Here is a 72089-nt window from a genome sequence, read left to right as displayed (position 1 = left end):
CATGATTCTTCAATCATGTGAATTAAACAATTCACTATTATCACATGAACGAAAAATATAATCCTTTAATGCTTGCTTAAGATCATTCTAAGATCACTTAAGAAGGCTACGCATAATATGTTAGGATTCTTAGATCTTCATCTAAGATTTTGTGTTTCAAACACTTCATTCTCTAAATTCCCATTTTAGAAAAGCGAATTTTATTTGCCATTTTTCTTTAAAATGAAATGCGGCAATTCCTAACACGACTTATCTTGATCAACATCTTCATGTAAATCTTATGCATTTGTGTACTCTGAAGCTCTATTTACCTTTAAAGAGACCCTCACTTTAAAGTAAATCTACTCATGAGCAACAATTTTCGGATTGTAATGCTTCGGCTCATATGTAACAAGGTCAAGATACTATCACTTTCACAAAGTAATATTTTTAAACAATAAGACATGTGCAATAAACTCCCACTGAACTATGCTCTCATTCTATCTTCATAGACTATAGTTCAACTACTCCCACTCTATAATTCCATTACTTTCACAAAGTAACATTTCAACTATAAGAGATGTTTTTGACGATTCAATCTACTCCCACTCTTTCTCTCAGAAATACATCTATATTCATGAGAGATAGCTTTGTGAGTCACAAACATATATATTTAACGGAGTATTAGGAGTTTTCCAAGACTATGTATTAGCTTTCAAAAGGCCATCCTAACATGGCAGCTTGATAATATGCGAGTCTTATCCATGTCATCTGTTTAATAGACTCTCTATTCTAGGTATCTCATGGTTGACCATCCGTTTAGAATAATGTGTCCATATGGTATCGTGATATCCCTACTTGATGAGTTCAAAAACTCATTACAACTTTAATTGATTTTACATAAGTAAGTTGTTACTTTTAGTAATGATGACATAAGGAGAATCAAATTCATAACTTATGGACATATAATGATCCCATCATCATAATCGTCTATTTGATCAATTTAAGTTGTCTATCTAAGGTTTCTCTACGCAAGTAATTAATGATGATGTTTTTAGAACAAGTAATCATAATAAAACAAGTGACTTGGGTTGTAAACCAAGTCACCAATATCCAAAATACAACCCGTGTTTAAAGGATACAAGCCAATTTCCAAGTCATACAAGGAATCAAAATAGTTCTAAAAACTTAAAATACATCATAAAATTAAAGACAAAGAAAATAAAAGCCAAGCTTCCATTGATCCATCACCACGGTCGGCTACTGTAGCTTTCCACATGATTCTCTAGGCTTGCTTATCCTTGGTAGAAGGCCCTATTTACAATAAAAAGGGTAATCATCACAACTTGTATCAACATACCAAAGTTGAGATTGAAACATAAAAGATAGGGATAGTTATATACCTACTGGAATAACCTTTCCAGCTTTGATGTCGCCAAGGTATTTGGAACAGTTTCTCTTCCAATGCCCAACACCATAACAATAGTGGCACTTGTCCCCGGTGGGGGCACTGTACTTGGGCTTGGAGGAGCTTGCTTCATAAGTCTTAGCTTTGTTCCTATTGGGAGTTCGCTTCTTTTCCTTTTTCCCGCCTTTCTTGAAGGTTCCCTTGCTCTTATGATTGACATTGAGGACATCTTTTGTGGTGCTAACACTTAGCCCCATGTCCCTTTCGGCTTGCACAAGCATTTTGTGCAACTCATCAAGGGAAACTTTCTTATCTTGCATATTAAAATTCACCCGGAATTGAACATATGCTTTGATTTTGTTGAGGGAGTGAAGAATTCGATCAATTACGAGTGTTGGGGCTGGTGTCCTTAACAGTTAGTGCAAGGACTTATAAATCTCTAAAAGGATCAAAGGGCATACTTTTGGTATTATTATCAGTTGATCCACGTTTATCAATAACGGTTGGCTTGCTAGATAAGTTTGACGTTATTGTGATACAGATGGCGGTGATCAACTGGTCCCTAAAAGTCACACCTATAGGATACGTTTGAGAGATGTGACGGTATGAAAATACAGTCATGTAGATGCCAAATTTGACTAACCAGTTAGTCTGAGTTATTTGACTAATAATTAGTCAAAATGTGATGTTGAGATATTTTATTTAATACAGATTAAATAAAAATGGCTAAGACGAATTAAGCGGTTAATTCGTAAAATTGAATATAAGCATTTTATATTTAATTAAATGTATATTGAATATAATTATACAATATTGTCTTTGTCGGACATGTATTAATAATTTAACTAATCCGTGTTATTAGTTGATGATTTAATATCCGATAACCGATGACAGTCTATAATAAACACCGCGTTGTATACATTTTAGCCTCGGACCACGAGTTAAAAATAAGGAGAAAATGGAAGCCCATTTCCCCCTAGTCCACTCGGTTTTGGCCGAATTAGAGGAGACAAAAGGAGAGCTCTCTCCTTCACTTGTAACCTAATTCATTTGCTAAAAATTTTTAGGGTTTTGAGATAAGTGCCTCTCAGAATTCGGATCTCTCATCCAACAAAACCTCACAATACAATCCTCTCAATATTGCAAGGCAATTAGAGGATTCCTTCTAGCACAAGGGCATTTCTCGGACTATCTTGGGTGCATCATTTAGGAGGAGATCTACTTTGATCTCTCATTGCCAATTTGCACTAGGACCGAAGGTTATTTCTAATGCTTGATTTTTATTCATTGTATTTCGTTTATGACTATTAATCACGTATAAAATTTGCGTTATAATCCTATAATTAAAGGGTATTATACGGATATTACCCCACAAGTGGTATCAGAGCGAGGCCACGTAAATTTTTCTATGTGATTTTCATCAAACGGATTTTGAATCGGTAATTTTTTTGATTAAAATCCTCTCGGCACAATTTTTTTTTCTCGGCAATATATTTTTTTTGCTGCGTTTTTTGTTGTTGTTTTGTGGCTTGGGATCCGTGTCTTGTATACACGGTGATGGTTGTCTTTTGTTTTGTTTTCATTTTGATCTTTGCATATTGTTTTGTAATCGATATTCATCGCAATATGTTAAAGATCTATCAAAATGATTGCATAAAATTTCGTGTGGCAAAATTTTTTTTGTCTCGGCAAGTTTTTTTTGAAAAACCGTGTGGCCTTTCATGTATCACGGCCTGTTTTTCTTGTTTTTGCATTAATTTGCGTGCCACACAATTATGTTAGATCGTTTGATCTCTTGTTTTCAATCGTTCTTCACATGTTGTAATTTTCACCGATAATTATTGCAATATGTTGAAGATGTAACAATTGTAGTTTGATTTCTATACGGATTAGATTAAAAAAAAAAAAAAAAAATTCTTCTTCCTGGTACTGTTCACGTACAGCAGTGCAGAAGAGAAAAAAAAAAAAAAAAAAAAATTGTTTGTTTTTTTTTTCTTTCGGCCAATTTATTGCATAAAACGGTTTTTATGCTCTCGCTTGATAGTGAAACGGTTCACCCACGTAAAATTAAGTTACTTTAAAACGATTTATAGTAACGGATTATCTCGGATTAAAATTACCTTGACTGAAGCGGTTTTGTCATATAATTTTAATTTCCTTTGGTGGTTTGGATAAATTTAACATAATTACGGAATTATGTCACGAATAAATTTAATTTTTAGTTGATGCATTTTATTTATCGTTTTTGAATGATTTGAATGCTTTTAATTACGTATTTATTTATTTTTGCAAACGGTTGTAACATAGTGTGGCCTTAGTAGAATGTGTTACCGTAATGATGGAACACGGTCTTGGTTGTATTTTGAGATCTCGTATCTCCATTTTTATTTCTTTTAATTACAGTTTTTATTTGGAATGTACATAGGTTTATATTTGTAAATTTTAAATTGTAATTTTGAGAAGACAAAAGATGGAGACCGGATGCTCACTCCCGCTACATGGATCAAGATGGAACATCAAGACAAGCTTCTCGGGTCCAACGGTGGATTCCAAAGTTGTTTTATGTTCTTTTTTTATTAGGATAGGCCACACTAGGAATTTTTATTTACGTATTGCATTCTTTTCTTTATTTTTCGTAACGATAATATGCATCATATTCCGCCTAAAAACCAAACCACCTATTTATTGCATGAAAACTGACACATATAGAGGTCACGAGTTAGTTTTCTTTGACATTCTCATGTCACACGATCTATGCTAAGCCATCACCTAAATTAATTCATTCACGCAGACGCTAGTTATTCGTTCACTTAAAATGAATTATAATTAAGTTGATGGGATCTTCCTCGTATAAACCAAAATTGAGAACGGTCTTTATAGGTCAAACTCCAATGAGTCCCTTCTTCGTCGGTAGGCATAATATGACCCCTTCTACGTCGGGTAAGTTGGAACTGATTGACCTATTTTATCTCAACACTATGGTCACTCGTACGATCGTGTGACTATGGTGGACTATAGATAGGATTTACAGAAATCTATCGACCAAGAGTTCTTACGGAAGAATTAGCTAAACAGTTGACTTATCAATTTACAGAAATTGAGTCTTGGGATCACTTGTATCATTCTTGAGGGAGATCAATTATGCAAGTGCTCGAGTCTACACGTTAAAATGATTTTCACCACGCTCACCAAGGAATTCTCGAAAGCACCGAGAATCGTGACCTATGAGCATACCACTCGCTTCTTTGATGCGAGACTCCAGAAGGGCCAACCTGTTAGCCCACACATTCTCAGCATGATTGAGAATGTCGAGAAGCTGGAGACCTTTGATTGTAACATCAGCGAGAACATTGTGATCGACCGCATGCTTCACTCACTCCACGATGGTTTTTCGCAATTTAGAGCGAATTACTATATGAATGATTTGAAGAAAACTCCCCATGAACTACACTCCCTTCTCGTACAGACCGAGAAGGACATGAAGTTCAGTGGGAGCATGAAACAGGATGTTCTCGTTGTGACAATTAAGGGGAAAGGTAAGGGCAAAGCTCAGGCAAACCTAGCAGTAGGTAAACCGAAGTTCAAGAAGTCGGGTTCAGGTAAGAGTGGGCCTGGTGAGTCGAGCACCTCATCAGGCGCGACAAAGAGCAAGAATGAAAACATGGAGTGCCATCATTGCCACAAGACTGGGCATTGGAGGCGTACATGTCCTGTTTATCATGAGGACTTAAAGGCAGGTCGTGTTAAACCTGTTGGTATGTCTTCTCTCTCTTCTACTTTTATTCATATGATTGAGATTAACCACGCAAGTTACGGAACTTGGGTACTTGATACTGGTTGTGGTTCTCATCTGTGTAATCATGTGCAGGGGCTCCGAAACATCGAACCCCTCGTAAAGGGTGAGGTGGACCTGCGTGTTGGGAATGGAGCAAGAGTGGCTGCCATCTCAAAGGGGACATATGTGATCCAGCTTCCTAGCGGATTTGAGTTGTCATTATATGACTGCTATTATGTACCTAGTCTTTCGAAAAACATTATTTCGGTTTACGCACTTGATAAACTTGGTTTTTCATTTGTAATAGAGAATAATACTTGCATTTTCTCATTACACGATATGATTTACTGACAAGGCGATCTCCATGAACGGAATTTATGTTTTAGATCAGACCACCGAAATATTACACGTAATGAATAAAAAGTTAAAGGTTGGTGACAAAGATCAAACGTATCTATGGCACTGCCGTATGGGACACATTAATGAGAAACGCGTAAAACAGCTCATCAAGCATGAAGCTATCTCGGCCTTTGATTTTCAATCATTTGGCACGTGTGAATCATGTCTCATCGGTAAGATGACTCGGATTTCCTTCAAAGGTGTTGGAATGCGCGCTGCTGACCTATTAGGACTCATACACACGGATGTATGTGGTCCTATGTCAATCACCGCACGAGAAGGCTATAGGTATTTCATCACTTTCACGGACGATTTAAGTAGATATGGCTATGTCTACTTAATGAAGCACAAAAGTGAATCCTTTGAGAAATTCAAGGAATACCAGAATAGGGTACAGAACCTATTGGGTAGAAAGATTAAAACACTACGTTCAGATCGTGGTGGCGAGTATCTTTCTCACGAGTTTGATCAACACCTTAAAGACTGTGGGATTGCCCTACAGTTAACTCCACCTGGAACACCTCAATTGCATGGTGTGTCCGAACGGAGAAATCGAACTTTACTTGATATGGTTCGATCCATGATGAGTCACACCGTGTTGCCTGACTCATTATGGGGTTATGCTCTTCTGTCAGCTGCTCTAATACTTAACCGAAGTCCGTCTAAAGCTGTTGACAAGACTCCATATGAACTATGGAAGGGAACGGTCCCTAACTTGTCCTTTATACGGGTTTGGGGCTGCGAGGCTTATGTCAAGTGGAGACACGAGGATAAGCTCGGCCCGCGATCGGTCAAGACGTACTTTATAGGTTATCCTAAAGGAACGCTTGGTCATTACTTTTATTCGCCAACCGAACAACGTGTTTTTGTTGCGGCTAGTGCGACATTCTTAGAGAAGGAATTTCTCGAGAATGCAAAGAGTGATAGAACCTTCGAACTGTCGGAGATTCCAGAACCAAGTACCGAGCAACTATTGGAGGAACCTATTCCTTCAATCCCGGCTGCGGTTAACATTCCTGAGGAACCTAGGAGGTCGGGAAGAGTCTCTATTCCTCCAGACAGATACATTGGTATGGTCGAGGAACATGACATAGATGACATTCTACTCTTAACGAGTAGTGAACCCGCAACCTATAAAGGTGCCATGACTAGTTCCGACTCAAAACTATGGCTTGAGGCCATGCAATCCGAGATGGACTCCATGTATGAGAACAACGTGTGGGATCTTGTTGACTTACCTGCTAAGGTTCGTCCCCTTCAATGCAAATGGCTTTACAAGATAAAGCATTCTGTGGAAGGTCAACAAGATATCTACAAAGCACGACTAGTTGCTAAAGGTTTCACCCAAGTGCCAGGTTTGCACTACGATGAAATTTTTGCACCCGTAGTCATCTTTGCGTTCCATTCGGATTATCTTAGCGATTGCCGCTTTTCATGACTATGAAATTTGGCAAATGGATGTGAAAACCGCCTTCTTAAACGGTTTTTTGGAGGAAGAGTTGTACATGGTACAACCCGAAGGTTTCATCGATCCACTACATCCTAAGAAAGTGTGCAAGCTTAAGCGTTCCATTTATGGACTTAAGCAAGCATCAAGGAGTTGGAATCATCGCTTCGACCAAGTGATAAAAGAAAATGGATTCACTCGATCAGTCGAGGAACCATGTTTATATATCAAGTCGAGTGGGAGCAAGATTGTCTTCCTAATATTGTATGTTGACGACATACTCCTGATTGGGAATGACATACCTCTCTTAACTTCGGTGAAAGTATGGTTGAAAAACCATTTCCAGATGAAAGATCTGGGAGAGGCACAAAGAATTCTAGGCATCCGTATCTATCGAGATAGATCACGACGGATGTTATCTCTCGATCGAGTCTTACATAGACAAAGTCCTAGAGAGATTCAGAATGACTAACTCCAAGAAGGGGTTTCTTCCTATGGCTCCAGGGGTGCATTTGAGCAAGTCTCGGGCACCGAGAGACACGGAAGAGAAAGAGCGCATGGCACGGATTCCCTATGCTTCGGCTATAGGATCAATCATGTATGCCATGATATGCACACGTCCGGACGTGGCATATGCATTGAATATGACAAGTCGATTCCAACAAAGATCCGGGTGAATCACATTGGCTGGCTGTCAAGAACATTCTTAAGTACCTACGGAGGACTAAAGATTGGGCATTGACTTATGGAGGCGAACAAAAGCTATGCGCAACCTATTCTGCAGATGCTAGCTTCCAAACGGATCGTGATGACTCGAAATCTCAGTCTGGATTCGTTTTTACTCTTAATGGCGCTGCAGTCAGCTGGAAGAGTTCCAAACAAACTGTTACAGCAGATTCTACGACTGAGTCCGAGTACTATACCGCGTCTGAAGCTACAAAGGAAGCGATATGGATGCGTCAATTCTTACATGGACTATCCGTAGTGCCTAGTTCGAATGACCCGATCACCATCTATTGCGACAATAGTGGTGCCATCTTCCAAGCTAAGGAGCCAAAGTCTAGCAACAAGTCTAGACATGTACAACGAAAAGCTCATCTAATCCGAGATTACGTGGAGCAAAAGGAAGTAGTGATAGAAAAGATTGCTACAGATGATAACATAGCAGATCCTCTCACTAAACCATTACGACAAGATAAGCATGAAGGGCACGTTAATTCCATGGGAATTAAACGTGTTCCTAAGTTGTAGTACTCTTTTATGGATCAGATTCATTCCCTTTTGTACTCTATACACCATCATCGTTTTGATATTTATATATTTTGTTTTTCATGTGGAATTGTGCGACAATTTTTGAACACCACAAAGTGAACTGAACGAACATTATATTTTTCAGTCCTTAATTGCCCACATGAGCTGATAACTCTGGCAATTATTTTGTGACGTTGGTTGATGGTGGGTTCAACGACCCATAAGTCAACCGGTTGACTGACCAATCACAGAGGCGATTTATACGGATATTTCGTAGGACACAATTGTGACATCGACGTGGAGTCCTAAATGTTTTATAACATTCGGTGCACGGTCGTGGATAGGACCTCCATGGTGATCCTAAGAGTCGATTCTTTTGACTATCGACTGTCTCTTGAGACTAAGGCAGATTTTGGGTGACTTTGGTTTCTTTCTCACGGTCATCCGTAACAGGGGGCCAAGTAGATTTTTTCCGGTCATTTCATGCGTGCTTAGATCGGAAGGAGTCGAGTTGAAGGAAATATTCAGCCTTTATCGTGCTCGATATTTCTCGGGGCCACTCGAGGAGTCAGAATCGAAATGCATGGCCATGCTCGGATACGGATTCGTTTTATCGGTTAAGTTACTCTCTAGTCGGGGAAACCACTCTTGATCCGGATCGATTGTAAAATACGACCTTTGTGGATCCAGGATCGCAAATTGTTTTACATTGAGTGGGAGAAATTTTAAATGAATATGAGAATCGGTTATCGCACATACACTTGTACGGACAAGTGGGAGTTTGTTGGAGCTTGTGTCCTCCAGTTAGTGCGGATAACGTCATTGCACATACACTTGTACGGACAAGTGGGAGCTTGTTGGGGCTGGTGTCCTTAACAGTTAGTGCAAAGACTTATAAATCTCTAAAAGGATCAAAGGGCATACTTTTGGTATTATTATCAGTTGATCCACGTTTATCAATAACGGTTGGCTTGCTAGATAAGTTTGACGTTATTGTCATACAGATGGCGGTGATCAACTGGTCCCTAAAAGTCACACCTATAGGATACGTTTGAGAGATGTGACGGTATGAAAATACAGTCATGTAGATGCCAAATTTGACTAACCAGTTAGTATGAGTTATTTGACTAATAATTAGTCAAAATGTGATGTTGAGATATTTTATTTAATACGGATTAAATAAAAATGGCTAAGACGAATTAAGCGGTTAATTCGTAAAATTGAATATAAGCATTTTATATTTAATTAAATGTATATTGAATATAATTATACAATATTGTCTTTGTCGGACATGTATTAATAATTCAACTAATCCGTGTTATTAGTTGATGATTTAATATCCGATAACCGATGACAGTCTATAATAAACACCGCGTTGTATACATTTTAGCCTCGGACCACGAGTTAAAAATAAGGAGAAAATGGAAGCCCATTTCCCCCTAGTCCACTCGGTTTTGGCCGAATTAGAGGAGACAAAAGGAGAGCTCTCTCCTTCACTTGTAACCTAATTCATTTGCTAAAAATTTTTAGGGTTTTGAGATAAGTGCCTCTCAGAATTCGGATCTCTCATCCAACAAAACCTCACAATACAATCCTCTCAATATTGCAAGGCAATTAGAGGATTCCTTCTAGCACAAGGGCATTTCTCGGACTATCTTGGGTGCATCATTTAGGAGGAGATCTACTTTGATCTCTCATTGCCAATTTGCACTAGGACCGAAGGTTATTTCTAATGCTTGATTTTTATTCATTGTATTTCGTTTATGACTATTAATCACGTATAAAATTTGCGTTATAATCCTATAATTAAAGGGTATTATACGGATATTACCCCACAACGAGTTCATTGGGAATTTCCACCTTATGCATTTTCAAGGTCTCAACATGCTCCATCAACTTGAGCACATGAGGGCTAACCTTTTGGCCTTCTTTGATGTTAAGATCAAAGAATGCGGAAGCCGCCTCATATTGAATGACCCTAGGAGCTCGTGAAAACATGTTCACAAGCTTCATGTAGATCTCATGAGCGGTGCTAATCTTTATAGCACTTCGTTGGAGTTCGGCCTCCATAGCAAAGATCAACACATTTTTTATCGCGGCCGACTCCTTTTGGTAAACCTCATAGGTTTTCCTAGCGGCGGGGGTGGACCTAGCATTAGGTTCGGAGGGAGATGCCTCGGTAAGGTAACGAAGCTTGTCGTCACCTTCACTACTACAGATACAGGCTATAACAACGGTAAAAAACCGTTGTTATATAAAAAAGCGGACGTTGTTAAAGCGTCCGTTGTAGAAGGTTTTAACAACGGTTGGTTTACTTAAGGAAACCGTTGTTAAAACTATTAACCACGGTTTTAAGTATAAAAACCCGTTGTGGAAAGTGTGACTCAATTTTGGGGGGAAAGTTATAACAACGGGTTTTAATATACAAAACCGTTGTTATAACTAAAGACAACGGGTTGTTTTAAAATAACCGTTGTTTGTTCTTAAAAAATAAAAAAAAAATTAAATTAAATATTACTAGATGCATGCATAATTACGGCTTGTTAGAATTCCGATGCATGCATTATTACTGACATCACTGTACATATGAACGGATAATATGGAATGAGAAGGGTTAGTAATAGGATTTGAAGCAGCATTATTGAGAGATATGATGATGATTATGGCACAACTTCCTAACATATATATTAATTAAAAAGCAATTAACTCAACCCACACATTGCTTAGTATAAATACATTGCATATCTCAACTAACATTTCCATTATCTCATATATTCATCTTCAAACTCTAACTGCTAAAACAAACTCTACTTAATCTTTCAAATCAAACTCAAAAAACTCCAACAAAATGAATGATTTCATCCTTAAGACTCTTACCATGATCGAGAACAACAACAACTTCATCCGCCGGTTCCTCCATATTGAGGAAAGTTTCAGGAGCTACCTTGCGGATGCTCGATCCGCACTGAAGCACGCCAAAGAAGATGGCTTGACGGAGCAAGCGATTTGCGGCTATATGACGATATAGCAACTGCTGAACGGAACCTCCAAATAGCCAAGGAGGAGAGGACGGATACGATAGAGCAGAATAAGATCCTCTATGAAAATATAAGAATTGCATTTTTACATATGTAATTTTTTTTTTAATTTATGTATTTATAAATATATATATATATATTAATTATGTTTATCTTACTTCTTCATCTTGCTTCTTCATTGTTTTACTAACTAATTATGCGAACAATACTTAAACAAATAACATAATGGTCGATAAAAACACATACATGCAAAAGAAATAAATAGAAAAAGAAAATAATGACGATGAAACTAACAGTGACGGCGAGATTTACCTGATAAATACAGAACGTAATAGACGATGAAATCACAGTGACGGCGAGAAGATAAAGCGACGATGGGAAAGAGAGAAATAGAGAAAGAGAGAAAGAGAGTGTGTATGTGTTTTGTGTTTGTTTGTCTGCTGTGTTTGTGTTTGTGTATTAAGGGTTGTGTTTTGTGGGCTGCAGCAGACTTACATTTTGTGTGGTTTATAGTATGGAAGGTATTGACAACGGTTATTAAACAACAACCGTTGTGAAATAAGTTTTAACAACGGTTGTAAAAAACACCCGTTGTTAAATAAGGTTTAACAACGGGTTTCAAAAATAACCGTTGTGATTACTTTTCACTAAATTTGCGCCAATTTTGCGCCAAATTATTAACAACGGTTGTGAATGTGTGACCCGTTGTTAAAACTAATAACAACGGTTTTTATAACAATACCCGTTGTAATTTATTTTAGTAAAATTCGCGCCATACATTATACAACGTCTATTGTGATTATCGTGAATCATCGTTGTTAAAGGGGCGTTGTAGTTGCCTGGATTTGTAGTAGTGCTTGCGCGGGCAAGCGAAGTTGCGCGTCCCAATCGGCGAAATTAGACCCATTCTTTTCTAACTTACATAGATCCATGAAGGATCGGAGCCATGACACATTGGTAAGCGTGGTGGAACTAGTGGATGCGGACGTGATTGGAGTTGCCATTGCGGTTAATAAAACAAATTTGACTACAAAATAGGAAATGAAGGAATTAATTATCATCTATCGTTTTAATAATACTCGTAAACTTAACTACAAGTATTGCATTTATATAGTTACCTCCACCCAACTATATAAATGATTCCGAGATCCAAATTCATATTAATACGGACACGGTGAGCCGATTCATCCTTTATTAATATAACTCGGTGGATTAACTCTTTAATCGATTCTACTTTTAGAACTCTCAGTCGATAAAAATTACTCTAATTCTCATCTTTAGCCCGGAACACATGCGACTACGGTCACAAATACTTCCGTTGAGCTCAATCCAAATTTCGATGTAATAACATTTTACTACCCCACTTCGCCAATGTAACAAGGTTTGTATTACGGTGAAGCCGGATTAAGTCCCTTATGAAATTGGTACTTCATGGGTTTCTACTATTTGGTAAGGCTATATCTCAATTATTATATGTGAGAGGTCATGTCAATTTATTATCTATCACGTTTTAAGTTAACTAAAGCGGTGAACTACGATAATTATAATTGACACGGTCGATGACTCGATATGATATGCATATGTTGTTATGGCGATTTGGCAATATAATGCATGCAACATATTAAAGGAAATGCAAAGCAATAAATAAAATTCCTAGTATGACCTTCCTAAAATATAAAATCAAATAATCTATTAGATATTCGGAAACCAACTCCTTTGGTCCCTTGAATCTTCAAGTGGCTCGCCTCCCAAGACACCATCTTCGTCGGATCACCTTTCCGAATGGCACCGTCTTTGAAGATGCTCCATAATTACAAATAATAATAGAAATACAAAGTTATTCCTATTATACATTTGTAAAATGGAAAAACTAATGAAATAAAAATAAAAGTGATACGAGATCACATTAAATTACAACCGAATCAATATTCCCTTTCATTACGGGTAATATCGATTAAAACTAAGGTCATACTAAGATAAAATTACATAATTCAAAATTATATAAATAAAAGACATTCAACAATTGAAATATGCAGCACTATAATATGTACCTTTTATGCCAAATGATGTGCCAAATCGTCTTATTTAACTTATGTCGTACATAGAACCCGGTTTTATGGAAATGCATGATAATAACCTTTTAAAATCACTAATTAACACTTAAATCACATCTAAGCTCAAGTTAATTATCCTAACACTTTTTAGGACACAAAAATTAGTCATCACTTAATTTTTTGACAATAATTGAACTTGATTTAATTTTATGCTCATTTTTGACCTTAAAATCATAATATTTATGAAATAAATCCAAATTAATTTATAAAAATTTCAAAATTTGAATTTTAAATTTTTGAACATTATGGAATAATTCCATGACACTCATAATGTCAAAAATCATGGTTAAAATTTTCGAATTAATTTTTAGAAAATATAGTTGCATTTTATCGGTTTTATCTCATAAAATATTTAAAGTATCCAAAATTACTCCAATAATTTTTACAACCTTAGATATGATAATTGGGATATTAATTCAACTTAAAATTATTTTCTCAAGCCATGCAATACGATTTAGCTAATTGTGCTAAAATAGTCACTATTTATGCCATTTTTACTCTAAAAAATCCATAAATCATGCTAAAAGAGATATTTAAATCTCGAAATTTACATACTATCTTTAAATTATGCATGTGACATCATATTAAAAAATCATGGCTTAATACGAAATTTAACTATTTTTAACCATTTTACCTCTTTTAATCCATTTTTATCTCATAAAAATCATACATCATGCAATATTAATCAAATTAATACGCGTTTGTTATACACAACTTGTAAAATATGCATGTGAGGTCATATAAAATTTCCAAGTTCATAAAGTAATTTTAACTATTTTTAGCATTTTAATTCCCATTTTTGTCATAAAAATGTAATAAAATGACCAAAAATCATTAAAATGAGCAATAAATTTCCATAAATCATAAAAATGACATAAAAACATTATAGGACCAGAATATATAATATGAATGGTGATTTCGTGGCTTATACTTATAAATCACAAATTTTTAGTTTTATATATTAACCTTTTAACTCGGAAAAACAATAACCGATTATGCATGCAACATCTTTATGCTCTGATACCACTTGTTAGGTTCATATACCTATTATTAGACTCCTCTAATAGTGAACTAATTAACTTGTTAATTATTTGCTCTTTAGATCTAGTGCATGCATAACAAAATGAAAGATTTATAAGAAAAACAATGTCCCTTACATTGTTATATGGTTCGAAAATATGGGCACAAGTAAGGTCATCTTCCTTCACTTGTTCTTGAGCTTAATATGATGGATGATCCTCCTAAGACTCCAAGTATATAAGACACTCCAATAAGTTGCACCCAAGATTAATCCCAAAAATTCCTACTAATATTAACTAGATATGTAGTAGAAATGTAACCTTAATAATACTAATATTTCTACTATTACTACCTCTAGTAATAGATTGAGTGTATTAGTATTTGTGAGAGTTATTAGCAATTGCTTGTGAAGGAAAACTAGAGAGAAAAACAAGCAAAAAACAACTTGAAAAATGAGCAACTAATGCTCTATTTAGAGAGCCAAAAACCGGTGGCCTCTCTCCTATGTAGGGAATATTTTTGTTTTTGTTTTTACTCTTTTGTTTAGTTTAGGTTGAGTGTAGGGAACATATGTGTAAGATGTAGTATGAATAAAGCTTGTGTGATGTGTCACAATCACACTTTAATCAACACAAGCAAAAGACAAAATAGCATCTTTTGTTCTCTTCATTTGGCCGAAAATTTGGACCCATTTTGGTCCATTTTTGCCTTTTGTCATTTGTCCCACAAATGCTTATAAGTCATATGTTTACCTATCTTATATATTTAATTATTAATGTAATCATTTAACACTTAAATATTACAATTAATAATATAATATACACTCCACTTTTTGAGTAGTATACTACCATTATATCAACATATAATGGGTCCCATAATTACTAGTTAGTTAAAATTACAACTTCTTGTAGCTTTAAATAACTAATTACCTCTACCTCTAAATTTATATAATACCTCAACTAATTTAGTAATTTAACACTTAATTACTAAATTAAATTTTATTTAATCACATTACAATAAGACGTAAAATTGCACTCCCATAATTAAGGAATTAACTAATCTGTATCGCATACAATTAATTAAATATCTATTTGGGCCTCATCCTATAGGTGTGACCTAAAGGGATCAACTGACCATCACCGTCACATGACAGTAATATCAAACTCTAATTAGCCAATCATTACCGATAAATGACGATCAGTCGACTATATAAAGAATTATCCCTCACGTATTCTTAGTATGAGATTTAATTATGATATTAAATCATGTGATCGCACCATTGTAGAGGACACATTTCCAACACAAAATATGGATGGACTCAATTAAGTAAAAGGAAATATGTGCAATCAAGACTCGAGACCGGTGGGAACCTTGAACCCGTGTGGGAACAAGGAGGGTGGCGGCATCCAGCAAGGGGAGAAGAATTCCAATTTAGTTTTTAGCATTTTCAAACTAGTTTAAATAAGAGTTGAAAAATTGGTCTAGTTTGTGAGTTCTATGCTTCAATCATCCTAGAACTCACAAAATAGCATTAAATGCATTCTTGGAGGCCAAGGCATTTTGTCCTATAAAAGGACCAAGCCTCCCTCATTTGTAATCATCCAAGTTTAAGAAAAACCCCTTTAGAGAGAGAAACTTGTTGTTTCAATCTTTTCAAAGATCGATGATTTCGAGTCCTGCCTTGAACTAAGGACGTGCTCCGAAGTTTAAGTTGGATTACTTTACGCGTTTTCGAGTAATTCCCCCATTGTTATCGTTATAGGTCTAGCGATAGCAAATATCCCATTGGTTCGATCTCTTCATAAGAAATCGAAACAAATATCCTTTCCATTCTTGCACCAAAGAAAAACAAAAACCAACGAAAAAGACTTCCGCTTCGCCCAAAACGCCTCAAGTGGCACGATCAGGTCGGGTTGCACGTAGTGCATTCGGATCTTCCGTCTCACTTGAATCCACAATTAAATCTTCTGCTCCGTATATGCATAAAAAAATACAACTATATACGACTAAATTTAGAGTAAATATACACAGTTTGGACTAAAGTTACACAATTCATTTATTTTGAGTCATTGAGTTTGAGCAATTTCAATCATTGTCCACTAGAGGGTAACTTTACTAAATTGATAGTGTGTATCTTTTATCATTTTATAAGTGTAATTTTAGTCCACAAAGGTGTAATTTTAGTACACAAATGTGTAACTTTAGTACATTGATAGTGTGCATATTTTATCATTTTATGAGTGTAATTTTAGTCCAGAAAAGAGTAATTTTATCCCACAAAAGTGTAACGTTAGTCCACGGAACTGTAATTGTAGTCCACAAATGTGTAATTTTTGTCCATACAAGTGTAATTTTAGTCCACGGAAGTTTAATTTTAGTCCATAAAAGTGTAATTTTAGTGTAATTTTAGTCCATAAAAGTATAATCTTAGTCCACAAAAGAGTAATTGTAGTCCACAAAAATGTAATTTTAGTCCACAAAAGAGTAATTGTAGTCCAGAAAAGTGTAATTTTAGTCCACGGAAGTGTAACTTTAGTCTACAAAAGTGTAATTTTAGTCCATAAAAGTGTAATTTCAGTCCATAAAAGTGTAACTTTAGTTTATTGAGGTTGTAATTTTAGTCCATGACGATGTAACTATAATCATTTTAAGTCATTTTTATATGAAAATTTGAAAAATAACAAATATAAAAAAAAAGCCCAAACATCAAAATTGAAAAAATAAAAAAAAAAAAAAAACGCAAATGAAAAAAAACGGGTCAATGAAAATAATATTTGGTCTATTTTAGTATATCTAAAATCAAAATAAAAGAAACTCACAAATTTGAAACAAGATTGTATAGCAAAACGATATTTGCGAAAAAAAAAAACAACAAAACAACAAAAAAATAAAAACATTTAAACAATAAATTTTTAGTTTTTTTTTAAAATAAAAGTCATCGACGGTGGTGGTGGCGGCAGCGGCGGTGGTGGGGATGGCGACGGTGGTGGTGTACGGTGGGTGGTGGTAGGTGGGTGATTTTTTTTTTGTGTTTGGGTTTTGGGTTTTTTTTCTTGGGTTTTTTATTTTTTGGGGTTTTGAGAAAGAAGAGTAGTGAAATGTGTGAGATGAGAGAGAGAAGTGAGTGAGTGGAAAATATATATAGTGAATTAGTGTTTAATTATGTTGTTAGTGATTAATTAAAATGTGTAGGAGAGAGAGTGAAAATTAGTGTTAATGGTGCTTTTTGGTTTCAATCTCCACCCTCCATATTGGATGATCCAAGGGCTATAGTGAAGACTTAGGTACTCAAAACATATAAGGGACTTATAAGAACTTTACTATATATATATATATATATATATATATATATATATAGATAGAGAGAGAGAGAGAGAGAGAGAGATTGGATTTGGTGATTTTGGTTCTTATGGTGAGTTTTGAGTTGGTTGAATCTCAGCCATTAGATTAAATTAGAGATGAGTGACCAAGATTAATCTTAGTTGTCATATAAAAGCATTGTTATTTAGTTTATTTTCTCTTTTTTTTCTCTCTCTCTCTCTCTTCTTTCCGTCATTTACTATCTAACTGTTTCCCTCTCTAATTAATACTTCATATTACTGCAAAACCGTTTATATAATCATTTTCAACTGTAAGCGTTCCTCTCTCTTCTATTATTCTTGTGTTATTCTTCTTCAACTGTTCGTCTCCTTCGTGTTTTCTCCAGTTTTCTCTTCGCCGTTCATCATCTTTCTTCCGATTGAAGGTAATTTCATGACATTTTCCTCTTTTATTCTGTTATTTTGTTTTATTTCATGCTTTTGTATGCTTTTATACTCGTTTTTCCAGTTTAATTATCGCTAGGTTTACTTAATCGAGTACTTTAATGTCGTTATTGCGTTTATGCAGTTTCATCATTGTAATATTATGCTGCATTTTTGAATTTCTGATTTTTCCTGAAGTGATTTGCATGTTCTTAGTCGTTTCTGCAGTTTTCTATTGTTTTGAAGTGATTTGCATGTTCTAGTTGACGAGTTGTGTTGAGTACTTTACTATTGATCTCTACACACTTTACTTTTTGTGTTATTCCGCTGTTATTCTATCGCTTAGTTTGTTGTCAAGTTATTTGTCATGTTTTAATTGTTTAATGTGTTTTTCTAGGGTTTTTGTGTTTGTTCGTGTTGTCTTCACTTTTCAGTACTTCTGTTATTCCGCTGTTATACTGGTCCTATGGTGTCATTGCAGCGTTACTCTTCCTGTCATTGTAGTGTTTTTCCTGTTTTTATTTACTGTTATTCTTTTTGTGTTATTCTGCTGTTATTCTTGTGGTTTTGTTCGTTTGGCTTTGTTTGTTTGTAGGTTTCAGCATCACTAATGGACTTAGTTTGTGAGGGATGGGCAATAAATATAGTGAATGAAGATAAATTGTTATTTGCTAGAGAGTTCGCTCTTTGAAAAAAAAAAAATTGGGTTGGTTATTGGAAGATAAGAGTGATAAGTGCTTTGAAGTTAATGTACGAGTTTGTCGTCGTAATCAATCAATGTCGGCAGTTTTAAATAGCCAGGACATAATGGAAAGAGTATTCGATCATGTAGAGACTACTTTGGACAAGAGCAATATGTGTCTTGTTTGTAAGAAATGGTCACAAATGTTCCTATTTCATAAAAGTGCGCCCGGTGTTCACGCCGAATATATGAAAGGTCTAACAACAAGTCACAGTCAAGGTTTTAAGATTTTGTCAAGGGGCTCAAAAATAGTTTCCAAATGATGCAAGTGCTACATGCTTGCAAGTGAGCCAGCAAAGGCGGTGTTGCATGCTTGCCGTTATATACACGATCATAAATCGATCCTTGATGCACCTGTATATGATAGGATCAGGCTAATTCACGAGTACTTTGAAACAATCAGGGACTATCCTGCTGCTTATGATCTTGCTTATGAATTGTATTATAAGTCAGTCGATGTTGTTGACCTTGACTGACTTTTTACGTTATGTCATGTATTTTCGGAAGTACATTTTGGTTCTTTCGCGGAAAGAATGTATTTTGGGTATTATGTAATTTGAAACTGTCTCTGGTTGTAATTTAGTACGTTATTTTATTTTATGAAGGCTTATGTAGGCCGTATGTAATTTTGAAACTGTCTTTGACTCTTTATTCAAAGAAGCTTTCTTTTGATTCTCTTTGTGTTTTTGTTTACAATTCCGTGTTGTTCTTTTTGTGTTTTTACTGCTGTATTATAACGGTTCTGTTATTAGTTTGACTAATTGTTAGCATTCTGTTATTCTGCTATTACGGTACTCTCATTCTGCCGTCATTATTAAAAAGTCCAGCTGAATACCTATTTATCATTGAAAGTGATCCTTATTTTTATTTTCTGGATAGTACAGCTGAAAATGAAGTTAAAAATCAAATTCTCCGGGTCCAAACATCGTCATCATCAAATTCTCCGGGTTCGTCTCTATCCAAATCCCCTGTCACATCTCCATCAAAGAGCACTGCTTCTCAGAGAAGGAGTACTCGTAGTCAAGAAATATGTACAATCGAACCACCCACTAAAAAAAACAAACGAAAGGCTGAGACCCAAGTTGCGAAGTTGTCGTCTAGTCCACCAAGGACTAGTAGTAACTTGGCTGGGAAAGTTAAGCATGAGAAGGGAATTGTGATAACTACTGTTATTCTACTTTTATTTTGTTGTTATTTTGCTATTAATATGTTACTTTTCGTGTTATTTTTTGCTGCTCTCCTATTATTTTGCTATTATTCTGCTGCTTTGCTTTTGTTATCTTAAATGTTTTAATGCATTGCATATTTTTTTCCCCTTTGTGTGCACAGTGCCGATCCATTTGTTAGTCTCTTGTCGGCCGCTTTTCTTCTCGTAGTTATTGAAGCCCTCACCGAGGAGCGGAAGAGGTCATAGGGAAATGGGATTCGGGGGTTTACTTGAGTTGAAGCTTTCTTCCCTCCCCCATACCATGTTCCGGGAGATTATATATGCTTTTAGAAGTGGGAAGTTTTTTGAAATATCTGAAACGGAGAAGTACGAGTTGACTGTAGAAGATGTGCACGATGTGTTTGGTTTACCAAATTCTGGACCAAAATCGGATTTGGTTATTACTGGGTTTCCGGGTTCTGCAGACACTGATGGAGAAGCTTTGAAGCGTGCTTGGCGTGAGAAGTATGGTATCGCCAATAACAAAAGTGGGATACCACTTAATAAAGTTCAGGAGACCCTGCTAGAGTCTTTGGTTGCGGATGGTGAGTTTAAGAAGACTTTTGTTCTGTTTGCTATATCGTGTTTCGTTGCTCCTGTGTCGGGTTTTGTGGTTGATCTTAGACTTCTAAGCGATGTGGAAGATGTTTCTAGGATCAAGGAAGTTAATTGGTGTCAATTTGTCTTCTCAGACTTGGTGACTTTTGTGCGTGAAACCTTTAACGGGAGGAAAAATATTCGTTGTTGTCTAGTGCTGTTGGCTATCACCTATTTTCACCGTTATTTCTTTAGCGGTGATCAGGTGAATAATGAGCTACCGCTCATTAAACATTGGGATTTTAAGTCTTTCAGTGAGAGGTTGCAAGCGTGAGGCAGCTGCTGGTGCTCTGGGCACTGGGGAGCGTTCAGACGTTGCTTTCCCATTGTGTCGTCCAAACATCGTTGGCTCTGGTCAACGTAGTCAACGTTGATGTCTTCTGCTGGATGTACCTGATGATATTCTTACGGATGAGCAAGTACAGTCCGCAGCGGTCGACGTAAGCACTTGTTTGATTGTTTTCAAACGAATCATTCTAAAATGTTATTCTGTTATTGTCTTTAAGTATTAGTTGTCCTACTACTATTATTTTACGATTATTCCACTGTTATTCCTCAGTTTTCCTGCTGTCATTCCACTGTTATTCTATTTTTCATTCCAATTGTTACTCCACTATTCTTCTACTGTTATTCTACTATTACTCCACTGTTATTTATTTTGCTGTTAGTGTACTGTTATTCCTTTGTTATTTTATTACTCCACTGTTATGCTACTGTTATTCTACTATTAATCCACTGTTATCTATTCTGCTGTTAGTGTACTATTATTCCTCTGTTATTCTATTATTATTGTACTTTTATTATGTTTTGGAATTCAGTTTTAAGTAAAATTTTGGGATTTTATCTTGACAGGATGTTCATCAACTTATACTGCTTAATGAGAGGGACTCCCAGATTTTATGCCGCCGATACTTGTAACGGGCGGAACTAATAAAGTCGAAGATGATGAAGAAGAACCAGCAGACTATGCGTCAAGCACCTGCTGCTAAGTTGCCCAGCCAAGTAACCCGACGAGCTGGTAAAGAAAGCAGGACTGAAGAGTCAGAAAAAGTGCATTCTGAAGGGTCAGAGAATTTGGTTGCCACCCCATCTTTCTTCACGGATCAAGTTATCCGTGAGTTGGACAAACGGGTTAAGCATGTATTGGCTATGAAAGCGGCAAATAAATCGCGATCAACTGTTCCTGAAGAACCAGCTTCCAAAAAGGCTAGACATGAAGATGTCATCATTGAACCTCCTTCATTTAATCTGTTTTCTCAATTTTATGAGGAGTGTGTCGGGCTTTCGGATGTGCAGCCGACTATAGCTGAAAAGAAGGGTGTTGAACATAGTACCGTCATTCAACAAAGTGCAAAGGTGGGGACTCCACAATTGTCACCGCTCGGTTTAGATTCTATTACGACGGATATCTGTGCTGACATTCAGTTTCGGTATGGAGAGCCAGATGATGGTGGTGAGAAAGTAGTCGATGTTGGGGACATTACCATTGATGTGGAGGATGTTAACAATGATGTGGAGGACGTTAACATTCAAGTTGAAGACTATCTTGTTGATAATCCGCAAGAGGACGTGCCTATTACTGTTGATTGTACATCGGTAGAGGTTCAAGCAACTCAAATTCCAAAGACTGATGCTTGTTTGCCTGAGACAGATGTGACGGATACCGGTGCTGACATTCCATTGCCTAATGACACTCAACATTCCACTCAAATTGGCAGTGAAGCATTTGTTACTGCAGAAGAGGAAGTAGCGGATGTGGTGATGTCTTGTCATGCAGACTTGTTGCTTGGGGCTGCGTCTGAGATAGATAAATCTGAGAAACAGGATTCCGAGGTTGTGTTGGAGGTTGGTACTGTTGTTGGTGAGGCTGTCCTAGAGGACAATGGCGTTGCTTGGTTGAATGCTCCTAATATCGGTACAAGTTATTTGCTGCACTCTGCTGCACATGAGGAGTTAATGTTGTCCGTTGCGCCTGAGAATTTCGGATGCACCTATGATTGTGGTACTGTGGATCCTCAGCTAGTTGTCCTGTCAAAATCAATGATAACAATGGGATATGTTTTCAACCCAATGCTATCCAAGAGGAAAGAGGTTGCAGACTGTTGTTTCTTGAATGATCATAACATTTCGCAAGGGTAAGAGCTCGTTTTTATTGTAAAAAATTTCCGCTTTCTGTTTAATATATTATATTGCTTTTTGTTCTTCACAAAAAAAATATTTATGTGACTCTTTATTTTCCTGTTTATTCGGTTTTGAAGGGAGAATCTTGTCACTTGGGGTGTTCATAGTTACCTGAATCGAGAGGATATGGAATCCATGGTTCCAGACTCAATGATTATGCTTGGTGTTGTGGACTGGTGGTCCCTCTTTCTTAATGATACTTATATAAGAGGAAGTCCAAGTCTACTTTTCTTTGGGATGGGTGAAACGGTTAGTTATTCTATCTTATCGTGTCTTTTACTTTATTTTTCATTTTGCATCACGTTTAAACTCTTTTCTCCACTTTTTGTTTAGAGTCCATTGGGGCGAATTTGTATGCCGTCGAAATATGAGAAGGCTTCCAGGAGTGATTTATGTGCGGAAGTCATATTGTCATTTACTGTGTTTGTAAATAACAACAAGAGAGATTGTGATCTTAATTCTGATATGGTATGTTTCTGTACTTGTGTGTATTCTACTATTATTCTTTTGTTACTCAACTATTACTCTGCTGTGTTTCTGCTTTTTTTTAAAAACCACATAATTAGTAACAATTTTTTTGGCCAAATATTTTCCCAGATTTTCATCCCAATTCTTTTGTATGAGCACTTCAGCTGTTTGTGCATCAACTTCAATGCGAAGAGGGTTGAATATCTTGATAATGTATTTCAAGAGGCGATGTTTGTTGATGATCAACAGCCGTGTGTACGTTTGGTGTATTGTCAAACTGCTATAATTCATTTATTGTGCCTAATTTTCTCTTGGTGTTTAGCCTAGTTTGTTTAAGTATTGTTACTAATTATGTTTTCTTTTTCCTTACTTATTTGAAGGTGAGCTTGATGTCTGATTTCCTGGTCAAAAAAGGAGTTGCCCGAGGCGGGGAGGTTAAAGATTATAAAATTGTCACCGTCCCTTTTACCTGGCAAACCACTGCGATTGAAAATTTGGACTGTGGTGTATATACGATGTTGCACATGCTCTTTTATCGTGGAACTGTTTTTGATTGTGACTTGGGTAATTCTGATTCAAGAGCCCTTTACCGCGCTGAGATCGCTGCCTTGTTAGTGCTGTCTGATATGAACGAGTCCAGGGAGGATGTGTTGAAAACATTGGAGGAGTTGAACAAGACGAGAAAGGAAACCCTGAGTGTGCTTGAAGAGAAACGCGTTGGAGTGTCCCCGACAATAATGCGATCGCAATTGTCGATCATGATGATCACATGTTTAAATCTCATTTTTAAGAATACGTAAGGGATGATTCATTTTATAGTCAACTGATCAACATTAATCAATTACGATTGGCTTGCTAATGTTTGACGTTACTGTCGTGGGACGGTGGTGGTCAGTTGATCCCTTAAGGTCACACCTAAAGGATGATGCCCTAATCTGTAAAGTTGATTAATTGTATGACGATACAAGTTAATCAATTCCTTAAAATTGAACAATTCAATTTGTGAGAGAGAATAATTATCTTATTGTAATGGGATTAAATAAGATTTATTTTAGTAATAAAATGCTTTGTTACTAAAATTGTTTTTTGTTTGAGAAACAATAGAGATAAGAATGAATGGTTAATTATAATTACAAGATGTTGTGAATTATAATTATATGACCCATTTTATTTATGTGATCAAGTATCACTAGTCAAATTGTTGTATGTAATTTAATTAATTCATGAAATAATATTTATGTGATAAATATGCATTGAATTAATTAATAACATGTATCATACTACATGTGACATATTGTGTGACAAATGACAAACTGACAAAATAAAATGGTAGTCCATTTTATGTATATGGACCGAAAATTGAGGGTGTGTTAGTGGGTTATGGTTGTTTTATTTTATTTGATAAAATGACATAATGATGCCTACCTACAACTAGTCTTACATCTACTCTTACACATCTTACACATCTATTTCTTGTGAAGACAAAAAGGAGAAAGTAAGATGCCCTATATTGGACTACTCCAACCGTCCACCCTCCATTAATCTTTAGAGAATTTTATTCTCTTATTATTATTCATTCACATGCATCATTTACTTATGCATCTTTCCTCTTTTCTCTTCCATTATTCTTATAAACTTAAGAAATTATGATCCAAATTGTTCAATCACATTACTAATATTATTAATGTAATATATGAGTATTAGTAATCAATTTTAAGGTAAACTACTAAACTAATATCTATCTAATATTATTTAGTGGGGATAAGGGATAATCTTGGTTGCAATCAAGAGAAGTGGCTTCTATACTTGAGTTCTTTGGAGGATCATCCTAACATATGGAAAGCTCAAGAACAAGTGAGGTAGGAGACTTCACTTGTGCCCAAAATATCCGAAATACTCACATGTAAGGAACCGGTTTTCCTCTACACTTATTTATATGTCTTGCATGCATAAGATCCTTAAGTCTTTATGACTAAAAGTTTAAACTAAAATATGTGATATTCAAAATATGATTTCCAACAAGTGGTATCAGAGCATTATGGTTGTTGCATGCAAGATCGGGTTAGTTTTTTCCGAGTTAATTTAATTAACATATAAAACTTGTTATTTAGGATTTATGAAGATAAATTATGAAATAATTTTGGATGTTAAAAGTTTCTGGTCCTAAGTGAGTTTTAGGACATTTTGGTTTATTTATGGATTTTATTGTTCATTTTATATAATATTGGCATTAAAATGTGATTTTCATGATAAAAATGTCATTTTTGGACGAAAATTAGCTAAACTTCGAATTTTTCAGTGGTTTTTGGACATGTTTTCACATATATTATCTACTGATGGCCTGTAAATTTTCATGTTAAAATGAGTTGTTTTGCTCGAAATATGGATTTTTCAAGTTAAAATCGTATTTAAATGGGTAAATAGGTTAATATGAGTTATATTTCGAATCTGGTCATGGAAATTTAGTATATTGTCACATACAATTTTACAAGATGTGTGTAAAATATTTGGCTATAATGAAGTCTTTATGCATGATTTATGAATTTTTGATGAAAAATCACATAAATAGTGACTATAATTAGTAATAATGCTAAAACAAACTTCATGACTAAGGAAACACGTCACATGTTGCATTTTATCATATTTTTCAGATCTAAAAGTGAAAAGTTGATGAATATAATTCTTCTCATTTTTTTTAGGGTCATAATTGTTAAAACCGATAAACCGCAACATTGTTTTTCTCGATAAATTTTCGAAATTTTTAACCTAAGTTTTGAACATTATGAGTGTCATGGTTTTTTTTTCAGAATGTTCATGAGTTTAAATTTCAAATTTCGAATTTATTTTAAATTTTTATAATTTAATTTGTTTGTCAAAATGTTAGTGGAGACTAATTTGGAGTCCTAAGATGGTTAGGGTAATTAACTTGTACATAAATATGAATTTATGTAATTATTGTGATTTTAAAAGGTTAAATCACGCAAATCCGTAAAAACCGATTAATATACGATATTGGCTCTCTAAAGGCGATTTAGCATAAAATCTAGCATGTTCATACATATTATAATGCTACATTTTATTTATGATTGTCATATTTTAATTTTATGTAATTTTTGAATTATGTAATTTTACTTAGTATGGCCTTAGTTTTAATTGATATTACCCGAAATGTATGGGAATATCGATTCGGTTGTAATTATTGTGATCTCGTATCACCGTTTTGTAATTTAATAGATTTATTTTTATTTTTATTACAAATGTATAATAGGAAATTATGTAATTCAAATTTTGTAATTTAATTATTCCGGAGTTCCTTGAAGACGATGCCATTCGAGAAGACGGTCCATCAAGAATGTATTGCCTCAAGATGCGTGCCAAGACGACGATCAAGGGACCAAAGGAGTTGGTTTCCGAATTTGTAATAGTTTATTAGATTTACTATTTTAGGAAGGCTATACTAGGATTTTATTTATGCTTTGCATTTTATTTATATGTTGCATGCATCGCTAAATCGCCATAACTAAACATGCATTTTAATCGAGTTTATCGACCGTGTCAATTACAATTATCGTAGTTCACCGCTTTAGTTCACTTAAAACGTGATAGATAATAAATTGACATGACCTCTCGCTAAAATAAACAATTGAGAATTAACCTTACCAAAAAGTAGAAACCATGAAAACCTATTTCATGAGGGAGTGCGCTCGGCCCTACCGGGGTACAAACCTTGTTACGTAGGGGAAGTGGGTGATAAATGTCTATCCACCGAATTCATGTTGATAAGGGATGAATCGGCCCTACCGTGCCCAAGTTGATGCGGATTTGGATCATGGACACATTTATTAGAAATTTGGATTGAGCTCAACGGAAGTATTCGTGACCGTAGTTGCATGTGTTCCGGGCTAAAGATAAATATTAATGTAATTTTATCGACCAAGAGTTCTAAAAGTAGAATCGATTAAAGCGTTAATCCACCGAGTTATATTGATAAGGGATGAATCGGCCCTACCGTGCCCAAGTTAATATGAATTTGGATCTTGGAATCATTTATCAAGTTGGGTAGAGGTCACTAGATAAATGCTATAAAATTTGTTTAAATTAAAATTTACAAGTATTATTATAACGATAAATGTTTTGTTTTCATTATTCCGTTATCATATTGTTCTATTTCTTTACCTCAATTTATATACAATATGATTTCGATTTTAGTTCAAATCTCCATTAAAACATCGTAACTAAAGACAAAATTTGAATTTTTCTTCTAAAAACCTTGTATTAGCCATTGTAAGGATCTCTTGTGAAGAGTATAGATAAAAGTTATTCGTGATCAAAAGAGTTTTTGATTCTTGACTAACATATCTACTTACAATGAATTGTTTCTCATATGCTTAATTGAGTTAAGTTCTTTGAAACGTTACATCATTTTGGTAACTAGATTTGTTTGAAATCAAAATTGACCAAAATACCGCAACCACTTTAATGAAAGTTTTAAGACTAAACAAATGAATTGAAGAGTAGTCTTCATGAAATTAAATTTTTGCTTCTCTAAGCAAAGATTCATTGAAATGAGTGGGTGCATTCTCTTAAACCGTTAAGAAAAGGACGAAGTTCAAAGAAGTAAAATTAGAATGGAATTGATACAAGGCAATGTTAAAAGTAATGTTATTGAGAATAACGATACTAAACCTATCAATCCCGACCGATAAAGTTTCCATTGTCTTAATTGTTGGACGCTAGAAAGGAAACTACCCCAAATGATTGAAGAATCAACAAGTTAGTTGTGGGACATCTAATAGGACCTTCTTCTTTAAATGTTTATTTGATTGACATAATTTTGCTAATACTACTTCGTCAATATTAGAAACCGGTGGTGGTTTTCATCATTGTATTTGATACATAGGATGATTAGAATATGACGACTAGCAACAATGATGTTGAGAGATAGAGTCATTGTGTACTCAATCTAGTTTTTGGGTTTAAAGTTGTACTTAATTGTGACTATTAAGTGCATAAACTCTAAATAAGAATATAAACTTGTTAAGATACAAAAGAGGTTTCACTTTTGTGACCCTATACACCATGATTTGATGTATGGCTAGCCCATTATCAAGGTGATTATATTCTAAACCAAACTAGAATGACATATCATGTAGATGATGCAAGACTCAAATTGGTAACCCAAGATTAAACCTTAAATTCTGGAATGATGAACGCAAAGAGTTATCGAGTACTCTTGGAACCATTAGATTGGTAATCTTATGGTATATGCGTATCTTGTATTCAAAGCAAGATGTTTCGTGCCTTTTGGATGAAAAGGAGATTGAGGTTGTAAATCATTGATCCAAAATAGGTTGATCATTTTCTTTTACCAACGATTTAAGTTGACGCTAATGTGTTCACTTAATAAGGTAAATAGAGAAATCTTTGAAGAAGTTCAAAGAGTTCAAAGAATCACGATTTAGTCGTGATGGGATTATCAAAGTGAAGACTTTGATATAAGCCAAAGGAAATGTGATATAGTATCACAAATTAATCTCTCTTAGCACGCATTATGGGATAATGTGTGGTTGGATAAGAAATCAAACGCTATTCGATATGGTTTGGACTTCAATCAAGTTACTTGATTCTTTTGGGGACTTTATCATTTTGTCTAAATTATTTTTCCACTAAATCTAAAACGAATCATATGAGATATGAAATGGTAGGGTACCATGTTTGTAAGTTTTCAAAAGAAACAAATACTCATTTTTCCTTACTATGAACACGAGTACAAAGGGTTTGTGGCTCGTGAAGCTGTCTTTCTAGAATACAAGTTTATTTCTAGAAGACAGAGTGGGAGAAATTATTCAAGAGCACAAGAGCCACAAAGAATGTTATGTCGCAAGAAACTGGTCTTTCTTGGCTACATGAGACGATTTGTGTAAGACGTTGTTTCTTCAAAACCTAGGAGGTTAAAGTCATCACTTGTTGAAGATGACGAATTAATGTTACTTTTAGAAAGTAACGAGCTTGAAACTTACAAAGAAATTGTTTGATTCAAGTTGATTACTTCTGGAAAGTAATGAACATATGACTTACATGAGACTGTTTAAGTCACGACTCAGTACAAGGCTTAGAGCCATGAAAATCCGTAATAAATTCCAAGTGAATTGTTAGATATCAAAGCTTGATTGGTGGCAAAGGGTTTTGCACTGGTTGAAATGCTTAAGTCAATTTGGATCTTCTTAGGGATTGTGTTTCATTATGATGATATACATATAGCAAGTGAATCTAAAACCCACTTCTTCAATTAGAAGGAATGTATTCAATACATGTCTTGAGTTTTGTAGATTCTTGCAATCCTAAGATAATGTGAAACTTAAGAGAGGGTCTTAAGTAGGACATCAATGAGTTGGAATCAATATTTTGATCATGTTATAAAACTTTTCTCGATAAGTCGAGAAGTTGTGTTTATACATGGAGTTTGGTGGGAGTTACGGTAATTTTAATTAGTCTAATATGTGGGTGACATATTGATCATTGGGAATGATTTAAGACTTGGAGAAATATAATACATCTTTAATATCCAGATTTATGGAGATAAATCCACATGATATTAGCGTCAAATAAGAAGTCTTATGTTGATAAGATTCATGACTAGTTCAATCAAGTTGAACATATTTGATTGATTCCATTTGCTTCTGCTGCCGGATCATTAAATGAGTAATGATGTATAGCACTTCATATACTTTGAGTATGATGAGTTGTTTCAAATTGAATTTAAGTAATACTTACCAAGTAAGCCATAAAGATTACCCTTAAGTGCTTGCAGAAGCATTAAGGATGTAAAGCAAAGTGTTTTTGATGTAATTTTGTGTAAGGGTGTTACATAAATGACAATTGACAATTGAGATTGCGCATGGTTTCCGACAAAACCATAATCAAAACACATTAGGATGGTTAAGATACCATTGTGGCTATGTTATTTAAGAAATAGATTTTCTAGAATGGTTCTAGGCAATAAAGAATAATGAGAAATATTTACAACGGAAATCGAGTACACTTGCAATCATGGGATGTGCAAGAGGGATGAGTTCCGCACATTGTGAAAACAGTGGGAGCTATTTAGTAAGAAAGCCTATGTCTAGATTGGATCTAGACACGTACTCAGAAAGTTTTGTAATGCAAATGTATACATTACGAAAGGAAAACAAGTATGTAGCAAGGTTGAGCAGGGAGTTGCTAAGACCTACTTACAATGCCTATTCATAGGCTTAACATGATGAGTCATGTCATTTCAATTGGATTGAAATGAACAACTACATACAAGACCAATATGAAATAATAATCAGACATTGACTATTCATATGTGATAATCGCATTTGTCGTTCGAGTTTTACTTTAAAATCTTTTTTCTTGTACTTTGTTACATCCAAACGGGTTGTATGACAACATTGAACCTCGTTAAAGTGAACCCGGATTAACATGGTATTTGCCCATAGTCACTTGTATGAGGTGACGTCTCGAAGTGACTAGAGTGTGATGCGATTGATGGCAAGTTCAGGTGCCATAGAGTCATGTGAGATGACTAGTCGATCACATAGGCAGACTGTTAGGAACACTTTGTCAGGCAGTGACCGCTTATAGAGTTCTGACAAATTTATATAGTCTGGTCGTGGCGAGAGCTACTATAGTATTCTAATGAGTCGATTCTTTTGACTAAAGACCGTTCGCCTAAGGTGGCATGGTTTCAGATTAACTTTGATTTATGTTACTACGACCTTCGTAAATGGGGTCAAATGGGCATATTTTGGGTTATGATGGTTGTGGCTAGTCGAAGGGAATAGTGCGATAGGAATTGTCCACCTCTTTGTCAGGGTTAAAACAATATCTCAAGGCCACTCGAGGAGTAATGAATTGGAAATGCGGGGCCACGCTCGGAAGGTATCTATGGTATATAATTTCGGTCAATCAGTTATTCTCCAGATCGAGGAAACCATTCTCGATGTGATCACTTGCAAGTACGACCTAAAAGACACCTTGCATTGAGTGGGAGATAGTAATAGGACAAGAGAATTGGTGACGCACACTTGTCGAGGACAAGTGGGAGATTGTTGGAGTGTCCCCGACAATAATGCGGTCACAATTGTCGATCATGATGATCATATGTTTAAATCTCATTTTTAAGAATACGTAAGGGATGATTCATTTTATAGTCAACTGATCAACATTAGTCGGTAACGATTGGCTTGCTAGAGTTTGACGTTACTGTCGTGGGACGGTGGTGGTAAGTTGATCCCTTAAGGTCACACCTAAAGGATGATGCCCTAATCTGTAAAGTTGATTAATTGTATGACGATACAAGTTAATCAATTCCTTAAAATTGAACAATTCAATTTGTGTGAGAGAATAATTATCTTATTGTAATGGGATTAAATAAGATTTATTTTAGTAATAAAATGCTTTGTTACTAAAAATTTTTATTGTTTGAGAAACAATAGAGATAAGAATGAATGGTTAATTATAAGTACAAGATGTTGTGAATTATAATTATATGACCCATTTTATTTATGTGATCAAGTATCACTAGTCAAATTGTTGTATGTAATTTAATTAATTCATGAAATAATATTTATGTGATAAATATGCATTGAATTAATTAATAACATGTATTATACTACATGTGTCATATTGTGTGACAAATGACAAATTCACAAAATAAAATGGTAGTCCATTTTATGTATATGGACCGAAAATTGAGGGTGTGTTAGTGGGTTATGGTTGTTTTATTTTATTTGATAAAATGACATAATGATGCCTACGTAAAACTAGTCTTACACCTACTCTTACACATCTTACACATCTATTTCTTGTGAAGAAAAAAAGGAGAAAGTAAGATGCCCTATATTGGACTACTCCAACCGTCCACCCTCCATTAATATTTAGAGAATTTTATTCTCTTATTATTATTCATTTACATGCATCATTTACTTATGCATCTTTCCTCTTTTCTCTTCCATCTTTCTTATAAACTTGAGAAATGCTGATCCAAATTGTTCAATCACATTACTAATATTATTAATGTAATATATGAGTATTAGTAATCAATTTTAAGGTAAACTACTAAACTAATATCTAGCTAATATTATTTAGTGGGGATAAGGGATAATCTTGGGTGCAATCAAGAGGAGTGGCTTCTATACTTGAGGTCTTTGGAGGATCATCCTAACATATGGAAAGCTCAAGAACAAGTGAGGTAGGAGACTTCACTTGTGCCCAAAATATCCGAAATACTCACATGTAAGGAACCGGTTTTCCTCTACACTTATTTATATGTCTTGCATGCATAAGATCCTCAAGTCTTTATGACTAAAACTTTAAACTAAAATATGTGATATTCAAAATAAGATTTCCAACAAAACGGCGTATTGAGGATACGGAAGCGAGGGTTTCTCAAAGCGGTAAGAAACGTCGTGGTTCTGGCAGGGTGAAAACTGTTGGTAAGAAGGTTAAGACGATGCAGCCTGTTGTCGAGCCCGTCGCTTCTCCTACTGTCATTGATAGCACTGAATTCTCTACAAACACCCCTACTGCCAGCCGTCAAGAGGGAAGCACGGGTGTGGATAGCAATGTGAGTCCAAAGTCAGCTTTGGGTAGCCGTAAAAGGGGTAAGGCACACGATGGGCTGGGTTGCTCTATGGATTGCGGGCCAGAGGATAGTAGTTTTGTTGCGGTGTCGGATTTGTTTCGGAAGAACAAAAAACAGTCCTCTAAGATGCTGAAGGTGCGGAAGCAAGTGGTGGACTTTGTTCTTCGTGAAGACGCTCACTTGAAAGAAGAGTATGTGTCGATTTTCATTTCTTTGATTGTGGTGTTCCTGTTCAGTTAGTCTTTCTGTTTCCCACTGTTAGTCTGCTGTTATTATGCTGTTATTTTGTCAACCTAGTGAGTCGTCTAATTTCACTGTTAGGTCCCTTTGTTATTCTGCTGTTATTGAACTGTTATTCTACTGTTATACCACTATTATTCCGCTATTAGTCCAGTGTAATTCCACTGTTAATTCCTTTTGTTGTTCTGCTGTTATTGAACTGTTATTCTACTGTTATACCACTATTATTCCGCTGTTAGTCCACTGTAGTCCCACTGTTAATTCCCTTTTGTTATTCTACTGTTATACCACTATTATTCCGTTGTTATTCCACTATTATTCTACTGTTATTGTTCTGTTATTGAACTGTTATTCTGTTGTTATACCACTGTAATCCCACTGTTCTTATCATATGTTATTTTTTTGTGAATGCAGTGAGATGTTAGTGTTGTACAACGACGATGTCGGCGTGTTTTTGGACAGGGGGGATATTGTTTCCATTGTAGATGCAGCTGCTATGATGTCAACAAGAGTAGTCGATGTTTGGTCAATTCTTTTGAATTCGTTGGAGTTTGAGGAACGTTCAGAACCAAGCTCAATGTTTTTCGGACTTCGTCATATGGTATTTTGTTTTTTCCTTTGCTATTTTGTGTTATTACCTACATATTTACTCACAAGTACTGATATAAATTTAACACTTGTGTGCTATTTTTGTTTGTTTATGCTTTCTGTTTAGGAGGATGCTCTTTATTCACTCTTAGAGAACTTTGATTCCTCAAGCCCTCTTGACGGTACGGGTAAGAAGCTGTTGAAATTCTGGAATGTGTTTTCCGATTCCTGCAATGGAAGATGTCGTCTGAACTCGGACCTTGTGTTTGTGCCGATTCTGTACAATGAGCACTACTCTTGTTTCTACATCAATTTTATGAATGAATCGATTGATATTTTGGACAACATGACTCACGATGCCAATAAATTAGCCGATTACAGAAGATTGACCGAGATTGTGGCAAACTATATGTATGTTTTTATGGAGGGTCATAATGTTATGAAGTCTCAAGATTGCCGCAATTTCGAAATCGTTGATGTTCCTTTTAAATGGAAAAAGAAGGAACTGCTGAATTCCGAGTCTGGGTGTTTCTTGCGCGGAATCGTGTTTGAGTCCAATCTTCATAGCAAGATTGCTCGTCGAAGCTTCTGTGTTGAAATGTCAGCTTCCCTGATCTTGGCGGATATTAATATTTATAGGCAAGTAGTTCTTGATAAAGTGACGGCTTGTGAGAATCAAAGGCCGAAGACGTTGGGTTTGGTGTCAGCTAGGAACAAGTTGAAAGAATTGAAACCCCAATCATCTGCTGCTAGTGAAGAATCAGGCGTCGTAGTGAATGTTGTACCTTTGACTGTTGTGTATCCAGGAAAGTCAGACTAAGTTAGTGTAAACTGTTTGTTAAACAATTAGTGTGCTGTTATTGCACTGTTATTCTATATAATAACTAGTTTATTGTGTTGTTATTCCCGTATTATTCTAGTGTTATTCTAGTGTGTACTCTAATTTAATTGAGTTTTCATATTACTTGTACTTTTTTCCAACACCATCCATTTTTACTCTAATACCCCTGATATTCTGCTGTTATTGCAGTATTATTCAGCATAATGAGTAGTTGTTCTGCTATTATTGCACAATTAGTCTACAGTTATTCGACTGTTATTGTAGTTTAATTAAGCTTTCCTATTACCTTTGTTTTCTACAAACACTATCCATTTTTATTCAAGTGTAAATTTAGTCAAGCGTAAAAGCAGTGGTTTAGACTGCTTTTATTCCACTGTAATTCTACCATTATTCTGCTGTTATTGTAGTATTATTCCGCATAATAAGCAGCTACTCTGCTGTTATTGTACTATTAGTCTACACTTATTCTGCTGTTATTCCACTAGTTAAATTAAGCTTTACAAACACTATCCAATTTTTATGAAGAATATGCATTTTCTATTCAACTGTCAATGGCTATTTTTTCTCAACTGTGATTCTATTCTTATTGCACCGTTATTCTGCTGTTATTGCACTATTATTCCGCATAACAAGTAGTTTATTCTGCTGTTATTGCAGTATTATTCCACAAAAGGACTAGTTTATTCTGCTGTTATTCCACTGTTATGCAAGCATTATTTTGTTAAAACTATTCATTTTTATTCAAGTGTAAATTTAGTCAAGTGTAAAATCAGTGGTTTAGACGCTTTTATTCCACTGTTATTCTACTATTATTCTCATTATTGCAGTATTATTATTCGCATAATTAGCGCTTATTATCTTTGTTATTGCACTATTATTCTGGTAAAGACTTCTGTTGTTCCAACATTACTTAAACATAGTAGTAAATAGTACTTAAAGATAGTACTTACATAATAAACATTAACGTTCTAAAATATTAAAGGCATTATTTTTAAAGCAATAAATATTTTAAACATATTTTAAAGCAGCAGCCCTGGACCATCATCGTTAGATTTTTATATCTTTATTCTATTCTCTGACGCCTGCGCGCAGGTCCTTGGATAGTGCTCTCAACTTCCACCGACTCATCCAGAAAAGGATTTTTGTATCCTTCCATAAGTTCCATAGCTTTCAGAACTGGTGTCCAATCGGCAGAGATTGAAGGATAGACTTCAGTGTAATACTTCTTCAAAGCATTCACACCAGCAATGAATTGATTGTCCATGTCGGCTTCCGTGTAGTTCCTATTTTTCTTTTCCTTCAACTGTCTACGCATACGTTCATTTTAAAGTTCAGCAACCTTCAACTGTGTCCTAGCATTGTCGACCTCTCTTATTAAGGCCTCTTCACGGTTTTCTGCTGCCTCTACATTTGTCCTTGTCTCGATCAACTCTATCGAAAGGGACTCTATCTTCCGTTTCGCTTCATTGATTTCCTCCCTTGTCGGGGACCTTCGTTTATCGTCAGTTACGTCACTCATTCTGCAGTATTGGAAGTATGAAACGTTTTGCATTATAAAAAGATGTTTAAAATATTTCAACCAAATTAAAAGCATACCAAAGCAGAAGAAAGAGAATTACCTTTTCTGCAGCATCGAGTATAGTGTAGACAGATAAGAAAAATAAACATCAAAGAAAAATAAAGAATAGAAAGATAAGAAATTACCTTTTTGCAGAGGAGATAAATTTTTTTTTTTTTTTTTTTTGGAATGGACTTTTTCAGTGTTTGTGTTTGTTTTTTTACTCGAAATAGCAGTATTTATAGGGGTTTGGGGAATACAAATAGTTTTTTTGTAATAAAGTATAGAAAGATAAGAAATTACCTGCCTACCAAAAAAAAAGATAAGAAATTACTTTTTGCAGAGGAGATGCAGAGTTTTTTCTGGAATACAAACAGTTTTTCTGTACTTATTCAGTGTGTGTGTGTGTGTGTTTTTTTTACACGCAATAACAGTATTTACAGGGGCTTGGGGAATACAAACAGTTTTCCTGTAATTATATTAGATTAGGTTAGGTAACCGTTTTTAATAAAAACTGAAAAGTGGAACTGCTTTTTATAAATATTACTAATCTGTTATTATTCAACTATTATTGTAGTGTGTAAATGCAGTTTTATTTTGTGGGTGGTTTATGGAAAAACAGTCAAATAATATTAACAAAAAAAATTAATGTAACTAGTATTAATTCTCATATAATGTAGGTCTCACTTTATTATCTAGAAGAAACATTTTAGGATAAAATGTAATTCAAACAACGACAAATAGTAAAAGTCTTTGACATTTTTAAGTGAGGTCTTCATCGTAGCTGCTGTCTTTTGCGTCTCTTTTGTCTTTGTTAGTTCATGCATCTGATTCATATTCCTGCAATGTTTGCTTAGTATTTGTCATTGAGGTAACGTAACAATTAGAGCAAAAATAACAACACATTAATAGCAGAATAGCAGTAGAATAACATTAATAGCAGTAGAATAACAATTAGAGCAAATTTAGCAGCTACTCTGCTGTTATTGCAGACACTATCCATTTCTACGAACAATATCCATTTTCTATTCAACTGTCAATGGCTGTTTTTTCTCAACTGTGATTCTATTCTTATTGCACCGTTATTCTGCTGTTATTCCACTATTATTCCGGATAACAAGTAGTTTATTGTGCTGTTATTGCAGTATTATTCCACAAAAGGAGTAGTTTATTCTGCTGTTATTCCACTGTTAGTCCAACATTATTTTGTTAAAACTATTCATTTTTATTCAAGTGTAATTTTAGTCAAGTGTAAAAGCAAAGTGGTTTAGATCGCTTTTTATTCCACTTATTATTCTACCATTATTCTGTTATTGCGTATTTTTCCGCATAATAAGCAAAACTCTGCTTTGTTATATTGTACTATTAGTCTACACTTATTCTGGTGTTATTCCACTAGTTTAATTAAGCTTTACAAGCACTATCCATTTCCACGAAGAATATCCATTTTCTATTCAAAAATAACAACACATTAATAGCGAAATAGCGGTAGAATAACACAACAAAGCAGAGAATAGCGAGAGTAACAACACCCGAATAATAGGGGAATAACAAAGAGAATAAGAGGATAACATTAGAATAATAGGAGAGTAATAGTTCGATTCATACCTCTTCGATTCGATTCTTCTTCATTATCGTCATCGAAGGGGGACTTTCAGCAAATGGAAGATTACAAGTTCTACTGTTGTGGTTCACCCACTTCTTGCAGTTACCGCATCTTCGCTTCCTTTTTGTGGCTTGCTCTTGGTCTTTTCTTTCGACGACCTCAATCTTTTGCCACTGCCCTTATTCTTGGCCTTGTTTGGCGGTCGAAGGTCAATATCATTTGAAGGTGTGATGCCAAGAAGAGCCTCGATTTCCTGGTTTTTAGTTTTCGGTTCAATTGGTCCTGTGATGTTCTCCCTGAACTGTGTCAGAGTTTTCTGTAGTTGCTTCATCTGTTTAACCATAGCATAACTGTCCATCACCCCGACAGTTGCATAAATCTCAGACCAAACCTTTGACATCTCAGCTTTCTTGATGTCTGCTTCGTCAATGTCTTCTATGACCTTTCCATTTTCATCTCGGACAATTGGCATGTAGGATTTCTTTGTCCATCGAGCAAGGATATAAGGCTCAGGTATCCTGTGTACCTGCCTACCATTCCACACCCACAGTATATGCCAACAGACAATGCCATGCCTCTCAAACAGCTTACATGCACATTTGCGCTCGTTAGTTTTGGTGTTAAATTCCACTCGGAAGTTTCTGTGCTTCAGTCCATCACGAACGTCATGGTACTCCACTGTCCCTAATGTTGTCAAAGATAGGATGTGTGTAGACAAGTGAGGCATGCATCTCTACCTTCATCGGCCCTACTTTCTCCAGCATACTATGCTTGTTGGCAGTGTCCATCCTCTTTTGTGAATGCCTTTGCTGTTCTATTGCGGAATTGTACCTCATCCAGAACTCGAAAAGGGTTCCAAAGTGGCTTTCAAACCACTTGAAATAGCTGTTTGAACTTTCGGATCTCTGGGTTGTCCGCAGCAAACAACCTAGAGGCAGATCCCGAAAGTAAGCCGGTATCCACTTTTGTGTTATTGCAAATACATACTTCAACCACCGGTTGCTTTGCATACCATGAGCTTCAATAACAGTTTCCTAGTTCTGTTCAAATTCTTCTGGTTCGAGGTCGACATCCCAAACAACGACATTTATGTCGGTCATAAATTCCGTGTCATTGCAGATTGCCCTTCCCACCTTCTCAGGCATTTTCTGCATGATATGCCACATGCAATACTTGTGCACAGAATGCTTGAAGACATTTGGGCATGCCTTCTTAATTCCAGGTCACTGGTGTGTAATTACATACTGAGGTTGTTGCTGCCCCATTGCTTCGAGAAATTTTTTAAAAATCCACTCAAATGAATCCTGACTCTCGAAGTCAAGTAACCCAGCTGCAAAAGTTACTGTCTTCTTGTTGTGGTCTACTCCGGTGAAGGGAGTAAACACCATGAAATATTTGTTTGTCCCATAAGTAGGGTCAAACGATATCGTGTCTCCATATAACTTGTAGTTGTTTATTCCTTCCTTATCAGCCCAAATAACCTTCGTCAAGCATTTGTTCTCATCCTGATCATAAGCAAAATAGAACCCGTTTGTTTCAGCCAGCATTTTGAAATGCCCAATGAACATTTTAGCATCCTTATCCCCAATGTAACACTTGATATTTCGTTTGAAGTTTTTGAAGTCTAGCAAAGAGGCACCGATATTCTGATAACCATTTGAGTATTCCTTGAGAATTCTGAAGCTCAATGTTAGACCTATGTTGAGCTTAGTATGATCAATGATGGTCCTCTTAATGTAGTCATGGATGTCCCTTGAGAGCTTTTGGAACTCTCTGTTTTTGACAGAGTAAAGAGAGTGATTGTGAACGTCTACAAAGACGTCCACAATATATCCAGCCGGTCTGTCGTCGGTTTTTTCACAGGTTCTCAACCTCATGTGCACCTTGTAGCCACACCTTGTCAGAGCATGCTTCTTTGGCTGTCTAATTCTTCGCTCTTTGTTCTCTGCTGTACTCAAATTACCAGCTTCGTGATTTGTTGCTTCAAGTCGCAGTTTTATTTTCATATCTCTATACCCCTGTCTGTTACAGACCAGTGATTTGACGCTGACGCCCCCCTTATACTTCGCATTTGTGTACCTTCTCACAACAAACCCGCAAGCCAATGCATATATGTTGTATAACTGTACTGCATCGTCCAAGGTAATAAATAACATGCCACGTTTAGGCATAAAATCACTCTCAACAGTCCTTACCCACTGCCCAGTACCCCCGGGTGTACTGCTGTAATGAAGAGTTGGAACAAACTCATCGTTTTCTTCGTCTGAACAGGTTGGGCTGGTGAATATATTGTTATTAGAAGAATCCCCAATAGTTAAGACTGCATTGTCTTCAACAATAGAGATAGTAGAAAGATCTGGGACAGTAAATTATTATAATGAGTACAGTCAGTGGACAACAAAATGACAATAACATCACAATAACAGTAGCATGGGGGAGAGATCAACATTGCAGTAATGTGACAATAACAGTATGATAACAACAGCTGGGAAACAGACAACAATCAATAACATCACAATAACACTAAATGTGTTTTTCTTATGCTACTCTCTTATCAGCCGTATATTTTCATGCTAATGCACAATAATATCACAACAATAGTACCATAATATCAGAATAACAGTACAATAATATCATCATGTTTCTCTACTTTTACAATAATAGTACAATAATATCAGAATAACAGTTCTCCGATTCTACTTTATTACATACAGATAATACTGTATTTTTTATGCTACTCTTTTGCAAGCCATATATTTTCATGCTACTGCACAATAATAGCACAATAATATTACAATAATATCATAATAACAGTCCAATAATATAATCATGTTATTATACTGTTACAATAATAGTACATTAATATCAGAATAACAGTTCTCTTTTTCTACTCTAATACAAGCCAGACAGTACAATAATATCAAAATAACAGCTGAGAAACACATAGAAATCAATAATTGATTTATAAACAACGGCGGATAAAGAGATAAGAATCAATAACAGTATTACCTGTTTCCATATTTACTGTCAAGTTGTTTTCTTCGCTACAATTGTTGTTAATATCGTTGTCCATCTTTTATACCCGAAAACAGTAAAATCAAGTATTCAATTCAATAAAAATCAACGAATTTCACGAATTTTACATTAATTTCGAAAATACGATTGAATACACTAAAAATCAACGAATTTACATTACCTGTAATTCGATTGCAGCTAAAAATCGACGAATTTGTGTAATCTTATTAGGTTTTTTATGAGATTTCTATAGTCGGTGTTCTGATTTTTGTGTTTCTCTGTTTCTGATTTGTAGAGAGATGTAGAGAGAGAGAGAATATCGTTTGAATGAAGTTTCTGTTTTCATGTTTCAGCTACTTTCGTATTTTTCGATTTTTCCTTTTTTTTTCCTAATTTATCATTTAATCTCAGCCCTTGATTTCTTTTAATCTTAGCCCTTGATTTTCCCCAACTCACAACTCACCATAAGACCCCTACTTACGAGATCCCGCCTATATATATATATATATATATATATATATATATATATATATATATATATATATATATATATACTGTTTATGTCTCTAGCACGACCACTTGATGAAATGTGGAGGGAAGTGGGTTAAATGGCCGATACTACTGGAAGGATTCCTCTTTGGATAATAGGTACTGTAGCTGGTATTCTTGTGATCGGTTTAATAGGTATTTTCTTTTATGGTTCATATTCTGGATTGGGCTCATCGCTATAGTAATTGGATGAACCGAAGAATAGATATGAAAGTATAAGAACTCAACGGGACCTTCCTTCCCCCTCGACTTAGACAAACAATATGATGCATGCTTTCTATTGTTCGGAGAGCTAAATTGAATTAACTCGCTTCCCTTGTGTTTGAATTTCCCCAAACCAAGTAAGACACTATTTCTAGTGTAAAAATAGGGGGAGTTCATGCACAAGGAAAGGATGCAATGCATGAATCCTAATTGTCATTTTTGATTTTCAAAGCGGGAACGCAATGAGACACCTCAATGGAACCGAGGTGGGAGTCCTTTAAATGTTGCTAGGACTCAAGACAAGTACTCAAGATAAAGATTAAAAACATGATATAGAGACAAAGCTAAAGGAGGTGTAGGAAACTCACAATGGAATAGGTTGAATTCAAGTAATCAACACCGCATGTGTGGTATCCTTAAAATAGCCTTGTAAACCATCAATTGTTGCTCATTGCGACATTTTCATCACCGGCATCATTGCCGTCATCATCATTATGACTTGCATCATCAATTTCCTCATTATCTTCTTCATCATCCACCTCCATTGACCCGGAGGATTCACCATTTCCATCATCATCATTGGAACTTGAACCTTGATCTTCTTCTTCTTGGCATGAATCACTACCTTCTCCGTCTTCATAAACAACAACCTCCTTTCCATGTGCCACCCGACTATCCATTTCGGCAGCTTGAGAAGCATTAGGGAAGAATACCTCCCTATCCGCCCAACTAGGCAAAAGACATGAAGGATCAAGAAGTCCTTGCCTAGCTAGATGTAGAAGGGGTGGATATTGGGCACGGTAGGCATTCACCCGATCATCATGAGCTTCTTTATGCATTTGTTGTAATAATTGGGTCAAATAGTCGTTGCCTACCACGACATTAGAGCCACTCGGTTTGAATTCTTGGTAGGCAAAGGGGTATGGTGGAGTCACAATGGTTCCCTATGTTGCTTAATTATCCCTTCGGCTTCCTTGGAGACGGGCAATAGGTAGTTTAGTCTACGGATGGAGAGACGGCAAATCTTGCTAGGGAAGACAAAGGACTTAGTTTCTTTGATGATCCACTCATATTTGTCATCAAGATTGTCATTCTTGACCCAATGGAATTTGTTGATCATAGTGCTCATATCAAGGAGGTTGCTCCCTATAACCGGTTTGTATGTGTTATCTTTGTTGAAATTTGGGTTAAAGTGCTTAGCTAGCCTCGTTACTAAGCCGCCGTTTACAATGAAGGCTGCTCTGTCTTTCCCATTATCAATCTCAAGCCACCGATCAAGTTCGGTGAAGTGATTGGTGCCTTTTCTAGCAATCAAGGTATTGCCCACAAACTTGTGCCATACTCTTATGCACGGATGATGAACATATAAAGCATGACACTCCCGGAAAGAGTCAAATTTTTGACCGGTAATGGCTTTCCAAAGGGGCGCGGCATCATATTTTAAAGGCTTGTTTTCATAATGATGATATTGTGAAAGACCAAACACATCACCAAACTCACTCAAAGTCATGTGTCTAGTCTTATTCTCAAGACAGAATTCAACATAATGTCGAGTCTCTATCTTAGACACCTTTAAGGAGCTTATGAACTCCATGGTTAATGAAGGGTAGGTCAATCCTTCCATTTCAAAGAGGGCTAACAACCTCATGGACTCAAAAAATGTTCTAGTTCGCTCAAGCACACCCAATTTTTCCAAAGTGTCTTAACATATAAACTTGGTAGCCACAATAGTCTTTCTAGTAAGGGATAAAAATGCATTCCTATGAGCATCGGTTAAGAAAGTTAGCTCCGAAAAATTTGGCAATTGTTCTATAACCGGAGTAGGTGGGGTAGCTTCCTCAATAGGAGTTGCAATTTCTTGGATTTCCACCCTTGTTGTGTCACTACCAAAGCCTTAGATGCAAGAAGAGCTTGTTGTCTCTTTGATAAATTTGGAGTCTTTGGTGCCTTGGTTCCGCCTTTGGTCCTAGCCATTGTGTTCTCCTTCTCAAATTGGTATCAACAAACCAAGATTTTGCTAAAATGTTCCTTGCTTCCTCAAACTTCAATCAATTCCTCAATCAATTTAGGATTTTCGAATTTTTGCCCAAACCCTAGAAAATTGATTCAATTTGTGAGGAATTTGATGTTTAGATGGTCTTTTGTTGATAAACGAGTGATTTAATCTTGTTTTGAGCAAGTTTTGTTTGAATGGTGGTGAATTTTGTTGAGAAATTGGTGTTTTTGAATGGGTTGATTGAGGGTTTAAGTGGGAGAAAAGGTATGGATTTGTGTTTCTGAAAGATAGAAATGAATTGGGAATAAGGAAGGGAAGTCCCGTGTTCTGCTTAAGTAGCAGCTAGGGATGCTCGAACCAGACACGGGACGTGCGGATCAGCTTATAGGATTTCCTGAAATTGCAAACCCGTGTCAGGACGCGCGGATCCTGCTCAGCTCGAGCGAATTTCTGAGGGGACGCTCGGATTCTCTTGGGGATGTGCATATTCCCTTACAGCATAAAATTCACAGACTGGAAGCATACGAGGACGCGCGGATTGATGGCAAGACGAGCGTCCTAAGGATGGGGACGAGCGTCCTGAGGATGATCTGCTCATATTTTCTTACAAGGCGTCTTCTTCAATTCAAACGTTCCCAGGACCTACGTCCTAAGGTCAGAACGCTCGGATTCAAGCTGGGGACGCTCGGATTCCCTTAGGGACGCTCGGATCCTTTCCAGCTCCCATGAGCTCAGGTCCGCTCGTGGGGATTCTTTTTCCCATGTCGTTCTTTCTTCTTCTCCTTTGTTAAATGTTGTGGGTGCACTACAAAGGCTTGGTTAGCCAAGGCATTTGCCATCCCCACACTTGGTCAAACACTACACATCAAAGCACGTTAAAATACCTCCCTCACTTTCTCTCATGTCGAAAATCTTGATCAAAGCACAAAAATGCAAATCCAAAAATGACAAAAATGCTATAAAGGGAATAAAATGCGAGTTAAGGGGTTAGAATATTTACAAATGGTGGTTTAGGGAGGACTCCACCAAAATCTCATTCTTGGATGAGATGTCAAGGGGGCAAAGCCAAGGTGTTGTTGATGTTGCTCAACACCTTGTAGAAGTAGTCGAAGGCTTGCTCATTTTCATGATAGAGGTCTTGGGTAGACCTTTGGACATTTTTTTCTTCATTATTGTATTCTAAGTCACAGTGATTACAAGGATCCACAAAGCCTTGGTCTAAGATCATAGAATTTCGAATATAAGGATTGACCAATCCTTCAAATTCATCGTCCCATAGACCGCAAACTTCACTAGCTTGTTCCTCAATATTGTCATGAGTTGATAAGGGTAACTCTTCTTTCTTGTTGTCTTGGCCAATGAGACCTTCTTCATTGCTTGTCATGATGGGTGAGCTATTCAAGCTCTCATTGTTGTTGAAAATTCCTTGGCTTTGGTTGGAAAAGGGTCTTTGAGCTAGGTTTCTCATTGGCGGTGGGGTGTAAGTTTGTTGGGGGTTTTGGACATTTTGGCTCTTGTATGAAAGATTTGGATGGAATTTGGTGTTCTCATTATATTAGTTGGAATAAGGGGTGCCACACTTGTATGCTTGGAAAGCATTAACTTGTTCAATTGTTCCCCTACATTCATTTTGATCATGTCCCAAGGTTCCCCAACTTTCACATACTCCACTTGGGATTGAGGATGATGCCACCATAGCATTAAGATGTTTTTTGGGTGATTTGGAAAATTCATCAAGCTTAGCCATGGCCTTCTCAAACTTCAAATTGATGGTGTCGATATGAGCACTTAGTTGAGCACCCAATTGAGTGATGGAATCTACCTTATGCTTTCCTCCTCTTGTGGCCTTTTGAGGCCTATTATATTGGGAATTATGAACCGCCATCTCTTCTATTTTGGCCCATGTTTGATTGTCATCAACTTCGGTATACATCCCATTGGATCCCATATTAAAAACATTGCGGGAGTCTTCATATTGGCCGTTCCAAAATTGTTGCACAAGGAACCACTCACTAAGTCCATGGTGTGGACAAGAACGACAAGGGTCCTTAAATCTCTCCCATGCTTCATATAATGATTCCTCATCCCTTTTTTTGAATCCGGTGATTTGGGCTCTCAACATATTAGTCTTCTCCAGGGGTAGAATTTCTTGTAGAAGGCAAGTGCTAACTTCTTCCATGAATCAATACCAAGGGTAGCCTTGTCTAGGCTCTTTAACCATTACTTTGCGGTACCGATTAAAGAAAAAGGAAATAATACCCATCGTATTTGGTCTTGAGTAACTCCGGTTTGAGAAATTGCATCAAAATAGTCACAAAAAGTCTCCATATGTGAATGAGGGTCTTCACTAGGCATCCCTCCAAATTGATTTCTTTCAACTAATTGTATGAATGCGGATTTGGCAATGAAATTACCGGTTAAATGTGGTGGTGTAGGACTACCGTTTGGTAGGTTCTCCTCGGTTGGTACAGAATGTGATGAAAATTTAGGCATTGTAGGTTGATTTTGTGGTGGGTTTTGAATTGGGTTATCCTCTCCTTCTCTTGAAAAAGGGTTGACAAACTCAATGTTATTTGGTTGAATGTCCACAATCTCACCAATACCTACAACTCTTGAAGTACCTCTAGCAACTCTTCTATTGTCGGTTAAGGTCATTTCAATCTCGAAATCAATAGGTAATAAATTACCTTGTGATCTCCTAGTAATGCAAAATATCAAACAACTCGAAAACAATTAGAACAACCTTGAGGAGATTAACTTCCCCAAGGTAGAGAAAGACACAACTAAAAACAATTAACGAAAATCAAATGAATTGAACACCGTCCCCGGCAACGACGCCATTTTTGGTCCGGTTATAAAATCGTCGTCAAAAGCTACCAACCAAAACAATATTTATAACTTCACAAACTACTCTTAGCAAAGAGGTAAGTAAAGGTCGGATACCAAGGGACGGGTATTGATGTAGGATTTTCAATTGCAAGTAGCTATGTCTTAGGGTGTCACAAATTATGGGTTGAGATGAGATGTGGTCTAAACTAATCAACAAGATGAATATAAATTAAGTAAAGCAAATAAAGGGGTTTGTAAACAAATTATTAAAGGCACTAGGGTGTCATGGGTTCATATGGGATTCATGGAAATACGTTATACAAACATGTTCTCAAATAGATGCAAGAACTTATTATTGTGATGGGATCGAGTTAGTGTATATCTTACAATCCCTAGGAGAATTTAGGTTCCGGAGCCGAGTCGTCTAGACTTTATACACCTACAAGTCAACTTAGTCTCCGCCTATTCAACTCTTATGCATGGTCTAATGAGGCTCGAGTTGGTTTATGTCTTACAAGCCTCATTGAAAAGATAGGAGATGGGTAAAAAATGCAAGGATTCATAGGCTTGCATTTCATCAAACATAACATGTGCATAGGTTGAAATCACAACAAGCAAGTAAATTAATTATGAACACATATTAGATTAAGCATAGATCAATTCCCATGTTTGTTTCCCCTAATTCCCCATTAACCCTAGCTAAAGAACTATTCACTCATGATCAAGTTTAGCATGCTAATAAGGTTGTCAATCATACTAACAAAGCAAAACATGATGAATAAATGATGTGATTAACAATAATTAAACAAGGGTAAAAAGGAATTATATCTATGGAGATGATCCTAATAATAAAACAAAGAATAATAGAAGTACTTGATGATTGATGGAAGGTTGTCAATCCTCCAATAAACCCCAATAATCTTCTAATTACCCAAATAAAACTAAGAACAATTGAGAAATTAAGGAAATATTAAGATGTGATTAATATTAAGGAATGTGTATTACAACTAAATTAAGAAATGATTAAAGCTTGATTAAGACTTGATTAAGAATTGATTAAGGATGGATAAAAACTTGATGATCATCTAGGTAGTACAATGGGGTATTTATACCAAAATTAAGTACAAGGATTAGGGTTACTAAGGGCTTAAATGACTATTAAGACCCTAAGAGAAGCTTGAGGAAATTCAACTCCCGAGGGATATGCGCGGATCATGCTTGCAACTCCCACCAGGATCCGCTCGTCCTCACCTGAAGCACAGGTTGTCTTGTAAGGAGATCCGCTTGGATCATTCAGGAGACGCTCGGATCATGCCTGTGGTACGCTCGGATCCAGCTCTGGGACGCTCGGATCGTTGCTCTGATCTGCTCGTCTTGAGCTCGGGCTGCTCGAATTGTTGGACAAAGTTGTTCTCTTGTTTGGCTCCTTCACAATCCGCGAGGATTGTGTTGGGGATGCAAGGATCTTTTCATCATTGCCCATTTCACTCTATTTATTTGCTTAGGCCTCTAGTGTTGGTCTCCTCTTGGGTGCTTGGTCATTAGATGCAATCCATTTAGCTCCATTTCGCCTCATAAATGCAGGGTTACCGATCCTCTCCTACCAAGGATAGAAAACCTCAAAGAATATGCAAAATGGGAAACTAAAGATAAGAAATGACCCTAATATATGCTAGAAAGCATGGGAACGAGGCTAATTCGGGGACTAAATGTGCTCAAATATGAGTCACATCAAGAGCTCTCACAGCTATGGAGATTGAAGAGTGGGAAAGGCAGGCGCTAGTTGAGTATGAGGAGGATGAGACACTGGTCCTAGAAGAAGTGGAAACTGAGGAGGGGACAGAACAAGGACAGATTATAGCCCACCCTGACACATGGCACATTTTGGTCCTATGGAGGGTCATGCACTCTCAGCCAGCTCCTCTGGAAGCTGATCAAAGATCCCTAATTTTCAGAAGCAGATGCATTGTCCAAGGGAGGGTGTGTAATCTGATCATTGATGGAGGTAGCTGTACCAATGTAGCCTCCACCATTATGGTCTGCAAGGTGAGTTTACCCACCCAAGTTCACCCAAGCTCACACAGGTTAAGATGGTTTAACAAGGGCTCTGAAGTAAGAGTTGACAAGCAATGCATTGTTCCCTTTTCAATTGGAAAGGTATACAAAGATGAAGTGTTATGTGATGTGGTCCCTATGGATGCATGCCACCTACTATTAGGGAGGCCATGGGAGTTTGATAGGACCACCATTCACCAGGGCAAAGATAATGTTTACAGTTTCAAGCTCAATGGCAGGAAGGTCACCCTAACCCCCTTGCCACCCAATCAAAGAGGCAATGGAAGCCCTAACATGCCTGAGGAAGTCAAGGAAGTGTTGTTTCTATCCGAGGCAGCCATGATCAAAGAAATAAAGCAAGAACAGCATGTGATAATTTTGCTGTCAAGAGAGATCAACACTGAGGAGAGCACTGGTGTGCCTGCAGAGGTTGAGTCTCTGATTAAGAGATACAAAGAGGTTTTTCCAGTTGGGTTGCCTAGTGGACTACCACCTCTGAGGGGAATTGAGCATCACATAGACCTTATACCTAGTTCTGTGCTGCCAAACAGGACAGCTTACAGATGTGATCCCACAGCAACCAAAGAAACGCAGCAACAAATTGAGGAATTAATGACAAAGGGCTTTGTGAGGGAGTCACTGAGTCCATGTGCAGTGCCTGATTTACCGGTGCCAAAGAAATATGGAACTTGGAGGAAGTGTACTGATAATAGAGCTATAAACAACATCACAGTCAAGTATAGGTTCCCTATTCCAAAATTAGATGACATGCTGGATGAACTTAGTGGAGCCAAGATCTTTTCTAAGATAGATCTCAGGTAAGGGTATCATCAGGTGAGGATAAGAGAAGGTGATGAGTGGAAGACAGCTTTAAAGACCAAGCATGGCCTCTATGAGTGGCTTGTCATGCCATTTGGTCTATCTAATACCCCAAGCACTTTTATGAGGCTAATGACTGAAGTGCTGAGGTCTTGCCTTGGGAGATTTGTTGTGGTATACTTTGATGACATACTCATCTACAGCAACAGTCCAAATGAGTATTTGTTACACCTGGAAGCAGTTTTCAAAATACTTAAGGAACAAAAGCTCTTTGGGAAGCTTGAGAAATGTACCTTCATGGTCAATGAGGTAGCATTTCTGGGGTACATCATATCTGGAAGAGGAATATCAGTTGATCAGGAGAAGATCCAAGCAATGCAGATATGGCTAATTTCACAAACAATTATAGAAGTGAGGGGATTTCATGGTCTAGCAATCTCTACAGGAGGTTCATAAAAAACTTTAGCTCAACTGTTGCACCAATCACTGAGTGCATGAGAAAGGGAGATTTCCAATGGTCCCTTTCTCATGCACTGAAGCTGCTCAACAGTCCTTTGATAAAATCAAAAGGCTAATGTGTGAGACTCCCATTCTAAAGCTACCAGACTTTGATCAATTATTTGAAGTGGAGTGTGATGCCAGTGGGGTTGGAATAAGCTGTCCTACTCCAAGGCCAAAGACCAGTGGCTTATTTCAGTGAGAAGTTGAGTGGGTCCAAGTTGAGGTACTCAACTTATGACAAGGAATTCTATGCAATCATTAGAGCCCTCACACATTGGAGTCACTACCTGAAACCTAAACCATTTGTGTTGCACTCAGATCATGAGGCCCTGAAATACATCAATAGCCAACACAAACTGAGCCACAAGCATGTTAAATGGGTGTAGTTCCTACAAGCATTCACCTTTCAAGCAAATATAAGGATGGGAAACAAAATGTGGTAGCTGATGCCCTATCTAGAAGGCACTCTCTATTGACTGTCATGAGCAACAAGGTCCTTGGGTTTGAGTTCATGAAAGAAATGTATATGGAGGATCCTGACTTCTTTGAAGAGTGGATTACTCGCATAGAAGGAGGACCAGCTCAGGGAAAGAAATATATGTTATAAGAGGGTTTTATGTTTCATGGAAACATGTTGTGTGTACCAAGGGGATCCTACCGGGATTTGCTGATCAGGTAGGTCCATTCCGGAGGATTGGGGGGGACATTTTGGGGTCCAGAAGACCTTGGAGATTCTAAAAGACCAGTTTTACTGGCCAAGAATGATAGCTGATGTCCAGGCAATCCTTACGAGGTGTTCCATATGCCAGAAAGCCAAGAGCTCCTTCCAAGCAGGACTATACACTCCATTGCATGTCCCTGATAAACCTTGGGAAGATGTGTGCCTTGATTTTATTGTGGCCCTGCCTAGGAGACAGAGAGGAAAGATTCAATCATGGTGGTTGTGGATAGGTTCAGTAAAATGGCTCACTTCATAGCATGCAAGAAAACTGAGGATGCTACCAGTGTTGCTGAGTTATATCTCAGGGAAATTGTGAGACTACATGGGGTACCTAAAACAATTGTCTTTGACAGGGCTGCCAAGTTCATGAGTTACTTATGGAAAACCCTATAGAAGCTCCTGAAGACAAGGCTCTTGTTCAGCACCTCCCACCACCCTCAAACATATGGCCAAACTGAGGTCACCAACAAACCTTTGGGGAGGATACTAAGGTGTCTAGCCAGCATGACCTTAAAGGATTGGGAGATGAAGCAAGCTTCAGCTGAATTTGCATTTAACATACTACCCTTTACTGCTACTGGTCACAGACCCTTTGAGGTAGTCTATGTGGTTAATCCACTTATGCCCTTGGACTTGTCTTTTGTCCCAAGGGAAGAACTGAATCCAGATGCCAAGAAGACAGTTGAATAACTGCTGAAGTTACATGAATCAGTGAAAAAACAAATTGAAAGGTCCAATGAGTTGTACAAGAAGCAATCCAAGAAACCTAGAAAGAAAAAGGAATTTGTGGCAGGAGATCTGGTATGGTTGTACCTAAAGAAAGAAAGATTTCCATCAAAAAGAAAGAACAAGCTTATGCCTAGGGTAGATGGGCCATTTGAGGTCTTGGAAAGGATTGGCCCAAATGCTTACAAAATTGACTTGCCAGGGGATTATGGGGTTCATGGAACATTCAATATAGGTGACCTCAGTGCATTCTATGAAGATTATGAGGAAGAGGAGGACCCAAGCTTGAGGACAAGCCTTGTTCAACTAGGAGGGGTTGCATCAGGAGCTGATAACCAGACCAATGATCATTTGAAGGGAGGCCAGGGACAGCCTAGCCATGGCCTTACTTTGCCAGGGCATGACCTAGGATTATCAGGCCTAGAAGACCCAGCAAGCCACATCCAGTCTAACAACAATCACAGCAACAATGCTCAGGCCACCTCAACTGTCAGTCCAACTTCACCAGGTCAAAAATACACGTTCCATGCCAACCACCAGTTGCCACCTAGGCCAGCTGAATCTTTATTCAACTAGGTTCAAATTAATCCTAGGAAGCCAGGCTTAATTCCCAATGCATTTCACAGAAAATCAAACTGAAAACAAGTTACATAAAGGGTAAATTGGATAAAGTAGAATTGCCATTTCTGGCCAAACAAGGGAAAAAACTCCTAGAAAAGATCTCTTGGTTTGTTTCAGCACTCTTAAGATAACACCTTGAGCAACAAATGGTGCCTGAACGAAGGCCATTTGACCTCACACTCCCAGCCAAAGAAATGCAGCAGCCTAAAAGCAACATGTCACTATCATACCTGCAACACTTTTGTTTCTTGCTCAGTTTGCTTTAATTCATTTTTTATCCGTTGTAATATATTTTCATTGTTTTTGTTTGCTTCCTAAAACAAATCCTGGCCCTTAGATGGAGATTTCTAAAGTTTTATTGTACTGAACTTCACCAGGAAAGTCCTATATAAGGACCCTTCCTCAGTCTGTTTTACTCAGACTTGATTAATGAAAAACCTTGAGATTTCTCTCAAAATTTGTAAATCTTATTAACTTTGCTGAGTCTTAGTTGTAAGTCAGACTTAATATCTTCTTGTGCTTGCACTGCTACAAATGAGCACTTAAATTCGTGGCGCAAGTGCTAAATTTCCGTGGCTAAATCATTTTGCCACGGGAATACCTTTCGTGACGCAAGTGGCCGTGGAAAAGAGATAGCCATGGGGAAAACAAGAACGTGGCTATTATGAAATTTTTGACCACGGAGTCTCTCGTGGCTAATAACTTCCGTCGCCAAAAAAAATTCCCGTGGCGAAAAAATAATTCCTGTGGCAAAAAATATACATGAAAATTAAATAAACAAAACGTAAAATAATCTTTTTTTTTACACAATGGATATTTTAACATATATGGAATCGTGACGATCTAGGTATTTGTTTCGCTAGTTAACTCGCTTCATTTGAATGTTATTTGGTTTTACCAGTCATGCATCCATGCGCATCGAGAAGGCTTCCCAGAAGGTAGCCCATCCCAACACTACTCTCACCTAAGCACGCTTAACTGTAGAGTTCTTTTAATGTGCTACCGAATTTGAAAGTTAACTTTGTTGATATAATTAGCACTTTGAATCCTTTTAACGTTATTTTTCCCTCTCAAAATTTATCTTTAGTACTATTTAATTACAAAAATATTACGTGATTTACAAATTTTTGCTGGAAAAACATTATTTTGGCCAAAACAACCAAATTTTCGATGTTAACCACCCAACTAATGATTTTGACGTCATTTTTTTTGCCGAGGTCAGCAAAACCAGTTCTCCAAAAAGTAAACTTAATCTTGTTTTCCTAACATTTTTTTTTGTTTATCGACATTCTTATTTTGATTTCTCTTGTACTCATTTTTAAGTATATTTTTCTATGCAAATTCTATAGTATGACCGTCATACCTGCGATATGAAAAATGTGACCGTTTTTATGGTAAAATAAAGACCACTTTTTATAACTAATGATCTTTTTCCCCCAAATTTGTCACTATTAACCAAAAGGTAGTCACTTTTTACCCAAAAAACACGAAAAAGACTTTCGTACAACAGAATCACTTATTTTCCTAAAATAATTTCTCTTTGTTATGATTTATCATTTCTTTTCTAAAAATTTTCACATTATTTACACATTTGACTTCAAATTATTATAATTTCTATATTTTCCCTATGATGCGCTCATTTTCATTGAAAAAAAAATTCTCCATATTTAATTTTTATATTGATACTTTTTCCAATATGTTTTTTTCTTAATTTATTTGTAGGAGATCATTTTTTTTACTTTCATTTCTTATTGCACTTATATTGTTTAATCAATTTTTTAATCTAATTGTTGTTTCTTTTTCACTTCTAAAAACAATTTCCCAATTTTTTTTTCTCAACGAGTTCAATTTTATATCAAATTCAATTTTTTCTATAAATATCTTAAAAATAAAGTTGTAAATCTAATTTTGAATGAACCGGTTTGACACTATATTAATTTTAGATTTCGCTAAAATAGATGGTAAATAACTTATTTATTTAATTTGATATACTATGTCTTTAAATGCGATACGATCATTTAAGATTGTTACTTAAGATTATGCTGTTTTAATTAAAAAAGTAAAAGAAATTAAAAGAAATTCACGACTTTAATAAACAAAATTATATATTAAAACAAATTTATAAATTATCAATGTTTTGAAAAAACTACAAAACCTAATTGTGGTTTGTAAAAAAAAAAAAAAAATTTAGACGATAAAATTTTCTTGATTACATATAAGTTTATAAAATTTTAAAATTTCTTATTAAAGTAAATAAAACAATAAAAAAATATTTATTAAATTAATCAAAATGTTTCCAAAATTTTATATTTAAATGTATTTTCATATTATTTATATTTGATTAAATTTCATTTAGATTTTGTATATTTTTAAAGCAAGTAATTTCTAGGTTTGCCTTAACATAAAAATATCTTAATTTAAGTCGGAAAAAAATACTCGCCACGAGTGTTTGTTAGTTCGTGGCAAAAAAAATATTGCTTGCATAACAAGTTGTTTGAACCTGAAACTATTGAGCAAATTGTATAAATTGGAATCTGAAACTGTTGAGCAAATTGATTTGGAAATGACTCTTTCACCTGGTAAGGTAAACTGTGTGAATAATGCTTGCATAACAAGGTGTTTGAACCCCATGGAGGATAAATCTTTGAGTGATAAGCATGAAAGGGGTGATGAGAATCATACTCCTACACCTAAACCCTTGAGAGTGTCTGAAACAAGCTTTGTTCCCACTCACTGTGAGTCCAAAAACCAAATCCCTCACCTTGTCCAACAGAAACAAACCCAAACCACCTATCATTTGAGTGTCAAGCCAAAAAAATTACTCAGCCTATACTTCTATCCACTACTGAAATCCATGGGAGCATGGCCAAAGGAGAGTCAAGAGAGGATTCTTACTTCCTTCCTTATCCAAGAGTACCCAATTTAATCTCCAACATCAAGCCACACTCGATTTCAGAAATTTATGCAGTGAGTGATGAGAGTCCTGGTCTTTTCACCTCACACTTCCACTGCTACATGCTGACATGGCTAATGATAAGCTTGGGTCAAACAAATTCTTGCTTGCCCTCACTCATCATGAAGAAGGGAACACTGAACTTGGGGACACAAGGCCTGACATGTCCTATCAAGTTACCCTCTAATGAATGGTTAAAAAATCTGAAATTTTCCTCCTACTATCACTTGAACTGAGAAGAGGGTCCCTCATTCCTGAACTACATATACTGAGGATTGCAAGGTGGAGTTTATTCCATAACAATAGCATGAGCCCTGCAATAGGCTACTGTTCTATCCTGAAAATGTTGAATTGTGAGGAGCTTCAAGGCTTGGTGTGTCACTGTTGTGCCTCAATTGAATTGGAAAGGAGGTTATCTACCTGTGAAATAATTGTACCAAGAATTTCAAGGTGAGAACCATCTGTTAATGTTGAAATGGAGCAGATTGAAAACTGTTGCCTAGGCCTGGATTTCCTATGTTTTAAGATGTGTAATATTCCAAATACTCGTGAGATATTTTTAGGACTACTTGGGACATCAAATTCAAGTTCCTTACATGATATGGATGGCATTTCAGCTCATTTGGTGATGATTATGTTGAGATTAGTGCATGAAGACAGAGACAAACTCCCAGTTGCATTGATAAGGTCTTCTAGTAATAACAGCTCTCATTTGAGATTGTACTTCAAGGACCAATATTTACACAAACCACATTATCACATCATCAAGTGCAACACCAAAAAGAAAGAAGATAACGTTATGGAAATCTGGAGCAAGTCTCATTCAGAGATCACTCTTGATGTCAGGGAGACTGATATCTCATTTTGGAATCACAAGGTCAAAACTAAGAGTGCAAAACTGAAATTGATCTCCATGAGCCATGTATGTGTTCCAAGGCATTCTGAATTGGGGGCATCAACGGTTTAACTTGTTGTTGGTCTAGTTTTGAAAAAAAAAGACCCTGTTATGGTATTTGATCATGGAGGAAGAGGTGTGATACTAGTCAAGGAAATCAAAATTGTTCTTCTGGTAAAGCAAAGAAGTAAGAATTTTTTTCTTACATCCCAAATTTGAGGTCAAATTTTTTTCAACCTGGGGAGGTTGCAGTAGGAGCTGAGGCCTAGGTCTCTTCTTTTTTTGGCCAACATAGCCTTCCATAGGACTATCCCAAGGCCATGGCATGATTGGATACAATTCAAGGATAAATTGAACAGATATTCAAAGCATTATGTTTTAATTTCAGATTTAAGGTCATTTTGCTTGCTTCATATCTAAGGCTTTACTCATACAAATCCTCTTATTCTTGTGCCATTGGAAGGCTTAGCATGTCATCTAACTATGAGATTTGGAATGGGACCAATAGCTATTTTATTTTGTGATAAATGCATTTTTCAAATGAACCAGACACATCTGAAATGCTTATATCTCAAGATTTATATGGTGGAAATTTTTGTTCTTATATGTACAAAATCTTGAAGAAGTCTACTTTTTTATGGAGTTGGAATCAACAGGTTTTAATGCGCATATTTCTCACAATAAGCCTTCAAAGACTGTCATGCATGAATGATGTCCAGTTTTCTGAAAATGACATGTCGGTATTCAAAATTTGATATCTGAAGATTTAATGGATAATTTTGGTCGATTATTTTTGGAGATGAAAGATAACATCCTTAGCTTTCATTATGTATCTTGGGCATTTTTAATCCAACTGAGCTGAGAGCCATGAATTTTCAAAATTCATGCCGCTGCACATGAAGATTGCTGTACATTTCAGGAATGACCTGATATCACTTAAACCTGGATATCTGGAGTTATAGATCACAACTTGAAGTGATTATTTTTGGATATGATAGCTAACTTCTGTAGCTTCAAAATGAGCTATCATGTGTCTTAAAATTCATCCTGAGCTAGGAGTCGTGCTATCTGCAAGATGGACCTAATCTCAGAATACTGATGAAATGTTCTGTTTTGGCATCTGTTTATGGCAAGGCTATTTCTGTCTTTTAAAATGCCTTAAAGAGCTCGTCCAAATTGTCATGTGCCCCCAAAATCATTCCTATGTCATGTAATGAGAAGATTACAAGTTTTTGAGGCAGCCAAAGCAGTTCACAGTTCAGTCCACAGAAAACCAAAAAAACATAAAGCAATGCTTCCTCTTTTGGCTAAACATTGTCAAGGTTGTCTTTATGACTACTGTGCCATTGTTCCACCAAATGCAGCTGGGCCCAAAAATAAGTCTAGAGAGCATTAAAGCAAGCTCGTCCTCTTGCTCCATGGCAAAGATAATAGTTACCAAGTAAGGACAGCAGCTGGTAAGTGCAAACAAGATACCTGCAACTTTTATATTTTAAATTATTCAACTAGTTTTCTTTATTGTTTCTTTTTACCAGTTTGTAAAATATTTAAGTAGCTTGTCTTCTTCCTAAGAGTGATCATAGCCCTTAGATGTAGAATTAGATGGCTAAGATCAAGCCTTGGTCCCTATATAAACCAAGCATCTATCCTTGTATTGGGCAGACTTTGATTAAATGAAAATGAATTGAGTTTGAACTCAAATTTTAAATCCTTAACAACTTGTGCTTGCTGTAGTTGTAGGTCAGGCTTGATAACATCATGTGCTTGCTGTGGGTGTTGATCAATTCCCTGTTGGCATAAGTGACTTGATTTTGTGCTCAGACTGTGAATCATTTCAGTTGTGTTGTTCAAGTTTAAGTCTTAATTCCTGTGTTTATCTCTGGGATTAAGCTTAGATTTATCAAATTATTAACCAGGTTACAAAACGTCGTCGACGTTTTATAACGAATCGTCGACATTTTTCATAAAAAGACATAACTTCCCTTTCCCCCTCTCTTACCCTTTCCCCTCTGTCTTCTACTTTTTACATGTTAAAATCACACACCCTCAACCACCACTGCCACCATCCCTGCCACCGCCCCTTCCTCAAACCCGCATCACCGCCGCTTCCATAACCCTCCACCACCGCATCAGCCGTCGCCTACAACTACAACACCACTCCCACTCTTAGTCTTTCTTCTCATTTCCGTTTTCTTCTTAATCTCTTCTCATTTCCGTCGCCCACCACCGCACCACCACTCCCCCTCCACTGCCAACACGTCGCCGTCCACTGCAGCCAGCCAATAGACCAACCGTCGCCACCATCCTCTAACCATGTCGCCCGATTTGGTTTCATTTCTTAATCTTCAATTTTGTCCAGATTTTTGATTCGTTTTTTTAATTGAGTAATTGATGTAAATTTATGAAATTTGGGTGTATGAATTTCGGGTTTTTGTTGGATTCGTAGTTGCTGGTAGTGATATATTTTTTTTTTTTTGAGACGTTGATACTCAACGTTGGAGACGGAAAGAGATGTTGATATTCAACGTCCAAGGCCATCGTGAACATTGAATGTCAACGTCCACCAACAACATGAACGTCAACATTCAACGTCCATGCCAAGAGCAACGTTGGGTATCAACGTCCACCACCAGCAAAGACGTTGATACTCAACGTCTCCACAAGATGGCAACATTCATCGTCCATGTCCATCACAAGCTTGTGTTTCAATGTTGTTGTCCATACAAACAGTGGGCTTTCTATTCAATTTTAGCCGATTTATTTTTATGTTCATTTAATTTTGATGATTCTATACAACATTCATTTTCATAAAAATCGTCTCAAATAGACATTGTTCTTTTTCCATTAATAATCACTGTCATTTATTTTGATGATTCATCGGTCGCAATTGATTTCGATGATTCATCGGGCAATTGATTTCGATGGTTCGTCGTTTGCCATGGATTGTTGTATGCAATTGTTGTATTGTTTATTTTTTTAATTATTTTGTTATGTAGGAGAATTTGGGGGAGAGTTGGGTAGAGAGATTAAGTGTCAAGGGTATGTTGGTCTTTTTTTAAAAAAATGTCGATGATTCGTTACAAAACGTCGACGACGTTTCGCAATTCCCATTATTAACTTCCTTTTCCTGTGTTGTGCTGTGGAAAATTTGCAGTATAAAGCCTAGGAACAGGCAATAATGCAGCCTGGCTTGCAGGACACCTTAAAAATATCAAATGACCTTGAAAAATTCGGAATTTTTGTGACAAATAAGATTTAATATTGATCTGAAACTGTACCAAGTTTCATGAATTTAGAAGGACTCTAAGTATTTTTAAACCAAGTGGTGTTAGTCCAGTGGTAGCCGGGTTAAACTTTGAAGCTTGCAGAAATGCAGGAGTTGAGAGGTCCCGGGTTCGACTACCAACTGGGGCGATGATCACTTGGCCACTGCAGCCCCCGAAGGGGGTGGCTTACATAGTCCATGTGGTGGTGCGGGAAAGCATGGGCCCGGGGGGGATTCAACCCCCTCGTCACCAAAAAAAAAAAAAAAAAACTCAACTGAAACTGCCTGAAATCCTGAGATTGCAGACAAGCTGACTCAACTGGTTGTGTGATAAAAATATATAGTTTTTTTTTTTTGGGGAAAGGTAAGCTTCTCATTAAAAATAGAGTGTCCCAAGTAAAAACAATATCATCATTCAGAACAATAGCCTTATATTAGGCCTTCTGAAGATGATCAAGCCATACTAAAACATTTGCATTTCGAGTTTTAATGTCACAATGTCTAAGTCTAATCTTAACTTCATGCTTCACCCTGTCAACAAGGACTGTTGGTCGCTATATAAATCCATCCACCCTGCTAGTATTCCTCATCTGCCATATCTGATACATCAAGGAAGCTAAGACCACTGCAATCACCATCTTCTTGCAAGCAGAAGGCTGCCTCCAATTGATCATCCACTGGATACACTGCGTAGCAGGTAGCTTAATTGTACACCAGTCACTGATGCATTCCAGACATTGTTTGCTATAGTAACATTCAAAGAAAAGATGATTATGATTCTCTTCCTGAGTGCCACATAAGAAACATCTGTTACTAGTAATAATTTTCATCCTGCACAGTCTGTCTTGCGTAAGTAGCCTTTGATGAGCCACTAACCAACATAGGAAAGCATGTTTAGGGACAATCCATCTGTTAAGAACCCATGGGTACCAAGGAACTTTCTCTCCATCAGGTTTCAACCATTTATAACCAATACTAACAGAATAGTGAGCTAAGCCATTCCCATCAGTATAAAGCTCTTTGAACATGTCTTTAACCTGGCAAATTTTTCTCCAGGCCCAACTACTGCCCACTCCAGGTTTATAATTCATCCAATCAGTCTGTTTAATATACACAGCGTGCACCCATCTGACCCACAGATGGTCGTTCTTCTGAGTAACCCACCATGCATATTTGCCAATACTGGCCACATTCCAGAGGTGCAAATCCTTGAGTCCCATGCCACCCTGTTTCTTTGGTTTACAAACCTGTTCCCATGAGACAAGAGCAGGACTTTCACTTTGATCAGTTCCATGCCACAGAAAAGCTCTGCAAACTGCCTCTATTCTGCCAATGACAGCTTTAGGTAGAATAAAGATCCTACTCCAATAGCTATGCAAGGTAGTAAGGACTGCCCTAATTAAAACAATCCTCCCTGCATAAGAAAGTTTTCGAGAACCCAGGCTCCTGATTCTGTCCACCACCCTCTCAACAAGACAAGTGCAGTCAAGAATAGAAGGTCTCTTTGGGGAGACATTGACTCCCAGGTATTTAAAAGGGACAATCCCTCTTTTAATCCCTGAATTCTGCTCAACCTCTCTTACCATATTTGTTTTGTAAAGGTGATAAAGCTTCTATCATTTTGATGCTAAAAGCTTTTGACTATTTTTCTAAAGCATCAGGTCTTAGTATGAATAAGAGTAAGTCCCTAAATTCCCACAGAATACTCACTGGAAATCTAAGATTATAACTTAACAAATTTCAGACTTAAATCCACAGTTGAACACAGGATTAAAGTTTGAACTTTGCTCAACACAATTAAACAGAACCGCAGTTAGACACATGTTCAACTTAATGATGCCAAACTGACATTGATCAGTTACCCACAGAGATCACAGGTTAACCACCAGGCCAGGGTTCCAAACTACAGTTTAAACACAAGTTTGAAAGAAGTGAGGGAAGTCTCAAGGCTAATTTTTCATTCCAAAATAATTTGCTTGAAACAGATGAGACATATGTCCTTATATAGGCCTTGTCTTTGCATTACAATTCGAAACTCTAGCATCCAAAGTCCTGAATTAATATAAGATGAGTACAAACAACATAAATTATCTTACAAACTGGTAAATATGTTGGAATATGTGTCCTCCGACAATAATGCGATCACAACTGTCGATCATAATGATCACATGTTTAAATCTAATTTTAAGAATACATGTGGGATGTAATATTTTACAGTCAACTGGTCCACACATATCGGTAATGATTGGCTATCTAGAGTTTGACATTACTGTCGTACGATGGTGGTGATCAGTTGATCCCCTTAGGTCATACCTATATGGAAATACCATTAATTGATTATTTAATTAATCGTATGCCGATACGTGTTAATTAAATTGCTTAAAATTGACGGGTGATTTGTGAGTGAGATTAACGTGTCTTATTATAATTCGATTAAATTAGATACGGTCTAAGTAATTGAATTGTTTTATTACTTAGATAAAATTATTGTTTACGAAACAATTGAAATTGAAAATTGAATGAATAATTTATTATAAATGCAAGACGATGTAATTTATAATTTGATAAACCATTTTGGCACAAGTAATTATGAATTACTAGTCGATTTTGTATATGACATATTTTATGAGTATGTTGATTTTTAATATGTTAAAAATACATTGCAATTTCACATGTCAAGTAACATGTCACATTTGTCACAATTGACAAATGACAAAATAAAATGGACTACCCATTTTATTTAAGTGTGCCGAAAAAGAAGGGAGTATTAGGTTTATATTGTGTTTTTTATTTTTAAGTGGAAAACACAATGATCAAACCCTACTTGTAGCCTTGCATGCCTATTTTTCCTGGGTAGAAAAACAAGCTCATGCATTGGCTCCTACTCCCTCCTCCAACCGGTTTTTCCAAGAGAAAAGACTTTGTTTTTCCTCCATCATTTATTCACAACTTCAGCTAATATTTTCTAGAGTAAGAAAATGAGTTCTCTATCTTGTGAAGAAATTTTAGAGAAATAAAACCTCACAAAATCCCTCTCTCTTGGCCGAAAATTACAAGAGTACAAAATATTATCTTTGTGTCAAATTTAAGTAAAACTTATATTATTACTAGATCATAATAATATTAGTTATTAAGAGGTTTTCTTAGGTATATGCTTTTGGGAGAGGTTCTAATTTGAACCTTGTTCATCCATTATAAGGAAAGCTCAAGAACTAACAAGAAGGAGATCTTGTTGGTGCCCTAATAACCGAATCACATAAGTAAGATTGATGATTTCTTCTCTACTCTTGTTCAAGTTTGCATGCATAAGATCTAGATTTAATTTTATGACTAAATTAAATGCCACATATATGAATATGTTAATTAATGGAATTGGTGAATCCTAACAAGCGGTATCATGAGCCTTAGGTTGTTTGCATGCAAATCGGTTTATAGTTTTTCCGAGTTATATGAGTAACATACAAAACTAATTAATTTGGATTTATGAAGATAAACCTAAAAATAACCTTGCATGTTAAAATTTTCTGGTCCTAAGTGATTTTTAGGACATTTTGGTTTATTTATGGATTTTATTGTTCATTTTAGATAATATTGGTATTAAAATGTGGTTTTTATGATAAAAATGTCATTTTTGGACGAAAAATAGCTAAACTTTGAATTTTTCAGTGGTTTTTGGATATGTTTTCACATATATTATCTACTGATGGCATGTGAATGTTCATGATAAAATGAGTTGTTTTGCTCGAAATTTGGATTTTTCAAGTTAAAATCGTATTTAAATGGGTAAATAGGTTAATATGAGTTATATTTCGAATCTGGTCATGGAAATTAAGTATGTTGTCACATGCAATTTTACAAAATGTGTGTAAAATATTTGTCTATAATGAAGTCTTTATGCATGATTTATGAATGTTTGATGGAAAATCACATAAATAGTGACTATAATTATTAATAATGCTAAAACATACTTCATGACTAAAGGAAAAACCTCACATATTGCATTTTATCATATATTTATATCTAAAAGTGAAAAGTTGATGAATAAATTTTTTCTCATATTTTTATGGTCATAATTGTTAAAACCGATAAACCGCAACATTGTTTTTCTCGATAAATTTTCGAAATCTTTAACCTAAGTTTTGAACATTATGAGTGTCATGGTATTTTTCCAGAATTTTCATGAGTTTAAATTTGAAATTTTGAAATTATTTGAAATTTTTATGATTTAATTTGAGGTTTATAGCATAAATTTTGTATTTTGGGTCCATTTATGAACAATATTAAGAAATCATGTTTAATTATTGTCAAATGTTAGTGGAGACTATTTTTGAGTCCTAAGATGGTTAGGGTAATTAACTTGTACATAAATATGAATTTATGTAATTATTGTGATTTTAATAAGTTAAATCACGCAAATCCGTAAAAAACGATTAATATACGATATTGGCTCTTAAAGGCGATTTAGCATAAAATGTGGCATGCTCATACATATTATAATGCGCATTTTATTTATGATTGTCATATTTTAATTTTATGTATTTTTTGAATTATGCAATTTTACTTAGTATGGCCTTAGTTTTAATTGATATTACCCGAAATATATGGGAATATCGATTCGGTTGTAATTATTGTGATCTCGTATCACCGTTTTGTAATTTAATAGATTTATTTTTATTTTAATTACAAATGTATAATAGGAAATTATGTTATTCATTTTGTAATTTATTTATTCCGGAGTACCTTGAAGACGGTGCCACTCGAGAAGGCGATCCATCAAAGAATGTTGCCTTGAAATGTGTGCCAAGACCGAAGTTCAAGGGACCAAAGGAGTTGGTTTCCGAATTTGTAATAGTTTATTAGATTTGCTATTTTAGGAAGGCCATACTAGGATTTTTTTTATGCTTTGCATTTTATTTATATGTTGCATGCATCGCTAAATCGCCATAACTAAACATGCATTTTAAATCGAATTAATTGACCGTGTCAATTAAAATTATCGTAGTTCACCGCTTTAGTTCACTTAAAATGTGATAGATAATAAATTGACATGACCTCTCGCTTAAATAAACAATTGAGACTTAGCCTTACCAAAAATTAGAAACCATGAAAACCTATTTGGTGAGGGAGTGCACTCGGCCTTACCGGGGTACAAACCTTGCTACGTAGGGGAAGTGGGTGATAAATGTCTACCCGCCGAATTTATAAAGATAAGGGTTGTATTCGGCTTTACCGATGCCCAAGTTGATGTAAATTTGGATCATGGACACATTTATTCGAAATTTGGGTTGAACTCAACGAAAGTATTCTCGACGGTTGCCGGATGTGTTTCGGGCTAAAGATAAATATTAATGTAATTTTATCGACAAAGAGTTCTAAAAGTAGAATCAATTAAAGAGTTAATCCACCGAGTTATATTGATGAGGGTTGTATTCGGCTTTACCGATGCCCAAGTTAATATGAATTTGGGTCTGGGAATCATTTATCATAGTTGGGTAGAGGTCACTATGTAATTGCTTTACTTGTTATTTACAAGTATTAATAAAACGATAAATGTTAAGTTTTCCACTATTCCGTTATCATATTGTTCTATTTCTTTACCACAATTCATATACGATGTCATTTCGATTTTTAATTCAAATCTCCAGTAAAACATCGTAATTAAAGACAAATATGAATTTGCTTCTAAAACCTCATATGAACCATTGCTAAAGATCTTTTTGTGAAAAGTGTAGATAGAAGTTATTCATTATCAAAAAGGCTTTTGATTATTGACTAACATATCTACTTACAATGAATTGTTTCTCATATGCTTAATTGAGTTAAGTACTTTGAAACGTTACATCATTTTGGTAACTAGATTTGTTGGAAATCAAAATTGACCAAAATACCGCAACCACTTCAATGAAAGTTTTAAGACTAAACAAACGAATGAAGAGTAGTCTTCATGAATTTCAATTTTGCTTCTCTTAGCAAAGACTCATTGAAATGAGTGGGAGCATTCTCTTAAACCGTTAAGAAAAGGGTGAGGTTCAAAGAAGTAAAATTAGAATGGAATTGATACAAGGTTATGATAAAAGTAAAGTTATTGAGAATAAAGATACTAAACCTATCAATCCTGACCGATAAAGTTTCCATTGTCTTAAATGTTGGACACTAGAAAGGAAAATACCCCAAATTATTGAAGAATCAACAAGTTAGTTGTGGGACATCTAATGGGACCTTCTTCTTTAAATGTTTATTTGATTCACATAAATTTTGCTAGTACTACTTCGTCAATATTAGAAACCGGTGGTGGTTTTCATCATTGTATTTGATACATAGGATGATTAGAATATGACGACTAGCAACAATGATGTTGTACCTTAATTATGACTATTAAGTGCATAAACTCTGAATAAGAATATAATCTTGTTAAGATACAAAAGAGGTTTCACTTTCGTGACCCTATACACCACGGTTTGATGTATGGGTAGCCCATTATCAAGGTGAACATATTCTAAGCAAAACTAGAATGTGCAGCAGGAGCTACTGACCAGGGTACTCCACAAATGCAAGCAGGCCAAAACAGCACCACAACCACTTCAGGAAGCAACCAGAGTGGGCTAGGTTTAGTGGCTAATAGGTACGAGTACAAGCCCAACCACCAGCTGCCACCATGGCCAGCTGGTTGGCCATTAAACTAAGCTCAGAAAAGTCCTAGGGGTCCAAGGAAGAATCACAATGCAAGTCATAGAAAACTAAGTCGAACAGAATCTGCAGATTTGACAAACAACAAAAGCAATCTTTCCATTTCTGGCTAAACCATGAGGAAAAAGCATGCAAGGAACTTTTGGCTTGTCTTCCCATATACCAGATACAACCTAGAGCCAATTTTAATGCCAAGGACTCAATCATTTCGTCCTCAAGTGCCTACATTCAACGAAAAAAGCCAGCAATGCGGCAAAGGACCACAACATGTCACTTTGTCACTGCATTTCTCTTTTGTTTTCATTCCAGTTTACAATTAAGAGCTTTTAAACCGTTGTAATATTGTACTTGGACTCTTATCAGCATGTGAGGAGAGATCCTGACCCTTGGATGTAGTTTTCTTTCAAGATTGTAACCTAAAAAGGCCTATATAAGGACCTTAGCTCGATCGTTGTAACACAAACGATTTATGAATGAAACCCGAGATTTCTCTCAAATTTAAACCTCTTAATCTTGTGCTTAGTCTGTAGATTAGAGTCGGGCTTGATAATAACCTGTGCTTAGACTGTGGTTATTGATTAAGTACCTGTTAGTAGAGCATAAACCTTCCCGTCTTTGAGAGACTGTGGATAGTTTAGCTTTGCTTTGTTTGTTTCAAATGAGATTTTCCTGTGTTAATCTGTGGAATTTCTTAACTCTAACACCCCAAATTATTAGCTTAATTCCCTGTGAGTATTCTGTGGGTTTTCCAGTTGATAATTATATCCAAGTTCCCTTCTTTCAAGCTTTGTCTCAGAACTGTCCAAATTACAGTCCTTGTGTCTGTCAGTCAGTTCAGCTGAGTCTTAAAAATACCTTGAGTCCTCTAAAAATCCTGGTCTTTTGCTCAGAAGTAGTTCTTATATCAAAGTAATTTACTGCCAAGTTTCATGATTTTAGGAGGTCAATTCATAGTTTTATTAATTAGCACAAGTTTATTGCATTCCCGAGAACTTGTTTTATTTCTCGCTTGGTTTGATTGTTGTTTTTGTCTAAACCCTTGGACATTACACTCCAAATTGGTATATCAGAGCAAGGTTTTAACACGATTCCATCTTGTGTTAGTCTTGGGAAGGAAAGTGAGTTCATTTTTACCCTAACTACAACAAAACTACAAAAACTAACCCATGAGTGAAGAGAGATTTACTTGGTATTGAGACCGGGGTGGATCGGATAGCGGAAGAATCAATGAACTGGTAAATATTGTCAACACTCTTGCAGAAGGAGTTCCTAACAGGCCACCCTACAGAGGCAGAGGCAGGGGTAGAGGCTTTGCTGGAGCAGGAAGAGGACAACCATACCACCAGGAACATGGAGAAGACTTGTCAGATACTGATGAATCTATGGCAGAGGGCATCTACATGGAAAGAGACAAAGATATAAAGGTAGAAATTCCTGATTTCCATGGTAGTTTAAACCACAAGATTTGTTAGACTGGATTAGAACTGTTGAGAGAGTCTTTGAATTTAAGGGATATATCTTGTGACAGAAAGCTTTCAAAGTTTCTATCCTTAAATTTAAAGGTTATGCTTCACTTTGGTATGAAACCCTGAAAAGCCAGAGAATGAGAGAAGGCAAGGAACCCATTAAATCTTGGCTAAAACTTAAAAAGAAATTGAAGGATAAGTTTATAGCTAAAGATTACACACAGATATGTTTATCAAGTTAACCCAATCAAACAAGACCAACAATCTGAGTCTTATCTTAGGAGCTTTGAACAACTTACCCCGCAATGTGAGATCACCGAAAAGCCCGAGCGAAAATTGCTAGGTTTGTTGAGGGATTAGATCCTAAGATTGCTATAAGAGTTAGAATGCAACAAGTCCGGTCCTTTGATGAGGCAAATAACCTGGCATTGAGGGTTGAAAAGATGGGAAAAGCCAAAGTCACTGCTTCCAAACCCCTTACCAGACCCACTTTCAAACCTTTTTCTGGGGTTAGGATTGGAGAAACTCCAAAACTTGCAACCCAACCAACACCAGACAAGGGGAAGAGTCATGTGAACCCTAGAACCAACACATCTGTGGATGATGGGAAAATTAAATGCTTCCAATGCCAAGGGTATGGCCATTTTAGGAAGGACTGTCCTTCTAAGAGAACCTTGACAAAGAATGGAAGTAGAGCAGTGGGAGAGAGAAGGTTTGGTTCAGATGAGGAAGATGAGACCCGATAATGGAGGAAGTGGAGACGAAGGAGAACCAGAACAAGATGCGATTGTTGGGCCCCCCCGATACAGTCACAACTTAGTCTTATGGAGGGTTATGCATTCCCAACACTCACCTCTGGAAGCTGATCAAAGATCCCCGATATTCAGAACCAGATGCACAGTCCAGGGGAGGGTTTGTAACCTGATCATAGATGGGGGAAGTTGTACAAATGTGGCATCAAATGCCATGTTAGTAAACTCAACCTGACAACTCAAGAGCACCCAAACCCTTACAAGTTGAGATGGTTGAACAAGGGAGCAGAAGTAAGGGTGGACAAGCAATGCTTGGTTCCATTTTCTATTGGGAAGGTGTATAAGGATGAAGTCTTGTGTGATATTGTTCCAATGGATGCCTGCCACCTACTCTTAGGAAGACCATGGGAGTATGACAGGAATACCACTCACCATGGGAAGGATAACATCTATAGTTTCAAGCATGAAGGCAAGAAAGTTACTCTGACCCCATTACCACCCAACCAGAGAAACTATGGAGGTCCAAGTATGCCAGAGGAGAACAATGGTGTGCTATTTCTTTCTGAAGCAGCCATGATCAAAGAAATGAAGCAAGAACAACCTGTCTGGATGTTACTATCCAAAGAAGTAAGCAAGGAAGGGAGCCCTGAGATACCTGCTGAAGTTAGACCATTAATTCAGAGGTATAAAGAAGTATTTCCAAGAGAGTTGCCTAGTGGGTTGCCACCATTGAGGGGCATTGAGCACCACATTGACCTTGTTCCAGCTCGTGCTTCCCAACAGGCCAGCTTATAGAAGTGATCCAACTGCTACCAAAGAGTTGCAAAACCAGATTGAGGAACTTATGAGTAAAGGATTTGTCGGGAATCTCTCGGTCCTTGTGCGAGTCCCTGCTCTACTTGTTCCCAAGAAAGATGGAACATGGAGGATGTGTACTTGACAGTAGGGCCATTAACAACATCACTATCAAGTACAGGTTCCCAATACCAAGGTTGGATGACATGCTGGATGAGCTCAGTGGTGCCATGGTATTTTCTAAAATTGATCTCGGGCAAGGGTACCATCAAGTCAGGATAAGGGAAGGAGATGAGTGGAAGACCGCCTTCAAAACTAAACATGGACTGTATGAGTGGCTTGTGATGCCATTTGGTCTTTCTAATGCACCAAGCACCTTTATGAGACTGATGACGAGGTGTTAAGGCCATGTTTAGGCAAATTTGCGTGGTCTACTTTGATGATATCTTGGTTTATAGCGGCGGTGAAAGAGAACACCTGAAACATCTTGAAGCCGTGTTCGGGATTCTCAAGGAACAAAAGCTATTTGGTAAACTGGAAAAATGCACTTTTATGGTTGAAGAAGTGGCATTCCTTGGGTACATTGTCTCTGGGAGAGGGATTACAGTTGATCAGGACAAAGTTACAGCCATTCAATCCTGGCCAACTCCCAAAACAATCACTGAGGTGAGAGGGTTCCATGGATTGGCCTCATTTTATAGGAGATTTATCAAGAACTTCAGTTCAGTTGTTGCTCCACTTACTGAGTGTATGAAGAAAGGGGAGTTCCACTGGACTGAGAGTGCTCAGCAGTCCTTTGAAAGGATTAAGAAATTGATGTGTGAGACTCCTATTTTGAAGTTGCCAGACTTTGATCAACTCTTTGAAGTAGAGTGTGATGCCAGTGGGGTAGGCATTGGTGCAGTCCTAATCCAAGCTCAGAAACCTGTAGCTTACTTCAGTGAAAAATTGAATGGAGCTAAGTTAAAGTATTCTACCTATGACAAGGAATTTTATGCAATTATCGGGCGATCATGCATTGGAGTCACTATTTGAAACCAAAGCCATTTGTGTTGCACTCTGATCATGAAGCATTGAAATATATCAATGGCCAGCACAAGTTGAGTCACAGGCATGCTAAATGGGTGGAATACTTGCAATCATTCACCTTTTCCAGCAAGTATAAAGAAGGAAAACAAAATGTAGTGGCAGATGCACTATCAAGGAGGCACTCCTTCATCACAACTATGGGAACCAGGGTCCTTGGTTTTGAGTTCATGAAAGAGATGTACAAGGAAGACCCGACTTCTCGAGGAGTGGATCACACAGTTTGAAGGGCATAGGGTTCCAGGGAACAAATACTTGCTGCAAGATGGGTTTCTATTCCAAGGGAACAAGCTCTGTGTTCCAAGGGGTTCCTACAGGGACCTCCTAATCAGGGAAGTCCATTCAGGAGGCTTAGGAGGACATTTTGGTGTTCAAAAGACATTGGACATACTACAAGAACAATTCTATTGGCCAAAAATGATGGGGGATGTCCAAAATGTTCTCGGGAGATGTTCAAAGTATGTCAAATGGCTAAGAGTTCCTTCCAGACTGGTCCATATATTCCATTACCAGTACCAAGCAGGCCATGGGAGGATGTGAGCATGGATTTTATTGTTGCACTGCCAAGAACACAGAGAGGAAAGGATTCAGTCATGGTTGTTGTTGACAGGTTCAAGAAAATGGCCCATTTCATAGCTTGCAAAAAGACAGAGGATGCTTGCTAGTGTTCTTGAGCTATACCCGAAAGAAGTTGTAAGGCTTCATGGGATTCCAAAGACAATTGTATCAGATAGGGATACAAAGTTCATGAGTTACTTTTGGAAAACTTTATGGAGGCTACTCAAGACCAAACTGTTATTCAGTACATCTCACCACCCCCAAACAGATGGCCAAACTGAGGTCACCAACAAAACCTTGGGTAGGATTCTGAGATGTATTGTAAGCAAGAGTCTAAAAGATTGGGACATCAAGTTAGCAGCAGCAGAATTTGCCTTCAACAGATCACCATCAACTGCTCGGTCATAGTCCTTTTGAGGTTGTCTATGGGATTAATCCCCTAATGCCTATAGACTTGTCATCTGTACCAAGAAATGAGATGAATCATGATGCTAAGGCCAGGCGAACAACCGTTGAAACTCCATGAAACTGTGAAAAGAGAAATTGAGAAGACCAATGAGAAGTACAGGAAACAGTCCAAGGTACCTCAGAAAAGGAAAGAATTTGTTCCAGGGGATTTAGTCTGGGTTCACTTAAGAAAAGAGAGGTTTCCATCAAGAAGAAAGAACAAGTTAATGCCAAGAGCTGATGGCCCCTTTGAAATTATTGAGAGGATTGGTCCAAATGCCTACAAAGTGGATCTACCAGGAGAGTATGAGGTGCATGGCACTTTTAATGTAGGTGACCTAAGTCCATATTATGAGGATGCTGAGGGGGAGGAGTCACCAGGCTTGAGGACAAGCCCTGTTCAACCAGGGAGGTTGCGGCAGGAGCTACGACCAGGGTACTCCACAAATGCAAGCAGCCAAAACAAAGACCACAACCACTTCAGGAAGCAACCAGAGTGGGCTAGGTTTAGTGGCTAATAGGTACGAGTACAAGCCCAACCACCAGCTGCCACCATGGCCAGCTGGTTGGCCATTAAACTAAGCTCAGAAAAGTCCTAGGGGTCCAAGGAAGAATCACAATGCAAGTCATAGAAAACTAAGTCGAACAGAATCGCAGATTTGACAAACAACAAAAGCAATCTTTCCATTTCTGGCTAAACCATGAGGAAAAAGCATGCAAGGAACTTTTGGCTTGTCTTCCCATATACCAGATACAACCTAGAGCCAATTTTAATGCCAAGGACTCAATCATTTCGTCCTCAAGTGCCTACATTCAACAGAAAAGCCAAAGAATGCAAAGAAAGGACCACAACATGTCACTGTCACCTGCATTTCTCTTTTGTTTTCATTCCAGTTTACAATTAAGAGCTTTTAAACCGTTGTAATATTGTACTTGGACTCTTATCAGCATGTGAGGAGAGATCCTGACCCTTGGATGTAGTTTTCTTTCAAGATTGTAACCTAAAAAGGCCTATATAAGGACCTTAGCTCGATCGTTGTAACACAAATGATTTATGAATGAAACCCGAGATTTCTCTCAAATTTAAACCTCTTAATCTTGTGCTTAGTCTGTAGATTAGAGTCGGGCTTGATAATAACTCGTGCTTAGACTGTGGTTATTGATTAAGTACTGTTAGTAGAGCATAAACCTTCCCGTCTTTGAGACTGTGGATAGTTTAGCTTTGCTTTGTTTGTTTCGATTGAGATTTTCCTGTGTTAATCTGTGGAATTTCTTAACTCTAACACCCCAAATTATTAGCTTAATTCCCTGTGAGTATT

General features: G+C 36.6%; 1 non-coding gene across 1 annotated transcript; it reads left to right on the top strand.

Annotated features, from left to right (window-relative positions):
* The first annotated feature begins 45609 nt into the window (after window positions 1-45609).
* LOC141603761 (small nucleolar RNA R71) lies at window positions 45610-45716 on the top strand. The gene has a single exon (XR_012525617.1). It is a non-coding gene; the product is annotated as a small nucleolar RNA R71 (small nucleolar RNA).
* Window positions 45717-72089: the final 26373 nt, after the last annotated feature.

This window comes from Silene latifolia, chromosome 9 (assembly GCF_048544455.1).
Source record: "Silene latifolia isolate original U9 population chromosome 9, ASM4854445v1, whole genome shotgun sequence".
NCBI classification, from domain to species: domain Eukaryota; kingdom Viridiplantae; phylum Streptophyta; class Magnoliopsida; order Caryophyllales; family Caryophyllaceae; genus Silene; species Silene latifolia.
Note: the sequence above shows the minus strand (reverse complement) of the source record. Positions and strands in the feature narration are given on the sequence as shown.